This window comes from Scyliorhinus torazame, chromosome 12 (assembly GCF_047496885.1).
Source record: "Scyliorhinus torazame isolate Kashiwa2021f chromosome 12, sScyTor2.1, whole genome shotgun sequence".
Lineage (NCBI taxonomy): Eukaryota > Metazoa > Chordata > Chondrichthyes > Carcharhiniformes > Scyliorhinidae > Scyliorhinus > Scyliorhinus torazame.
This window is the reverse complement of record NC_092718.1, coordinates 80,945,644-81,017,732: the sequence shown is the minus strand read 5'-3', so window position 1 is coordinate 81,017,732 and position 72,089 is coordinate 80,945,644. Positions and strand designations below refer to the sequence as shown.

Here is a 72,089-nt window from a genome sequence, read left to right as displayed (position 1 = left end):
GAGGGTATTGGTGCTGATGGGACCAGAATTTCAATTCAGAAATGTAACATGAGTATATTACAATATTGTTATAACCTGCTTGCTTACCATTGGCTGGGGACTAATGACAATCCCACAATCCTGTGGGAGTATGAGCTTCCCCAATGAGGGGGGCGGTGAAATCATTAGCAGACTCCCTGTATAAATAAAGCTGGCCAGTTTGGAACCAGCAGGAAGAAGTAAGCAGCAAGCGAGGTTGCTGCTGTTGTTGTATATATGTTATTGTAAATAAATGTTATTTCTTTGTATCCTTGAAACTCGTGCTGGATTCTTCGTGGCCCTCACAAAACTGGCGACGAGGGTTAAAGTGAATAGCTATCTACACTGCTGAAGCCACCTCCCTGGATTTTTGTTGGATACAGATTGGAAGTTGTTTTCTATTATACCATGCCTCTGTACGGATGTTTGGATGTTTTTGATGCTGCGCTGGAAAGTTGGAACCAGTACGCACAACAGATGCGTTACTATTTCCGAGCAAACAATATCACCGAAAACGAGCGCCAGGTGGTCATATTGCTCACCGCCTGCGGCCCGCATACGTTTGGGGTGATTAGGAGTCTTACGTACCCAGCTGCGCCGGACACCAAAACGTTTGATGAACTTGTGAATTTAGTGGGGCAGCATTTTAACCCAACCCCGTCCACGATAGTCCAGCTTACCAGTTTAATACCGCTGAGAGAACCCCAGGAGAATCCCTTGCCGACTTTCTATCCAGGCTACGCAGGATTGCGGAGTACTGTGACTATGGTGAGACCTTGTCAGAAATGTTACGCGACCGTTTGGTTTGCGGTATTAACAATGCGGCCACCCAGAGAAAGTTGTTAGCTGAGCCAACATTGACTTTTTAACAGGCCATTCAAATAGTATTGTCCCGAGAGAGTGCAGAACGAGGAGTGCAGGAGATACAGGGAATGAATGGAAGTGCATGACTTGGGGCGCAACCCCTTCCGGCCGAAAACATTCCCCCGCACTCCTGCGATACCTTGGGCAAGGCGACGTCCGGATCGCGCCAGTGGCCGTCGGACATTCCTTCCCGAAGGGAGCCTTCTCCAGAACCAATGGATGAGGAGCCATGTCCGTGTCAGACTTGTAGGCGCCGACCCCGTCGCGGACGGCGGTCCTGGGGGCGCCAGAGGTGCCGTCGTTCCGACCGAAACTGGGACCAGCCCAGGGGCTGTGGATGAACCTGCAGCGACTACTCCTGAGGACGTGGAGACGGAGGACGACTACCTGCAGCTGCATTGTGTGGCAGTTCCCCATGTGGCCCCCATTAAGGTGACAGTAGGGGTCAATGGTCACTCGCTTGAGATGGAGTTGGACACTGGCGCAGCGGTCTCCGTGCTCGCCCGGAGGACATTTGACCGCATCAAGCAGGGTATACAGACCCTTGCATTAACCGACACACAAGCCAGGTTTGCCACCTACACGGGGGAACCACCATTGGACATTGCAGGAACTACAATGACCCCTGTTGTCTATGGACGCCAGGAGGTGCGTTTCCCACTTATCGTGGTGCGCGGCCATGGGGCCAGCCTGTTGGGTCGGGTCTGGTTGCGCCATTTGCGGTTGCAGTGGCAGCACATCCTCCAAACAGTTTCTGGAGGGTTGACTGAGGTGCTAGGACGATACCCAGATGTATTCCAGCCTGGTTTGGGGAAAATAAAAGGGGCCGTAGCCCGTATCCAAGTCGAACCAGGAGCCACGCCGCGCTATTTCCGGGCGAGCCCAGTGCCTTACGCCTTGCTCGAGAAGGTAGAAGGGGAGCTCACTCGTTTGGAAACTTTGGGTATTATCAGTCTGTTTCGCTGACTGGGCAGCACCAATTGTACCTGTAATGAAGCCAGATGCCACAGTTCGCTTGTGCGGCGACTATAAACTTACAGTGAATACGGCTTCCCGACTCGACCGATATCCAATCCCTCGCATAGAGGATCTCTACGGAAAGCTTGCAGGTGGACTCTCGTTCACAAAATTAGATATGAGTCACGCCTACCTACAGTTGGAGCTGGACCCTACCTCCTGACCATATGTAACGATTAATACACACTGGGGCCTGTATGAATATACACATTTGCCCTTTGGAGTATCCTCTGCTTGCGCTATTATTTTTCAACGCGTTATGGAGGGCATTTGGAGAAGTTTACCGCGTGTCGCTGTCTACTTAGATGATGTTTTGATCACAGGGACGTCAGAGCAGGAACATTTGGAAAATCTGGAGGCTGTCCTTAGACGCTTTTCGGAGGCTGGAGTCCGTTTACGTCGCACAAAGTGTGTCTTTCAGGCGAAGGAAGTAGTCTACCTGGGTTATTGGGTGTCATCAGTCTCATCGAGACTTGCACAATGGAGAAGGTGCGCGCGATTCAACAGGCCCCCGCCCCGACTGACACTTCGCGTCTTTGGTCTTTTCTCGGCCTCGTAAACTATTACGGGAAGTTCCTCCCCAATCTGGCAACTATGCTGGCCCTGTTGCATCTTCTGCTAAAGAAAAATCACACCTGGGTTTGGGGTCAGCCGCAAGAAACCGCTTTCCGGCGGGTAAAACAACAATTGTCGTCGTCTGGGTTACTAACCCACTATGATCCTGGAAAGCCTTTGCTCGTCACATGTGATGCATCCCGTATGGTATTGGGGCCGTCCTGTCCCACAAGATGGAGAACGGGGCCGAGCGGCCGATAGCTTTCGCCTCCCGCACATTGACTGCAGCAGAAAATAAATACGTGCAGATCGAGAAGGAGGGCCTGGCAGTGGTCTTTGCGGTGAAATGTTTCCACCAGTACGTGTATGGCCGCCACTTCACTATCGTGACTGATCATAAGCCTCTGCTGGGACTTTTCAGAGAGGATAAGCCAATACCGCCCATTGCTTCTGCACGGATCCCGCGCTGGGCTTTGTTGCTCGCTTAATACGAGTATTCGCTGGAGCACAAACCAGGAACGCAGATAGCAAATGCCGACGCACTGAGCCGATTGCCTTTATCGACCGGCCCCATGTCGACCCCCACGACCGGTGAGGTGGTTGCAACCCTAAATTTTATGGACACCTTGCCTGTCACGGCATCACAGATCCGTGAGTGGACCCAGACGGAGCCAGTCCTGTCAAAGGTTCGGCACATAGTCCTGTATGGTGGGCAGCATAGACAGCTCCCAGGCGAGTTGTGGGCATTTTCCTCCAAGCTGTCAGAATTCAGCGTGGAAGACGGCATCCTCTTGTGGGGGACGCGTGTGATTGTCCCGGAAAAAGGACAGGAGCTGAGACTTGCACAATGGGCATCCAGGCGTGCCCAAAATGAAAATGTTGACCCGGAGTTATGTTTGGTGGCCAGGCCTCGACGCCGACATTGAGAAGGTGGCCCAAAACTGGTCCATTTGCCAGGAGCACCAGAAGCTTCCGCCGGCTGCGCCCCTACATCACTGGGAATGGCCAGGTGCGCTTTACATGGCCATGGCGCGCTTGCATGCGGATTTTGCCGGCCCTTTTCAAGGATCCATGTTCCTTTTATTAATCGACGCCCAGTCTAAATGGCTAGAGGTGCATAAGATGCTAGGCACAATGTCCTGCGCAACAATTGAGAAGATGCGTTTGTCTTTTAGTTAGCATGGCCGCCCCGAGGTGCTGGTCACGGATAACGGCACTCCATTCACCAGTGAGGAGTTTGCGAGGTTCATGAAGATGAACGGCATACGCCATATCCGCACTGCCCCTTACCACCCGGCTTCAAATGGGTTGGCGGAGCGCGCAGTGCAGACATTCAAACGAGGCCTAAAGAAGCAGTCTTCCGGATCAATGGACACGAAACTGGCTCGCTTTTTGTTTACGTACAGGACCATCCCCCATGCGGTGACTGGGGTAGCTCCCGCAGAACTCCTAATGGGCCGGAGACTTCGCACCCGCCTTAGTATGGTTTTCCCGGACATTGGCGCAAAAGTACGCCGCACACAAGAACGGCAGGGACAGGGTTTTTCTTGGCATCGGCCGATTCGGCAGTTTGCGCCCGGTGACCCAGTGTTCGTTCGCAATTTTGCTGGTGGTGCCCAGTGGGTCCCTGGCGTAATCTTTCGCCAAACGGGCCCTATATCTTACCAGGTGCAAGCTCAGGGTCGTCTCCAGCGCAAACATGTAGACCACGTTCGGTCCAGAAGACTATCCCGAACAGGCGCCGGAATGTGGCGACTAGGGGCTTTTCACAATAACTTCATTGAAGCCTACTTGTGACAATAAGTGATTATTATTATTATTTTGATTTCAGGGGCTGTCTTTTAACTGCATGAAAATACAATTTCAACTTCATTCCCAGTTTAGCAACATATCCCCAAGCTGTCTTTGGCATTTCATAACCCGAATCAAAATGTTAAAATTCTCCGCAAAATTTGAAATGCAAACGGTTACTTTCCAAAACGAATCATTTTAGAATATTTAGACAAAATTAAACAGTGTGTTTAATTTACACATTGGTCGCCTCTTCTTTACAATGCAGGAGGCCATTCGGCCTATCAGGTCTGCTCTGACCCTCTGGAAGAGCACTCCACACAGGCCCACACCCCCTCCCTCCCTCCCTGTCCCTGTCACCCCACCTAACCTGCACATCCTTTGACATCAAAGGGCAATTTAGCATGGTCAAACTACCGAACCTGCACATCTATGGACTGTGGGAGGAAACCAGAGCACCCGCAGGAAATCCATGCAGACACGGGGAGAAAGTGCAAACTCCACACATAGTGACCCGGGGCCAAAATTAAAGCCGGGTCCCTGGCGCTGTGAGGCAGCAGTGCTCACCACTGTGCCACCGTGCTGCCTGGCTCAGTCATTCAAAACTAAGTAATGAATTTTAATTGCCGGGGAGGGAGTTCGATGCAGAGCGTTGTGGCCCCGAGTCGGGCTTCAATTGTGTGAGCGCGGCAGAGGAAATTAATGTGACAGGGTGAACGCAAACACATGCAACTTTATGTAATGCATGATGCACTTTAATTGCTGAAGAAGCATTGTATCACTGCGGCTCCAAGGTCAATCATGTGTGTTGGGAGGAATAAAAAGCGACGGGGTGGACATAAAATGCCAACTCGTTCACATTTAAGTAATGCATTCGAATTGCTGAAGGAGCATGCAGAATTGCATGCAGTTCGGGGTGGCTCGGGCTCCAATCGAGTTAGCGCGTTGGGATGAATACAATGCAATGGGGCGAATGGCAACAGATGCACATTTAAGTCATGCATTTCAATTGCATGGAGTTGGAGTGGCTCAATCACGTGAGGAACAAAATGCATTGGGGTGAATGCCATGCATCCAGATGTTACTAATTAATGCACAATGCATTTCAATTGCTGAAGGAACATTGCATGCAGTTAATTGGAGAGGGGAGCTGCTGCTGCTTGCAATTTGTAATAGCGACCAGAAATCCAGTGCCAGGTTTTGGGTCCACTGCAGCAAAAGCTTGCAAGTCAAGGACGGTGCAAGAACATGTGCATGCGCCGCGCGCTGTAGTTCCCGGAGATTCGGCGGGGAAGACGGGCGAGCGAAACTCGGAGTAAAAAATAAATAATTGCAAAGATAAAAAAAGCAGAAATGCAACGACGGTCGCCGTCCTGCCGACCAATGCAGCGGGCTGCACCGACCTGGCCCCTGGGATGCGGCGGTCATTATTTATTTCTTTATGCATCCGGCTTTTGCAGGATGTGATGCGGCTCCTTCGTGGTGTTGTTGGGTTCTTTTCTGGGCTGGGCCGGCGAGCCCGGGACTAGGGGGGAGAGAGAGCGAACGGATCAAGTCGCAACCAACAAAAACAATCACTTTCATTTGCAGATTGCAGGGTTTAAAAAGCGGGAGGTTAAAAAAAAACAAAGGGGCGAAAATGTAGGGAGTTTTTATTTTCGACGCCCGCCGGCGGTTTTCGTTTCAACGGGGTTCGGTTTGTGGCGAGACAAGGGTTTGCATTGCGCCTGCGGGCGCGGAGGTCGCTGGGAGTTGTTGTTCACTACCCACCCTGGGATCCCTCGGGTAAAGCGGAACCGGAAGGCCCCGGGCACTACAGGTCCCAGAGGGCGCAGCGGTGTTATTGCTGCCGATGTGGTATTGCCCCATTGCCGGGAAGGGAGAGAACATCCCCGGCGTCGGAGCCGGCGGAACGGGAGGGAGGACTTTCAGGTGTGCGCATGCGCTGCGGCGCAATGGCCGCGCCCCTTACAGTCTGTGCAATGCGCATGCGCCTCCCTATTTTACTCCGAGCCACGGATGGGGTCAGCTGAAGAGGTCAGAGTCTGGGCATATGAACACTGACACACTCCCCGGGGATTCCCCCCTGTAAATACTGACACTCCCCGGGACCCCCTGCAAATACTGACACATTCCCCACTCCCCGTGTATTCCCCTGCAAATACTGTTACACTCCCCGGGGATTCCCCCCTGTAAATACTGACACACTCCCCGGGACCCCCAGCAAACACTGACACACTCCCCGGGTATTCCCAATCCCCGATAAACACTGACACACCATCCGGGGCCCTGTAAATACTGACACACTCCCCGGGGCCCTGCAAATACTGACACACTCCCCGGGGATTCCCCCCTGTAAATACTGACACACTCCCCAGGACACCCTGTAAATACTGACACACTTCCCGGGATTACCCCCTGTGAATACTGACACACTCCTCGGGGATTCCCCCCTGTAAATACTGACACACTCCTCGGGGATTCCCCCCTGTAAATACTGACACACTCTCTGGCACTCGCTGTAAATACTGACACACTTCCCGGGATTACCCCCTGTGAATACTGACACACTCCTCGGGGATTCCCCCCTGTAAATACTGACACACTCCTCGGGGATTCCCCCCCTGTAAATACTGACACACTCCCCGGCACTCGCTGTAAATACTGACACACTTCCCGGGATTACCCCCTGTGAATACTGACACACTCCCCGGGGGCCCCCTGTAAATACTGACACACTCCCGGGATTCTCCCCTGTAAATACTGACACACTCCCCGGGATTCTCCCCTGTAAATACTGACACACTCCCCGGGATTCTCCCCTGTAAATACTGACACACTTCCCGGGGTCCCCTGTAAATACTGACACACTCCCCGGGATTCTCCCCTGTAAATACTGACACGCTCCCCGGGGATTCCCCCCTGTAAATACTGACACACTCCCCGGGGACCCCCTGTAAATACTGACAAGCTCCCCGGGACCCCCTGTAAATACAACACACTCCCTGGGGAATCCCCTCTGTGAATACTGACTCACTCCCTGGGACCCCCTGTAAATACTGACACACTCCCTGGGAGGACCCCTTGTAAATACTGACACGGGGCAGCACAGTGGCGCAGTGTGTTAGCCCTGTTGCCTCACGGCGCTGAGGTCCCAGGTTCGATCCCGGCTCTGGGTCACTGTCCGTGTGGAGTTTGCACATTCTGTGTTTGCGTGGGTTTCGCCCCCACAACCTAAAAAGATGTGCAAGGTAGGTGGATTGAACACGCTAAATTGCGCCTTAATTGGAAAAATAAATAAATTGGGGGCGCTAAATTTATTTTTAAAATGTAAATACTGACACACTCCCTGGGACCCCCTGTAAATACTAGCACATTCCCCAGGGGTCCCCTGTAAGTCCTGACAAATTCCCCTGGGATCCCCCCCCCCGCAGATACTGACACACTCCCCGGGGATTCCCCCCCCCCCCCCCCCCCTATATACTGATGCACTCCCCGGGGGCCCCCTGTAGACACAGACACTCTCCCCTGGGGCCCCCTGTAAATACTGGCAGTTTCTCTATCCACAAATATACAAAGCCTTCCTTATGGAGCACAATCTACTGGATGTAAAAGCAGTGGAAGTAATGAGTTGCTTCATCTTTACAGTGATATATTAATTCTTGGATGTGGGTGTCACTGACAAGGTCGACATTTATTGCACATGCCGAGACGCCCCTCGGCAAGGTGGTGCTGGACCTTCTTGAACCTTTTCAATTCCGTGTGGTGAAGGTGCTCCCATGGTGCTGGTAGGGAGGGTGTTCCAGGATTTTGACCCAGTGTTGCAAAGTGTGGCAAAGTTTGAAACAGCAAAAATAAACAATAGGTATTGAATCCTATTTCACCTTTGACTGTTTGATATTAGGTGCAAATAGTTGTTTGCAGAAGGATTTTCAATTTTCAAAACCGTGTACTATTCTTTCAACACTCCCAATGACAAACAAAGACATAGCTTCAGTTAATATTGACTGTTCATTTTCATTATTACTCAGAACAACCTCACAATGGGCGAATGGAAAATGTCATTTGGTGGTTCGTAAATGCAAACAGTAACGGCTGCATCCCCATATATCCAAGCTCCCAATGTACTGATTCAATTTCTTACTCCCTCCCTCCATTTCCGTCTCCATTTTCAACCTCTTGTTCAAACCCCTCCCTGTCTCTGTAACCTCCTCCAGCCCCCAGGGGGCCCTCCTTATCTCTGTATCCTCCTTCAGCCCCGACAACCCTCCGTATCTCTGTAACTTCCTCCAGCCACCACACGCTCCCTACCTCTTTAACCTCCTCCTTCAGCCCCTACAACATTCCCTATCTCTGTAACCCTCTCCTCCAGCCCCTACAACCCTCCCTATCTCTGCAACCTCCTCCTCCAGCTCCTACAACCCTCCCTGTCTCTGCAACCTCTTCCAACCCCGACAACCCTCCCTATCTCTGTAATATCCTCCAGCCTCTACAATCCTCCCTATCTCTGTAACCTTCTCCAACCCCGAAAACGCTCTAACCTCCTTAGCCCCGACAACTCTCCCTATCTCTGTCCTCCTTCAGCCCCTACAACCCTCCATGATTTCTGTGCTCTTCCAATTCCGGCCGCTTGAGCATCTCTCGATTCCCATCACTCCACCATTGGTGGCCGTGCCTTCAGCTGATTGGGGCCCCAAGTTTTGGAAATCCCTCCCTAAACCACTCTGCCTCTCTCTCATTCTCTCTCCCTTCTGTCTCACCCTCCCTCTCTTAGTCTCTCTCTGTCTATCTCTCTCTGTCCCTCTCTACCTGACTCAGTCTCTTTCTCTGTCCTCTCTCTCGCTGCCTTTCTCTCGCTGCCTTTCTCTCTCTGCCTCTCTCTCTATCTCTCTCTGTCTCTCTCACTGTCTCTCCCTCTGACCCTGTCTCTCTGTCTGTGATTTGAAGTGTTTTGCTGGGATTTGAAGGGTTTTGCTGGGATTTGAAGGATTTTGTTGGAATTTGAAGACTTTTGTTGGGATTTGAAGGGATACTCCTGGATTTGAAGGGACGTGCTGGGATTTGAAGGGGTGTGCAGGGATTTTGGATTTGGATTAGATTTATTGTCACGTGTACTGAGGTGCAGTGAAAAGTATTGTTCTGCGTACAGTCCAGACAGATCGTTCCATACATGAAAAACATTTGACATATAATAAATATACAAAGTAAATACATAGACATCGGGTGAAGCTTACAGAGTGTACTGCTACCCTGTGGAGGAGGTGTTGTTTATCCTATTGATTGTGTTCTATGGGTCAGGAAGTTGAGGATCCAGTTGCAGAGGGAGGAGCCAAGTCTAAATTTTGGAGTTTTAGAACATAGAACATACAGTGCAGAAAGAGGCCATTCGGCCCATCGAGTCTGCACCGACCCATTTAAGCCCTCACTTCCACCCTAACCCCGTAACCCAATAACCCCTCCCAACCCTTTTGGACACTGAGGGCAATTTAGCATGGCCCATCCACCTAACCTGCACGTCTTTTGGTATGAGCTTGGTTGGAATTATGGTGTTGAAGGCAGAGCTGTAGTCAACGAATAGGAGTCTGAAATAGGAGTCTTTGTTGTTGAGATGCTCCAGGGATGAGTGTAGGGCAAGGGCGATAGCGTCTGCTGTGGACTGGATTTGGCAGTATGCGAATTGCAGTGGATCAATGCATTCTGGGAGTATGGAGTTGACGTGTCTCATGACCAACCTCTCAAAGCACTTCATTATGATCGATGTCAGGGCCAGCGGACGGTAGTCGTTGAGGCAGGTTGCCTGGTTCTTCTTTGGCACCGGTATAATGGTGGTCTTCTTGAAGCAGGTGGGGACCTCGGAACGGAGTAGGGAGAGGTTGAAGATGTCCGCGAACACATCCACCAGTTGCTCCGCGCAGGTTCAGTGCACGACCAGTGACCCCGTCAGGACCCGTTGCTTTCCAAGGATTCATTTTCAAGAAGGCTAATCTGACTTTGGAGGCTGTGATGTTAGGTATGGGTGCGTCCAAGGCTGCTGGGGCAATTGATAACGGTTTGTTGGTTTCCTGCTCGAAACGAACATAGAATGCATTGAGTTCATCGGGGAAGGGTGCACTGTTGTTGGAAATTCTTCTCAGCTTTGCTTTGTAGCCCGTTATATTGCTTATGCCTTGCCACAAACAACAAGAGTCCGTGCCGTTAGTCTGTCACTCTAGCTTAGTCTGGTACTGTCTCTTGGCATCCCTGATGACTTTGCAGAGGTCATACCTCGATTTCCTTCACAGGTCAGGGCTGCCTGTTTTGAACGCCTGAGACCTGGCCTTCAGTAAGGAGTGAATCTCCTGATTAAATCATGGTTTCCGGCTGGGAAAGCACGTACTACCTTCTTTAGTATGCAATCTTCTACACATTTGCTGATGAAGTCTGTGAAGGTGGTGGCATATTCATTTAGGTTGGCCGCTGAGTTCTTGAATATGGACCAGTCCACTGACTCCAAGCAGTCGCGTAGGAGCTCTTCCGTTGCCTTGGACCAGCACTGCATGATCTTCTTAACCGTATTCTCCCGCTTATGTTTCTGCTTGTATGCTGGGAGAAGGAGCACTATCTTGTGGTCCGATTTTCCTAAGTGCGGTTGGGGGATGGATCGGTAGGAGCCTTTGATTTTTGTGTAGCAGTGATCAACGATGTTGGGGCCCCTGGTGGGACAGGAGATGTGTTGGTGGAATTTTGGCAGTACACTCTTGAAATGAAATAAAAATCGCTTATTGTCACAAGCAGGCTTCAAATGAAGTTACGGTGGAAACCCCCTAGTCGCCACATTCCGGCGCCTGTTCGGGGAGGCTGGTACGGGAATTGAATCTGCTGCTGGCCTGCCTGGTCTGCTTTCAAAGTCAATGATTTAGCCCTGTGCTGAACAGCCCCACTCTTGAGGTTGGCATGGTTAAAGTTCCCGGCCACGATGAACAGGGCCTCCGGGTATTTTGTTTCATTGTTATTTATAGCAGTGTACAATTCATCAAGCGCCTTCTTCACTTCCGCCTGTGGTGGGATGTAGACCGTTGCGATGATGGCAGAAGTGAACTCACGTGGAGGGTAGTATGGGCAGCATTTTAGAGTCAGGTATTCCAGGTCTGGGAGCAGTAGGTCGCCAGGGTCGCCACGTCTGACCACCAGTGGGAGTTGACGAGGAGGCAAACCCCTCCACCCTTCACTTTGCCCGATGACGCCGTGTGGTCCATCCGGTGCATTGAGATGCCTTCAGGTTGTATGGCACAGTCCGGTGAGGCAGGGGTGAGCCATGTCTCTGTAAAACAGAGCACACAGCAGACTCTTACTTTTGTCTGAGAGGTAAGTTTCGTGTTAAGCTTGTCCAGCTTGTTTTTGAACGCTTGGACATTTGCCAGGAGTGTGCTGGGGAGAGGAGACTTGAAACCGCATTGTTTTAGTTACACTTGCAGGCTGCCGCATCTCCCTCGCTTCCTCGGTCGGCGGCTGCTTCTGGATGGTCCTGAAATCCGTTGGGAGAAGTCTGACTTTGTGGTTGTGTCTGGCGGGGTCCTGGGCACTGGTTGCGATTGTGGGGTCGCCGGGGAGGGGGGGGTGGGAGTCATGTTCAGATCCGGTCAGCCCTGGGGTTCTGCGAAGAAGGGTCTACCTTTCGGCATGTGCGGGTCTTTGTGTGGGGCCTTTGCTGGCAGGGTCTTCCTGGGTCAGGTTGAGCTGGGTAAGGTGTTCGTTTCCAACGTTGATGGTCTGGTCGGGCTGTCCTGGAATCGGGTCTTGGAGTAGGCTCCACATCGGGTCTCCACATCGATTCTCCTCTTCTCCATCTGCCGGTTAATAGGTTTTGCTGTGATTTGAAGAGTTGTGCGGCAATTTGAAGGGATGTGCGGGGATTTGAAGGGTTTTTCTCTGATTTGAAGGGATGTGTAGGATTTGAACGGCTTTTCTCTGATTTGAAGGGATGTGTGATTTATTTTAATAATCTTTATTGTCACATGTAGGCTTACATGAACACTGCAATGAAGTAACTGTGAAAATCCCCCAGTTGCCACACTCCGGCGCCTGTTCGAGTAAACGAGGGAGAATTCAGAATGTCCAAATTACCTAACAGCACGTCTTTCGGGACTTGGAGGAGGAAACCGGAGGAAACCCACGCAGACACGGGGAGAATGTGCAGACTCCACACAGACAGTGACCCAAGCCGGGAATCGAACCTGGCACCCTGGTGTTGTGAAGCAACAGTGCTAACCACTGTGCTACCGTGCCCCCCACAATTACCAGAGAAAGGTTTCATTAGGATTTGAAAGGTTTTGCTGGGATTTGAAGGCGTGTGCGGGGATTTGAAGGGTTTTGCTAGGATTTGAAGTGGTGTGTGAATATTTTGAATGGCTTTGCTAGGATGTGAAGGGTTTTGCTAGGATTTTAAAGGGGTGTGGGGATTTGAAAGGTTTTGCTGGGAGTTGAAAGGATGTGTGGGGATTTGAAGGGTTTTGCTGGGAGTTGAAAGGATGTGTGGGATTTTGTAGGATTTTGTGGTTTTCTCTGGTAATTGGGGTGAATTGCAATTTGAAGGTGTCATGGGAGTGTCCCTTTAAGAAAGATTTTTGTCTTATCACATGGCTTCAGTGATGTAATTGTGTGGGTGGAGCTGGGCTGTGAGTTTTACTTTCGCTTTGAGTTTTTGACTGGCTTGAACTGCACAGGATGGAAGAAGTGTCATTCTCTATCTTCCTTTTAAAAGCTATTCCAGACCGCTTGGTAACTTAAAAGAGATAATTGCTTTCTGGAAGGAATTCAAAGCTGCTGTTTGAAAAGTGGAATACAGTATCAGTAACAAGTCTTATACCAGTGAGAATGCCGTGCGCTGGACCAAAAGGAGTTTCTGGTTTTACTTGGATTTTGTTATTGCATTGGAACAGTTAAGGGGGAATTCATTAAGGGTTATACATACTAAAGCTGTGTGGGGTCTTTTTGTTAGTAATTGATAAAACAAATTCTTGCTATGTGTGTTTACACATATGTTAACTAAGTTCTTAGAATAAAGCTTGTTTTTTTGATGGAAAGTGCCTAAGAAGTCCGTTTAATATCACCTGAAAAATAACACCTGAAGGGAAGGCTCTTGTGCTCATCCTAACCAAATTCAACAAAAGGTTGTAGGTCAGGCGGACTCCATAATATACTTTGGAGTTTTTAAACCCTGGCCCATAACAAAGGGGTGGGTTAGGATTTGCAATACTTATGGGATTTGCGATACGTTGGGATTTAAAGGGGTGTACTGGGGGAATATGCGCTGCTGCCATGTGCAGGTGTGAGCTGGGATATAGTTCTATGATGTGAGGACTAACTGGTTTCATGCCTTTGCTATATCTGTGCTGGAAATACCTCAATATTAATGCCTTGCATTAGGTCACGCTCCTGATACACAGATCAAAGGTTTTCACGTCACACACATGATGGTGGAGTGCGGTTTTAGTTGTGTAGATACAAAGGGAAACAACAAACACATTTCACAATACGCACAAACGCCGGTCACTACGCTCATATGAGAAAAGTGGAAAATCTGGTTTACAGCAATGCCCTCACTGTTATGTAGGTGAATATCAGTGGGCAAACTGTACACAGTGCAATCCCAGGGAGCAGGAAAGAGGTTACCTGTTTTGGGGGAGGAATAGTCGCCCAGGAACTGATCTGAATGCTCAGGGCAGCATGGTGGCGCAGTGGTTAGCACTGCTGCCTCACAACACCGAGGACCCGGGTTCGATCCCGGCCCTGCGTTACTCTTTGTGTGGAGTTTGCACAATCTCCCCGTGTCTGCGTGGGTCTCACCCCCACAAGCCAAAGATGGGCAGGTTAGGTGGATTGGCCATGTTAAATTTGCCCCTCAATTGGAAAAAAATGAATTCGGTACTTTAAATTTTTAAAAAACTGAACTTAATGCTCCATCCGCCCTGTGAGCTTCCACACCTTCCTGGGCAAATGGCTCAAGCTTTGCATAAATTTCTCATTTAATAGGTCACGGCTCCATTTCTTCAGCACTGGGCTGCCAGCTGAGCAGAATTCATGTCTCGATATCCCTTGCTTAGACCTTGGGAAGGTGGTGACATAGTGGTATTGTCACTGGACTAGTAATCCAGAGAGCTCAGTATAATGCTTGGGTTTGAATCTCACCATGGAAAGGATGAAAGGTCTAATGATGACCATGAAACCATTGTCGTAAAAACCCATTTTGTTCCTTTGGGAGCACTGTGCACAGTTCTGGTCTCCATAGAATAAAGAGCCATCAATATGCGACAGTCACTAATAAATTCAATGGGGAATTCAGGAGAAATTCCTTTACCCAGAGAGTGGGGAGAATGTGGAACTCACAAGTTCCAAATTATTATTCTTTTTCTTGGTTTACCTTCAGTCAACAATGATCCATTAAAGACTATCATGAGTTGACTTCCGGCAGCGGTCATGGAGTGAGTGGTCGCACACAGGGCAGTTCCGGCTCAAAGGTGTTGGTTTGGGCACCTTGTACCCATTAGCGGGGTAGCTCCGGGAGGAAAGTGGTGCAGAAGTGTAGAGGGAGATATTCTCCCCAGGATTGGTATTTACAGGCTACCAGACCCGGCAAAAAAAACCAGTCAAAGACCTGGCTAAGGAACTGGAGTGGTCGTGTGGTGCAGCAACAATTGTGAAAATGGCGGAGGGGGAAGGGTCGACGCCAGGGAGAAGGCCCAGATGGAAGAGTCGATGGCCTTCATCAAAGATGAATTTCGACAGCAAAGGATGGAGATGCATGGGGACTGGTCAAAGGACATTGAGGGAGCAGTAGCATCTCTGCGAGGGTCGATGGACCGAGCAGAGAAGAGACTTGAGGCACAAGGGGAGAAGATACGAGAGGTAGAGGCGGTAGTGTCTGACCAGAGCAACTGGATCGTATCCTTGGAGGTGGGGGTCCTGGGGGACTTATGCAAGTCACTGAGGGTGAAGGTGGAGGCGCAAGAAAACAGGTCCAGGTGGCAGAACCTATGGATTGTGGGCCTGCCAGAATGTGTGGAGGGAACGAGCGCCACAAAATACATGTCAAGGATATTGGCCGGACTGGTGGAGCAGGGAGTGCTGGACAAGGCCCCAGAGGTGGGCAGGGCCCACAGGTCTTTAAGGCAGAGGTCGAGAGTGGGGGAGCCGCTGCGGGCGGTGGCTGTGCGGATGCACAAATTCGTGGAGAAGGAAAAGATCCTATGATGGGCCAGGGAGAAGCAAGACTGTGAATGGGAGGGGAACTGTGTCCGACTATATCAGGATATTGATGCGGAGCTGGTAAAGAGGCATGCAGGATTCAACAGGGCCAAGGCGGTGTTATACCGAAGACAGATCCGGTTTGGGGTGCTGTACCCGGCAAAACTGTGGGTCACTTTTGAAAATCGGGAATACTATTTTGAAATGGCAATGACTTTATAGGGATCATAAACAGGGGAGAACTGAGTTTTTAAAAAAATTTAGAGTGCCCAATTCATTTTTTCCAATTAAGGGGCAATTTAGCGAGGCCAATCCACCTACCCGGCACATCTTCGGATTGTGGGGACGAAACCCACGCAGACACGGGGAGAATGTGCAAATTCCACACGGACAGTGACCCAGAGCCGCGATCGAACCTGGGGCCTCGGCGCCGTGAGGCAACAGGGCTAACCACTGCTCCACCCTGCTGCCCGGGAGAACCGAGAGTTGATGTGATCGGGAGCAGCTGAAACTGTAAAGGTTGGAGGTTACGGTTGTTCTATTTGCCGAAGCGTGGGGGATTGTTTCTTTTGTTTGGTGATGTTCCTGTACTTTGGGGAGTTATAAGTTTGTACGGGGGTAGAGGGTAGCCTGCCCCTGCCCCCCCCCCCCCCCCCCCCCCCCCAAGCTGTCTGTGGTGTTTTTCTTTTGGAGGGGGTGGATTGTGTGTTTGATTTGTTTTTTTTTATCTCTGGGTGGGGGGGGGGGGGGGGGGGAGGTGAAGGGGTGTGCAGGGTGTGCCTTCGAGTGGGAGCTGTCACGGTGGCAGGCAATGCTGGTGAATGGAGGTGAGGTGGGGGGAGAGGCTGGGAGAGGTGGCCAGGTGGGGGAAGAGGCTGGGAGAGGTAGCCAGGCGGGGGAAGAGGCTGGGAGAGGTGGCCAGGTGGGGGAAGAGGCTGGGAGAGGTGGCCAGGTGGGGGAAGAGGCTGGGAGAGGTGGCCAGGTGGGGGAAGAGGCTGGGAGAGGTGACCTGGTGGGGGAAGAGGCTGGGAGAGGTGGCCAGGTGGGGGAAGAGGCTGGGAGAGGTGGCCAGGTGGGGGAAGAGGCTGGCCAGGTGGCCAGGTGGGGGAAGAGGCTGGGAGAGGTGGCCAGGTGGGGGAAGAGGCTGGGAGAGGTGGCCAGATGGGGAAGAGGCTGGGAGAGGTGGCCAGGCGGGGGAAGAGGCTGGGAGAGGTGGCCTGGTGGGGGAAGAGGCTGGGCGAGGTGGCCAGGTGGGGGAAGAGGCTGGGAGAGGTGGCCTGGTGGGGGAAGAGGCTGGGAGAGGTGGCCAGGTGGGGGAAGAGGCTGGGAGAGGTGGCCAGGTGGGGGAAGAGGCTGGGAGAGGTGGCCTGGTGGGGGAAGAGGCTGGGAGAGGTGGCCTGGTGGGGGAAGAGGCTGGGAGAGGTAGCCAGGCGGGGGAAGAGACTGGGAGAGGTGGCCAGGTGGGGGAAGAGGCTGGGAGAGGTGGCCAGGTGGGGGAAGAGGCTGGGAGAGGTGGCCAGGTGGGGGAAGAGGCTGGGAGAGGTGGCCTGGTGGGGGAAGAGGCTGGGAGAGGTAGCCTGGTGGGGGAAGAGGCTGGGAGAGGTGGCCTGGTGGCGGAAGAGGCTGGGAGAGGTGGCCATGTGGGGGAAGAGGCTGGGAGAGGTAGCCAGGCGGGGGAAGAGGCTGGGAGAGGTGGCCAGGTGGGGGAAGAGGCTGGGAGAGGTGGCCTGGTGGGGGAAGAGGCTGGGAGAGGTAGCCAGGTGGGGGAAGAGGCTGGGAGAGGTGGCCTGGTGGGGGAAGAGGCTGGGAGAGGTAGCCAGGTGGGGGAAGAGGCTGGGAGAGGTGACCTGGTGGGGGAAGAGGCTGGGAGAAGTGGCCAGGTGGAGGGAGATCGGGGGAAAGGGAGGAATTGTGACGCGGCAGAGTTGGAGACTGAGCGCGATCATGGACCAAGGGTGGACCATCTTGGGTGGACCCGCTACATGGTGGTATTAGAGGGGGCAGAGCCTGAGAGGGATGATGGCGGAGGGTATGGGGGGGATTGGGGCGTAAGCCTCCGGTAGGAATTGTAATATGAAACATACAGGGGGTTAAATGGGCCCATTGAGAGGTCCCGGGTTTTTGCGCACCTGAGGAGTTTGAAGGGGGTGGTGATCTTTTTACAGGAGACCCACCTCCGAGTGAAGGAACAGGTCAGGTTGAGGACTGGATGGGTATTTTTATTAAAGTTTGCATTTTTACACTGTACAAGAAATGGATGAGATGGTAACAATTTACATATTGTTCCTTTTCTGTACTCCCATGTCCACACCCGTCCCCTTTTCTGGTGTCTCCGGGTTCCATCCTAGGCCATTCTTTCATTATAGATGGTCTGTTTGGTGTTTGTCTTACTCTTGCGGCTTTGTGATGGGCCCTCTCCTCCCCATGCCTCTCCCTGGGCACCGTTTTGGTGGACTTGATCTTCTCCAGGTGGAGAAATTCCGACAGGTCTGCCAGCCATTCTGCAGCTGTGGGTAGTGCTGCTGATCGCCAGCCGAGCAGGATTCTCTGCTGGGTGATTAGGGAAGCAAAGGCAAGGGCGTCGGCCCTCTTCCCCATGTATAGTTCTGGCTGTTCTGTTACCTTGAAGACTGCCACTCTTGGGCATGGCTCCACCCTCCCCCTACCATCTTGGACATTGCCTCGAAGAAGGCTGTTCAGAACCCTACAAATCTGGGGCGTGCCCGGAACACGTGGTTGGTCCGGCCCCTCTGGCACCATTCACATTTATCCTCCACCTCCGGGAAGAACCTGCTCATTCAGGTTCTGGTTAGGCGCGCTCTGTGCACCACTTTAAGCTGCATGAGGCTTAGCCTTGCGCAGGAGGAGGTGGAGTTAGCCCTGTTCAGTTCTTCGCCGCAGAGTCCCCACCCTACGTCCGTCCCTAACTCTTCTTCCCATTTCTCTCTTATTCCGTCCAGTGGGGAGTGTGTCCTTTCTAAAAGTCATCTGTACATGTTCCTGTCCATGTCTAGTAACTCCTCCAACATTGTGCTTCTCGGGGCCCTAGGGTACTTTGTCGTTTCCTTGCAGACAAAGTTTTGGATATGCAAATGTCGGAGTTCTGTCCGTTCGGTGGATCCAGGCTCTCCGTCAGCTCTCCAAAGGTTGCAAGTCTGTTCCCTGTGTAGAAGCCGCTAGTGTCCCCCCCGTCCTGTCTCCACCTCTTAAAGGTGGCGTCGACCATGGCCGGTGGACACCTCTGGTCGCCGCAGATGGGGGTCATGGTGGACACCTCGGTTAGACCGAAGCCCTGAAAACTGAAATGAAATGAAAATCGCTTATTGTCACAAGTAGGCTTCAAATGAAGTTACTGTGAAAAGCCCCTAGTCGCCACATTCCGGCGCCTGTTCGGGGAGGCTGGTATGGGGCTGGTACATTCCGGCGCCTGTTCGGGGAGGCTGCCTCATCTGGTTCCAGGTTCTTAGTGTAGCTACTACCACTGGGCTGGTTGAGTGTTTTGCCAACGGGGATGGGAGTGTTGTCATGGCAAGGGTTCAGAGGGTCGTTCCTGTGCAGGAGGCCTCCTCCATCCTCACCCAATCCGTGTTTGGTTCCTTCACCCTCCCCTCACTCTCTCGACTGTGTCCGCCCAGTGGTTGTATTGCACGTTCGGGAGCGCCGGCCTCCCATGCTTCTTTTCCTTTGCAGCGTTGTTTTAGGGGGAAAGCGGGAGTGCATCCCATCTCTGTTGGTCCTTTTTAACTTCCTCCGCCAGACTGGCCAGATTCCTCTTGTGGATCCGAGTCCAGCCGTGGGCTATTTGAAATGGGAGACCCTCCAGCTCTGCCCCTCCCCATTAGGGTTCACCGAGGAAAGCTCACTTGCCAGGTTGAGTTTGTCGCCCGCGAAGGCTCCAAACTCTTACAGAAGCTTCACAGTTTTGTTCATGTCGTTCTGTGGGTCCGAGATGTAGAGGAGCAGATCATCCGAAGAGAGTGAGACTCTGTGCTCTCTGCCTCCTCTTCGGATTCCCTTCCAGCCTCTCATGTGTCGCAGGGCAATTGCCAGGGCTTCAATTGCCAGGGCGAACAGGAGCGGCGACAATGGGCACCCCTGCCTGGTGCCTCTGTGCAACTGGAGGTATTCAGAGCTGGTGGTGTTGATTCGATCACTCGCCTTGGGGACGTTGTACAGGATTTTCATCTGTGAGATGAACCCTGTCCCCAGCCCAAACCGCTCCAGTGCCTCGATGAGGTACTTCCATTTGACTCTGACGAAGGCCTTTTCTGCGTCCAGGGAGACCATCACCTCTGGTTTCTCTCTCCGGATGGGGTCAGTATCATATTCAGCAGGCGCCTGATGTTCGCAGTTAGCTGTTTACCTTTAACAAAGCCCGTCTGGTCCTCTGCGACCACCTCTGGTATGCAGTTCACCAATCTCCTGGCCAGGACTTATGCGAGTGTTTTCGCATCCACATTGAGCAGCGAATGATCCGCATTCCATCGGGTCTTTGTTTTTTTTGCATTTCAGCGATATGGTGGCCTGTGTTAGCGTTGGAAGCAGGGCACCCCTCGCTAGTGTGACTCCGAACATTTCCCGCAGGTGCGGGGTGAGAGCTGGTGCAAATGTTTAGTAGAAGTCCGCCGGGCACCCGTCAGGTCCTGGCGCCTTCCCCGTCTTCATGGAGTTAATGCTCTCCATGACCTCTCCCAGTTCTATTGGTGCTTCCAGCTTCCCCTGCCTATCATCCCCCTGGCATGTCCAGTCTGTCAAGGAACTGTTTCATCCCTGGGTCCCCATCGGGGCTTGGAGGTATACAGTCCTTGATAACATACCTCGGATGCTTTGTTAACCTTTTTTGGTTCAGCTACTAGTCCGCCTCTGCTGTCCTTTACCTGGGCTATTTAGCTGGTGGCTATCTGCTTTCTCAGCTGGTGAGCCAGTAGGCAGTTAACCTTCTCTCCGTGTTCATAAAAGGTCTCCCATGTCTGGCGGAGTTGGTGCACTGCTTTCCTGGTGGATAGCAGGTTAAAGTCCATTTGTAGCTTTTCCCTCTCCGCCAGAAGCTCTATGGTTGGGGCCTCAGAGTATCTCCTATTAACCTCCAGTATGGAGTCGATCAGTTGTTGCCTAGCTGCCCTCTCTTTCCTATCTCTACAAACCTTGTAGGCTATAATCTCTCCCCAACCCGTTCCGGTTGTTAGTGACATACTCGCCTATGGCCTGTGATGTTTTCTGGCAAAAGACCTCGTCGGCAGGAGGTGCGTGTCCAACCTCCGTGGAGGGCGTCTCCAACCTCACACCCATGTAATGCAGAGCGTGGTCGGAGATTACAATCGCGGAATATTCCGCTCTATTTCTGGAAGCACTGATTTCCCTACTACAAAGAGGTCGATGGGGGTGTAGACCTTATGTATGGGTGTAGACCTTATGTACTGATGAGAAGAATGAGCATTCCCTATCACCTTGGTGCAGAAATCGCCATGGTTCCACTGCCCCCATCTGCTCCATGAACATTCCCAGTTCCCTAGCCATGTCTGTCGTTTTCCCAATCTGGGGTTTGATCAGTCTGTCAGCGGGTCCTGTACACAGTTCAAGTCACCCCCATGATACGCGGTGCGTATCTATTTAGGGGATTTCCGCCATGGTCTTTTTACCAAATTCTGTGTCGTCCCAGTTGGGAGCTTACATGTTCTCCAGGATGTCCAAGATACCGCTGACCATGTTGTACTGTCCCCCTTGGTGGGTGACCGTCTTTATCGACGTGAACACCGTCCTCTTGCTTATCAGGATCACTACACTCCCCAGTCCTCTTCCCGTAGCAGGAATGGTAGGTCTGTCCCACCCAGCCCTTCCTTACCTACAGTCGGTCCTTCTCCTAAAGGTATGTCACTTGGAACAAGACTATGTCGCCTTTCATACTTTTCAGGGGGAGCGAAGACTCTGGATCTTCTCACTAGGCCGTTGAGTCCCCTAAAATTCCAGGAGACTACCCTGGTGGGGGTTTCCTGCCCCCCCTCTTTCTGCAGGATCAACCATACTTACCTTGTGGATGCGGCCCTGCACTCCGCGGTTTCCTTTTGTCCAGGGACCACCAAACATGGCCACCAACTATGTGTACGCCACATGGGTGAGCCCCTGCACTCTGGGGTTTCCCTTTGTGTAGGGACCCTCCAAAGTGGCTCTTACAGTGCCACCTTGTTCCATCAACCTGAAACTGACCTACTGAAGCCAGTGAAAAACCCTTTCCTTCCTTATCATTATATTCCCCCCCATGGTCCTGATTTCATCCTCTGTCCCCCTTTCTGCCCTTCCCCCCCCCCCGTGCCCTCCCCCTTCCTATTTACCCCCTCCCCCCCCCCCAGACATTCCCTCTCCGCTGGGAGATCCGGCCTCCGTCTCTTTCATGCTTCCTGGCGCTAGCTTTCCCCGCTAGTGTGGTGGCCCCCTTTCCAGGGCTGATTTGACCCCCCTCCTTTGTCCGATCCGTTGCTGCCCTCTCTGCCTCCCCCTCGCCAGCGCTCTGCTGCCCTTGCCCCTTCCTTCCTATGAGTTAGTGCTCCTACTCATAGCGAGGCAGTGTCATCCGCGGCAAAAATTGTCCATGTCTGTAACCTTTTTTTTCCTGTCTTCCTCACCGCTGCCTTGTTTGCACACGTCACCAGCCTCCCTCTCTTGGGGGTGGCCGGGGCCCTCACCTCGTGGGTACACCAATTCGCTTGCTCGCTGCTCCACCACTTTGTGGCCTCTTGAGCTACTGCTTGCTGGCATATTGCTCTTCTTCTCTACCAAATGTTTGGGCTACATTCACCCAAAAGTGCCTATTTTACTGTGTTCTGGAGGAGAGCCACCTGATGTGCAACTACTCAGCACATTCCTGTCACCGGAAGGTCTCTTCTCCGGGTCGAAGTTAAATGTCGGGAAGGGCGAGGTGTTTCCCGTGAATGCGGCAGGGCTGGGGGCCAACTTGGGGGTGTTGCCATTTAAGGTAGCGAGGGAAAGGTTCAGGGACTTGGGGATTCAGGTGACGAGGAATGGCCTACGATGCATAATTGTAAGGGCAATTGAATTTGACAACATCGGTGGAGGAGATTAGGGGGTATTTAAAGAGATGGGACACACTGTGCCTGACACTGGCAGGGATGGTGCAGGTTGTGAAAATGAATGTGCTGCCAAGGTTCCTGTTTGTTTTCCAGATCCTCCCGATTCTTCTTCCAAAGGCTTTTGGAAATTGGAGACTGTGATTTCAGAGTTTATATGGGCGGGAAAGGTGCCAAGGATAAAGAGGGCCCTGCTACAGAGACAGAGATAGAGGCAGAAAAGGGGGTTGGCACTCCCGAACCTGCTGTACTATTATTGGGCAGTGAACGTGGAGAAGGTGAGGTGGGGAGGGAGCGGAGTGGGTTAGGATGGAGGAGGAATCCTGCAGGGAATCCAGTTGAGGGCTATGGTGACGGCTCCGCTGCCGTTAGTTCTGGGGAAGTATACAGGGATCGTGATCGTCCAGTCAACAGTCAGGTTGTGGAATCAGCTTAGGAGGGTTTATTGGGTTACGGGGAAAGGATGGAAGTGAGGGCTTAAGTGGGTCGGTGCAGACTCGATGGGCCGAATGGCCTCCTTCTGCACTGTATATTCTATGTAATGATTCTATGAGGCACTTTAAGTAGGAGGGGATGTCGGTGTTGACACCGCTGTGTGGGAACCACAGGTTTAGGCGAGGAGCGATGGATGGGATGTATGGGAAGTGGAGGGAGGCGGGGCTGGTGAGGGTATGGGACTTGTACCTGGAAGGGAAGTTTGCGGGGCTGGATGAATTGTGGGAGAGGTTTGAGTTGCCGAGGGGGAGTGAATTTAGATATATGCACGTGCGGGATTATGTAAGAAAGTAGTGGAGGGCGTTTCCCAGGTTGCTAGGATATACCCTATTGGACCAACCGCTGCTCCTGGACGAGTCGGAAGAGGGTAGGACTGGGGACTGATATGGATGGTTGGGGAACAGGAGGGGCGCAGTGCTGAGGATTAAAAGCACTGTGGTGAGGAGGATTTGGGCGGAGGGGGTGGGGGATACACTGGGTTCTGTGGAGTGAGGTGATGAGAAGGGTGAATTCAACCTCCTATTGCACATGGATGAGCTTTAATTCAAGACAGTGCATAGGGTGCACATGCCTCAGTCGAGGGTGTGGGTCCTTTCAAGGGGTGGCTGATGAATGCGAGAAGTGCGGGCGAGGGCCGGCGAATCATGCGCACATGATCTGGGGTTGCGAGAAGCTGGAGGGTTACTGGCACATTGTTTAAAATTGTGGGGGTGGAGGTCAGGCCAGACCCAATGGTGGCGGTCTTTGGGGTATTGGAAATGCCGGAGCTGGTGGAGGGGAAGGGGTCGATGTTGTGATCTTCCCCTTTCTAATTACCCGGCGAAGGATCTTGCTGAATTGGAGGTCAGACAACACCGCCGGGGGTGGCGGCCTGACTGGGGGAACCTGTATGACTTGAGGGAGTCGGAGGAGGGCTTCGAGGCACGGTGGGGTTGTTCATGACAATGTTCGCGGAACTATTTGTCGCGGGGCAATGGGGAGGTTAGGGGGTAAATCGGGGACAAATGGTACAAACTTTGGATTGTGGAGTGTGTTGTTGTGTATGTTACTATTTTTACACATGTTTGTAATTAAATACATTAAAAAAAAAAGACGATCATGAGTTGTTATTGATCAAACTCTTTACTAGATTAACATTGCATCTGTCACAAGTCGGAGTGGATTCCGGAAACCCGGGGTCGGTGCATCCCCACGTTGCCGTGGTCAGAATGACGGTGAGTCCTGTCGCAGCCACCAGGTGTGCGGGAGGTGTAATCACGCGGCACCCTCACCTTCGACCCTGCCCCTCCTCCCGCCCCCACAGCTCAACATGCTCGCTGCCATTGGACACCTGGCACGTCCATCTTCGCGGCGCCCCTTCCACGGCCAATCAAAAAGGCAGCAGTCTCCTCGTCACCCGATTGGATGGCCCAAACTGTCCGTCCGACAGCAGCCCGCCCCCCTCTCCCACAAGATCCCCCGTGAACAATAAATAACAAAGACGTCATCAGAACCGGCCGAGTCCGTCAACACCACCAGCGGCTGCTCTCCCCGTTTCTTTCTTTGCAAGTTCCTCAACGTGGCCGCCTTTGGCAAATCCGGAAAGCAAAGCTTCACAGGGGTTTTGACGGCGGGGCGGGGGGGGGGGGGGATTGTGCGGATGAACCTTTTTACACAGCGTGAGGTAATGACCTGGAACTCGCTGCCCTGGGGCGGGGGCGGGGGGGGGGGGGGGGGAAGCGGAGACGATGAACGATTTCAAAAGGAAATTGGACAGAGATTTGAGAGAAATAAACTTGCAGAGATGCAGGATAGAGCGATGGGGGGGGGGGGGGGGGGGAATGGACTGGCTGGCTTGATCTACACTGAGACAGCATAGACTGGATGGACTGAATGGCCTTCTCCGGTGCCGGAATGAGTCATTTTTCCCCTCTGACCCCAGGAAGGTTTTACGTCCTTTTAATGTTCTCAGTTTCCAGCAGAGAAGTCTGAATCTCTTCTTATGTTCCCACCATTGAGAAGAGACTTGTGAATACCACTTTTGGGCAGCGCAGTGGTTAGCATTCATTCAGCCTCCTCGAGCCTGTTACACAGGAACAGGAGGAGGCCCATTCACCCCCTTGAGCCTGTTACACAGGAACAGGAGGTATATTCAGTCCCCTCGAGCCTGTTACACAGGCAGAGGAGGAGGCCCATTCTGTCCCCTCGAGCCTGTTACACAGGCAGAGGAGGAGGCCCATTCAGTCCCCTCGAGCCTGTTACACAGGAACAGGAGGAGGCCCATTCACCCCCTTGAGCCTGTTACACAGGAACAGGAGGTACATTCAGCCCTCTTGAGCCTGTTACACAGGAATAGGAGGTGCATTCAGCCCTCTTGAGCCTGTTACACAGGAACAGGAGGAGGCCCATTCATCCCCTCGAGCCTGTTACACAGGAACAGGAGGAGGCCCATTCATCCCCTCGAGCCTGTTACACAGGAACAGGAGGAGGCCCATTCACCCCCTTGAGCCTGTTACACAGGAACAGGAGGTACATTCAGTCCCCTCGAGCCTGTTACACAGGCAGAGGAGGAGGCCTATTCAGTCCCTCGAGCCTGTTACAGGCAGAGGAGGAGGCCCATTCAGTCCCCTCGAGCCTGTTACACAGGAACAGGAGGAGGCTCATTCACCCCCTTGAGCCTGTTACACAGGAACAGGAGGTACATTCAGCCCTCTTGAGCCTGTTACACAGGAACAGGAGGTACATTCAGCCCCTTTGAGCCTGTTTCATAGGAATAGGAGGTACATTCAGCCCTCTTGAGCCTGTTACACAGGAACAGGAGGTACATTCAGCCCTCTTGAGCCTGTTACACAGGAACAGGAGGTACATTCAGTCCCCTCGAGCCTGTTACACAGGCAGAGGAGGAGGCCCATTCAGTCCCCTCAAGCCTGTTACACAGCAGAGGAGGAGGCCCATTCAGTCCCCTCGAGACTCTTTTGGGCAGCACAGTGGCGCAGTGGTTAGCATTCATTCAGCCTCCTCGAGCCTGTTACACAGGAACAGGAGGAGGCCCATTCACCCCCTTGAGCCTGTTACACAGGAACAGGAGGTACATTCAGCCCTCTTGAGCCTGTTACACAGGAACAGGAGGTACATTCAGCCCTCTTGAGCCTGTTACACAGGAACAGGAGGTACATTCAGTCCCCTCGAGCCTGTTACACAGGCAGAGGAGGAGGCCCATTCAGTCCCCTCAAGCCTGTTACACAGCAGAGGAGGAGGCCCATTCAGTCCCCTCGAGACTCTTTTGGGCAGCACAGTGGCGCAGTGGTTAGCATTCATTCAGCCTCCTCGAGCCTGTTACACAGGAACAGGAGGAGGCCCATTCACCCCCTTGAGCCTGTTACACAGGAACAGGAGGTACATTCAGCCCTCTTGAGCCTGTTACACAGGAACAGGAGGTACATTCAGCCCCTTTGAGCCTGTTACACAGGAACAGGAGGTACATTCAGCCCTCTTGAGCCTGTTACACAGGAACAGGAGGTACATTCAGCCCCCTCGAGCCTGTTACACAGGCAGAGGAGGAGGCCCATTCAGTCCTTCTCAAACATATTACACAGGAACAGGGGGAGGCCCATTGAGCCCACCTCGAACACTTTGCACAGTAGCACGAGGAGGTCCATTCAGCCCCCCCTCAAACCTGTTCTACCGGAACAGGTGGAGGCCCATTTAGCCCCCCTCAAACCTGTTATACAGGAACAGGAGGAGGCCCATTTAGCTCCCTCGAACCTATTAGATAGGAACAGGAGGAGGTACATTCAGCCCCGTCAAGCCTGTTTGGAACAGGAGTAGGCCCATTCAGTCACCCTCAAGCTTGTTACACAGGAACAGAGGATGGCCCATTCAGCACCCTTGAATCTGGGGGAGAGATAGGCAGACAGAGAGTGAGAGTGGGGAGAGAGGCGGAGAGTAAGGGGCAGAGAGAGAGGCAGAAAGACAGGGGAGTAGAGAGAAAGAGAGGGGTGCAAAGAGAGAGAGGGTGGAGATAGAAGAGCAGAGAAAAAGGGGACAGAGAGGAGCAGAGAGCAAGAGAGATCAGAAAGAGGGGCAGAGAGAGAGATGGAGGCGGAGAGCGAAAGAGGGGTGAAGAGATAGAAGGGCAGAGAGGGAGGTGTTGAGATTTCAGGGAGGGAGATCCTGGACTTTGATCCCCCGGTGAGATGAAATTAATGAAAATGAAATGAAAATTGCTTATTGTCACAAGCAGGCTTCAAATTAAGTTACTGTGAAAAGCCCCTAGTCGCCACATTCTGGCACCTGTTCGGGCGAGGGTCGAGGGAGTGGAGTGAGAGGCCCCCCCCTGGCTACAGTTTGGAGCTTTGGGTATGCTTGAAGGACTTTTCCCTCAGAGCCTCGTTCCGCTTGCGGAGGTAGGTGACGAAGAGATGGACGGGTCTGAGGGAGCTGAGTTCCTGCGTCAGGCCAGACAGGCAGCCCTTGCAGGTCCTCTTGACAGCAGTGGAGGAGAAGTAAAAGATGATGGGGTCCAGGCTGGTGTTGAAGGTGCTAAGCAGCAGGGCGTCGGTCCGCCAGGAAGGGCTCGTGTTCTGGATGAAGCCCACAAAGTGTGATATGTTGTATGGGGCGAAGCAGAGCAGGAAGACGAAGAGGGTGGTGAGGACCAGGCCGATGGCACGCTGCTTCTTCTCCGGGCTGATGTGCGCCGACGACAGGAGGATGCGCACAAAGCTGGCATAGCAGAAGGTGGTGATGAGGAAGGGCAGGAAGAAGAGCACAATGCCCAACTCGAGCCGGAACGGGAGGAGGATCTTCAACTGGCTCTCGGTGAAGCTGTCATAACAGACGGTCTTGTTGGAGCTGTGATTGCTCACGCGGCTCAACTCCGTGATGTACACAATGCTGCAGTGTGAAAAGGCACACACCCAGAGCAGGAAGCTGACCAAGACGCCGTAGACGGGCTTCCTGTACATGTTGTACTTGATGGGGAACGCCACACCTAGGTACCTGTCGACACTGACCGCCGTGAGGAACAGGATGCTGCTGTAGATGGCGCTGAAGTAAAAGAGGCCGCTGAGGGGACACAGGAAGGTGGGCAAGGTCCAGAGGCTGCTCTTGACCGACTCGACGATCTTAAACGGCAGGAAGAGGAGGAAAGCCAAGTCGGAGATGGTCAAGTTGATGAGGAAGATAATGTTGGGCCCGGCCCTCTGCCTGGCCTTGCACAGAAAGGCGTACAGGGCCAAAATGTTGAAGGGGAGGCCGGTGAGGAGGGCAATGACGTAAATGATGACGTGGAGCTTGTTAGAGAAGGCGAGCTCGGCCATGCTCGGACATGTCAGCTGCAAATAAAAAGAGCGAGATCGTCAGTGAGTGAGGCAATTTGACACCTCAGATTTCACACAGCCTCCATGATGTTAATGTTGCCAGTGTTGTACAGTGAGAGAACCGTCCCCACCAGTACTGTGCTCCAGTGTTATATAGTGGCAGACTCGGCCCCACCAGTACTGTACCCCAGTGTTACACAGTGACAGACCTGCATCCACCAGTACTCGATCCAAGTGTTATACAGTGACAGACCTATCCCCACCAGTACTACACCCCAATGATATGCAGAGACAGACCTGTCCCCATCAGTAGTGTACCCCAGTGTTATACAGAGACAGACACAGAGGGGAGAGGGACACGGAGGGGGGAGGGACACGGAGGGCGGAGGAAATGATGGGAGGAAAAGAGGGGAAGGAAAAGTGGGAGAGGGAGGGAAAGAGGGGGAGGGAGGGAAAGAGTGGGGAGGGAGGGAAAAGAGGAGAGGAGTGGAGGGAAAGATGGTCGGATAATGAGGAGAAGGGTGTGGATGGGCAGAGGAGTTGGTGAGGGAGGGGACTGTTGGGTGTGAAGGGTGTGAGTGGGGGGGAAAGTCGGTGGGAGGTTACAGAGCTAGGGAGGGTTATATGGCCTGGAGGATGTTACCCGTGACAGACATGTCCCCACCAGTATTGTGCCCCAGTGTTACACAGTGACAGATATGTCCCCACCAATACTGAACCAATAAGACCATAAGACATAGGAGCAGAAGTAGGCCACTCGGCCCATCGAGTCTGCTCTGCCATTCGATCATGGCTGATATTTGTCACAGCCCCTTTCTCCTGCCTTCTCCCCATAACTCCTGATCCCCTTATTAATCAAGAACCTATCTATCTCTGTCTTAAAGACACTCAGTGAATTGGCCTCCACAGCCTTCTGCAGCAAAGAGTTCCACAGATTCACCACCCTCTGGCTGTAGAAATTCCTCCTTATCTCTGTTTTAAAGGAGCAGAGACAAAGAGGGAACAGACAGAGAGAGCCAGAGAGAGAGGGACGGTGAGAGAGAGGATCAGAGAGACAGACAAGTCCCCAGTGGTACTAAATCCAGTGTTACTCAGTGATAGACCTGTCCCCACCAAGACTGTACCCCAGTGTTATACAGTGATCGACCCGTCCCCACCAGTATTGCACCTCAGTGTTATACAGTGACACACACTTCCCAACTAGTAATGTACCCCAGAATTATTCATTCACAGACATGTCCGCACCAGTACTGTACCCCAATGTTTTTAAAAAAACATTTTATTAGGGTATTTGAAGTTTTTATAATAATAATAACGATAACAGCAACATAAACATGGTCCATAAAACAATTCCATCCCTATCCCATTCCCTATCCTCCTCCACAATAGTCCTCAATACCGGGGCCCCGCAAGGCTGCGTACTTAGCCCCTACTCTGCTCCCTGTACACACACGACTGCATGGCAAAATTATTTGGTTCCAACTCCATCTACAAGTTTGCTGACAATATGACCATAGTGGGCCGGATCTCGAATAACGATGAGTCAGAATACAGGAGGGAGATAGAGAACCTAGTGGAGTGGTGCAGCAACAACAATCTCTCCCTCAATGCCAGCAAAACTAAAGAGTTGGTCATTGACTTCAGGAAGCAAAGTACTGTACACACCCCTGTCAGCATCAACGGGGCCGAGGTGGAGATGGTTAGCAGTTTCAAAATCCTAGGGGTGCACATCACCAAAAATCTGTCCTGGTCCACCCACGTCGACACTACCACCAAGAAAGCACAACAGTGCCTATACTTCCTCAGGAAACTAAGGAAATTCGGCATGTCCACATGAACTCTTACTAACTTTTACAGATGCACCATAGAAAGCATCCTATCTGGCTGCATCACAGCCTGGTATGGCAACTGCTCGGCCCAGGACCGCAAGAAATTTCAGAGAGTTGTGAACACTGCCCAGTCCATCACACAAACCTGCCTCCCATCCATTGACTCCATCTACACCTCCCGCCGCCTGGGGAAAGCAGGCAGCATAATCAAAGACCCCTCCCACCCGGCTTACTCACTCTTCCAACTTCTTCCATCGGGCAGGAGATACAGAAGTCTGAGAACACACACGAACAGACTCAAAAACAGCTTCATCCCGCTGTTACCAGACTCCTAAATGACCCTCTTATGGACTGACTTCATTAACACTACTCCCTGTATGCTTCATCCGATGCCGGTGCTTATGTAGTTACAGTGTATACCTTGTGTTGCCCTATTATGTATTTTCTTTTGATCCCATGCACTTAATGATCTGTTGACCTGCTCGCAGAAAAATACTTTTCACTGTACCTCGGTACACGTGACAATAAACAAATCCAATCCAATCCATTCTTCGCAACCCAAACAGTAAAACAATAGCCTAGCCCCCCCCCCCCCTCTTCCCGAGTGCCTCTGCTGACATTTTAATTTTCTCTGAGAAAGTCGACGAATAGCTGCCACCTCTGGCCTCGGCACCACCCGTGTTTTAAGTACCGTGGATATAGCCTTAGCAAAGCCCTGCCAGAAACCTCTAAGCTTTGGGCATGCCCAAAACATGTGGACATGATTTGCTGAACCTCCCATGCACCTCGCACACCTTTCCTCTAAAAACTTGCTCATCCTAGCCGCTGTCATGTGTGCCCGGTGGACTACCTTGAATTGTATCAGGCTAAGCCTGGCACATGATGAGGATGTGTTAACCCTACTTAAAGCATCCGCCCACAAACCCGCCTCTATCTCTCCCCCTAGTTCATCTTCCCACTTGCCCTTTAGTTCCTCTGTCTGAATTTCCTCCGACTCCATACGTTCTTTGTCGATATCTGTGTGGTGAACCACTGTAATAGGGGATGTAAGGTAGGACCTGCACTACAGGTTCGCCGGTAACTCCTGCCGGCTGGCTCCACCCACTAGGAACTGTATAAATATGCATGACCTCCAGTGCCCTGCCATTTCGCCAGCTGCAGCAGGAGGCCTCGCATCTGACTGTAATAAAGCCACAGTTGGACCCAACTTTAGTCTTTGTGCAATTGATCGTGCATCAATTTATTACAGTCAGATTTTCCACAGAATGGATATCAGAATTAAGCCCGATCGCCTGCAGCTGGATCCGCACTCGCCCGACTCCAGAAAAGACTTTACATAAGAACTAGGAGCAGGAGTAGGCCATCTGGCCCCTCGAGCCTGCTCCGCCATTTAATGAGATCATGGCTGATCTTTGTGGACTCAGCTCCACTCTCCAGCCCGTACACCATATCCCCGAATCCCTTTACTCTTTAGAAAGGTATCTATTTCTTAAAAACGTTTAAAGAAGGAGCCTCAACTGCTTCACTGGGCAAGGAATTCCAGAGATTCACAACCCTTTGGGTGAAGAAGTTCCTCCTACACTCCATCCTAAATCTACTTCCCCTTATTTTGAGGCTATGCCCCCTAGTTCTGCTTTCCCTGACCAGTGGAAACAACCTGCCCGCACCTACCCTATCTATTCCCTTCATAATTTTATATGTTTCAATAAGATCCCCCCGCATCCTTCTAAACTCCAATGAGTACAGTCCCAGTCTACTCAACCTCTCGTCATAATCTAATCCCCTCAACTCTGGGATCAACCTAGTGAATCTCCTCTGCACTCCCTCCAGTGCCAATATGTCCTTTCTTAGGTAAGGAGACCAAAACTGAACACAATACTCCAGATGTGGCCTCACCAACACCCTATACAATTTCAGCATAACCTCCCTAGTCTTGAACTCCATCCCTCTAGCAACGAAAGACAAAACTCGATTAGCCTTCTTAATCACCTGTTGCACCTGCACACCAACATTTTGCGACTCGTGCACCAGCACACCCAGGTCCCTCTGCACAGCAGCATGTTTTAACATCTTGCCGTTTAAATAATAATCCATTCTGCAGTTATTCCTCCCAAAATGGATAGCCGCACACTTGGCAACATTGAATTCCATCTGCCAGACCCTAGCCCATTCACCTAACCTATCCAAATCCTTCTGCAGACTTCCGGTATCCTCTGCACTTTTTGCTTTACCACTCATCTTAGTGTCGTCTGCAAACTTTGCCACATTGCACTTGGTCCCCAACTCCAAATCATCGATGTAAATTGTGAACAACTGCGGGCCCAACACTGATCCTTGAGGGACCCCACTAGTTACAGGTTGCCAACCAGAGAAACACCCATTTATCCCCACTCTCTGCTTTCTGTTAGTTAACCAATCCTCTACCCATGCTACCACTTTACCCTCAATGCCATGCATCTTTAGTTTATGCAGCAACCTTTTGTGAGGCACCTTGTCAAAAGCTTTCTGGAAATCCAGATATACCACATCCATTGGCTCCCTGTTATCTACTGCACTGGTAACGTCCTCAAAAAATTCTACCAAATTAGTCAGACATGACCTACCCTTTGTGAACCCATGCTGCGTCTGCCCAATGGGACAATTTCCCTCCAAGTGCCCCGCTATTTCCTCCTTAATGATAGATTCCAGCATTTTCCCTACAACCGAAGTTAAGCTTACCGGCCTATAATTACCCGCTTTCTGCCGACCTCCTTTTTTAAACAGTGGTGTCACGTTTGCTACTTTCCAATCCTCTGGGACCACCCCAGAGTCTAGTGAATTTTGATAAATTATCACTAGTGCGTTTACAATTTCCCTAGCCATCTCTTTTAACACTCTGGGATGCATCCCATCAGGGCCAGGAGACGTGTCTACCTTTAGCCCCATTAGCTTGCCCAATACTGCCTCCTTAGTGATTACAATCATCGCAAGGTCCTCACCTATCATATCTTTATTTCCATCAGTCACTGGCATGTTATTTGTGTCCTCCACTGTGAAGACTGACCCAAAAAACCTGTTCAGCTCCTCAGCCATTTCCCCGTCTCCTGTTATTAAATCTCCCGTCTCATCTTCCAAAGGACCTTAGCCACTCTTTTTTGTCTTATATATTTGTAGAAGCTTTTACTATCTGCTTTTATGTTCTGAGCCAGTTTACTTTCATAGTCTACCTTACACTTTATAGCTTTTTTAGTAGCTTCCTGTTGTCCCCTAAAGACTTCCCAGTCCTCTAGTCTCCCACTATTTTTTGCCACTTTGTATGTTTTTTCCTTCAATTTGATACTCTCCCTCACCTCCTTAGATATCCACGGTCGATTTTTCCCCTTTCTACCGTCTTTCTTTTTTGTCGGTATGAACCTTTTCTGAACACTGAAAGATCGCTCGGAAGGTTCTCCACTGTTCCTCAACTGCTTCACCATGAAGTCTTTGTTCCCAGTCTACCTTAGCTAGTTCTTCTCTCATCCCATTGTAATCGCCTTTGTTTAAGCACAAAACACTAGTGTTTGATTTTACCTTGTCATCCTCCAACTGTATTTTAAATTCCACCATATTGTGGTCGCTCCTTCCAAGAGGATCCCGAACTATGAGATCACTAATCAATCCCGCCTCATTACACAGGACCAGATCTAGGACTGCTTGTTCCCTTGTAGGTTCCATTACATACTGTTCCAGGAAATTATCCCGGGCACATTCTATAAACTCCTCCTCAAGGCTGCCTTTACCAACCTGGTTAAACCAATCGATATGCAGATTAAAATCTCCCATGATAACCGCTGTACCATTTCTACATGCATCGTTATTTCTTTGCTTATTGCCTGCCCTACCATCCTGTTACTATTTGGTGGCCTGTAGACTACTCCTATCAGTGACCTTTTCGCCTTACTATTCCTGATTTCCACCCAAATTGATTCAACCTTGTCCTCCATAGCACCAATATCATCCCTTACTATCCCTGGCCCGGATGCCATCCTTAAACAACAAAGCTACACCACCGCACTTACCGTCCATTCTATCCTTTCGTATAGTCTGATACCCTCGGATATTTAACTCCCAGTCGTGACCATCTTTTAACCATGTTTCAGTAATGGCCACTAAATCATAGTCATTCACGATGATTTGCGCCATCAACTCATTCACCTTATTCCGTATACTACGAGCATTCAGGTAAAGTACACTTACGCTGTTTTTTATGTCTTTGTTATGAATCCTAACACCTTGATCAGTAACTTTTCGCAAATTATTTTTCCTCTTGCCCTTTCTCCTAATTTTCCTTGTCTTTGAACCCATATCTCTACATAATAACCTGTCACGTAACCTGCTGCCTTGATAACCATTATACTGTCCATAGCTTTACACTTCCCTTCCCCCCAACTTGCTAGTTTAAAGTCCTTGTGACCAACCCATTTATCCTATTCGCTAGAACACTGGTCCCAGAATGGTTCAGGTGAAGACCGTCCCAACGGTACAGGTCCCTCCTGCCCCAGTACTGATGCCAATGCCCCATGAAATGGAATCCCTCTTTCCCGCACCACTCCTTTAGCCACGTGTTAACTTCCCTAATTTTCTCAACCCTATGCCAATTGGCACGTGGCTCAGGTAGTAATCCAGAGATTATAACCCTGGAGGACCTGTTCTTTAATTTAGTCCCTAGTGTTTGATAATCCCTAAATAGGTCCTCTTTCCTAGTCTTACCTATGTTGTTAATCCAAACGTGGACTACAACAACTGGATCCTCCCCTTCCCTCTCCAAAATCCTTTCAAGCCGATCAGAGATGTCCCTCACCCTGGCACCGGGCAGGCAACATACCATGCGGGACTCTCGATCTGGCTTACAAAGGATGCCATCAATCCCCCTAATTATAGAATCCCCTATAACTACCACTTGTCTTTTTGCTCCCCCCTCTTGAATGGCTTCCTGTACCACGGTGCAGTGGTCAGTCAACAGATCCTCCCTACAGCCCTCTTCCTCATCCACACAGGGAGCAAGTACCTCATACCTGTTGTACAAGGTCAAGGGCTGAGGCTCCTCAACTCCTAAACTCAGGATCCCCCTACCTGCCTCCCTTGCAGTCACACCACTCTGTCCCTGACCACTGTCCGAATTAACAGTACTTATTCTACCGGGTGTGACTGCCTCCTGAAACAAAGCGTCCAGGTAATTTTCCCCCTCCCTGCTCTGCTGCAGTGTGTGCAGCTCGGTCTCCAGCTCATCAATTCTGAGCCGAAGTTCCTCAAGCAGCCAACACTTGCTGCAGATGTGGTCACTGACAGTCTCAATGGGATCCACCAGTTCCATCATCATACAGCAACAGCACATCACCTGTCCAGCCATATTCAATTGGTTAATTAATTTAAATAATTAAAAAAATTTTTTTTAAATATAAATAACCCGAACACCAACAAAAACACAGCCCTCTCTCGCCACTCACCCAAACTCAGTCACTCACCTAAACTCAGATGCACTCTATTCCAATCAGCACTCAGTCACTCACCTAAACTCAGATGCACTCTGTTCCAATCAGCACTCCGTGACTAAAGGCACTCCTGCCACACCTTTTGTGGACTCGCCTCTCCCAGCACTGTCCCTGCTCTCTCTCCTCCCGTGCTTTTTAAATCTCCCGGCTCTCTCCTCCTGCGCTGTTTTTGCTGTCCCGGCTCTCTCTCCTCTCGCGCTGTTTTAGCTGTTTACTCACTGGCTAGCATGTTTTGAGGCCTACATCAAGGCTGCGGTCCCCGAGCCAATGGAGGCTCAGAAGATAAACGTCCTGTACTCCAGACTGAGCTCCAGCATGTTCCCGTTGATCCAAGACGCCACAAATTACACCAAAGCAATGGAACTCCTGAAGGAACACTACGCGCAGAAGGCGAACACGCTCTTCGCCAGGCATGTACTCGCCACCCGCTCGCAACTACCTGGTGAGTCCATCGAAGACTTCTGGCGGGCCCTAATTCCACTCGTCCGGGACTGTGACTGGCCATAACGCCGCCGAACACGCAAATCTCCTCATGCGCGATGCCTTCGTGACGGGGATTGCGTCGGATGGCATCCGAGAATGATTACTGGAAGGGGCCTCGCTCGAACTGGCGGAGATGAAAACCTTGGCACTCTCCATGACGGTTGCATCCCGTAACGTACAATCGTACCCCTCCCGCCGTGCTGCCCACCCTTCTACTCCTTCCTACCCCTCCTGGACCCCGTCGACGACCTCCTCGGCCGTGGCCCTGCCTTCCCAATACGCCTGCGCCGCACGCCGATACGCGCACCCCAAGGGTCCCCGCTGCTACTTCTACGATCAGCAGAAGCTGCTACTTCTGCAGTGAGCAGAAGAACCCCCGCCAACACTGCCCGGTCCGCACTGCAGTTTGTAAAGCCTGCAGTAAAAAGGGCCACTTCTCGGCTGTGTGCCAGGCCTGCGCAGTCGCTGCGATCGCGCCCGCTATCGCCCCCTCCCCCACGCCAGATGCACAATGGGAGCCGCCATCTTCTCCCGGGTCCATGTGCGACCAATGGGCACTGCCATCTTGTCCCCCTTCGGCCACGTGCGCCCCATGGGCGCCGTCATCGTCCCGACCCCGCAATGTGCGCACCATGGGCGCCGCCATCTGGTCCCCCACATTGTCTCTGGATATCCTGACATCGGAACCACACACACTCGCCACCTGAAGCATCCGATGGCTACCCGCAGCTCGTTTCGATGACGCTGGACCAATCTCGCCCGCACAACCTGGCCACTGCATCGACGACGGTTAAAATCAACGGCCACGCGACTTCGTGCCTGCTGGACTCCGGGTGCACCGAAAGTTTCGTTCACCCAGATACGGTAAGACCTCGCGGTCCACCCTGCCAATCAAAGGATCTCCCTTGCCTCCGGATCCCACTCCGTCCTGATCCGAGGCTTTTGTACAGTCACCCTCACGGTCCAGGGCGTAGAATTTAGTAACTTCCGCCTCTTATGTTCTTCCTAATCTCTGCGCTGCACTCCTGTTGGGCCTGGACTTCCAGTGCAACCTCCAAAGCCTCACCCTCAAATTCGGCGGGCCCGTCCCTTACCATTTGCGTCCTCGCGACCCTCAAGGTCGACCCCCCCTCACTTTTTGCTAATCTAACTGTGGATTACAAGCCCATTGCCACTAGGAGCAGACGGTACAGCACCCAGGACAAGACCTTCATCAGGTCCGAAGTCCAGCGGCTGCTTAAGGTGGGTATTATCGAGGCCAGCAACAGCCCCTGGAGAGCCCAAGTGATAGTGGTTAAAACTGGGGAGAAACAGGATGGTCGTAGACTACAGCCAGACCATCAATCGGTACACGCAGCTCGACGCGTACCCCCTCCCACGCATATCTGATATGGTCAATCAGATTGCGCAGTACCGGGTCTTCTCAACAATTGACCTGAAATCCGCCTACCACCAGCTCCCCATCCGGAAGTTGGACCGGCCATACACTGCCTTCGAGGCGGATGGTCGCCTCTCCCACTTCTTTAGAGTCCCTTTCGGTGTCACAAATGGGGTCTCGGTCTTCCAAAGAGAGATGGGCCGAATGGTCGACCAGTACGGTTTGCGGGCCACCTTTCCGTACTTAGCTAATGTCACCATCTGCGGCCATGACCAGCAGGACCACGATGCCAACCTCAATAAACTCCTCCGCACTGCCACTCTTCTCAACCTGACCTACAACAAAGAGAAGTGTGTGTTCAGCATGACCCGGTTAGCCATTCTCATCTACATAGACCAAAATGGACTTCTCGGGCCCGACCCCGACCGCATGCGCCCCCTCATGGAACTTCCCCTCCCCCACTGCCCCAAGGCCCTCAAACGCTGCCTGGAGTTCTTTTCCTACTACGCTCAGTGGGTCCCAAACTATGCGGACAAGGCCCGCCCACTCATTCAGTCCACCCAATTCCCCCTTGCGGCCGAGGCACAAAATGCTTTCACCCGCATCAGAGCAGACATCGCCAAGGCCGGGATGCGCGCAGTGGATGAGTCACTGCCTTTCCAAGTAGAAAGCGACGCTTCAGATGTCGCACTTGCCGCCACTCTAAACCAGGCAGGCAGACCCGTGGCATTCTTTTCCCGCACCCTTCATGCCTCGGAAATTCGACACTCATCTGTCGAAAAGGAGGCCCAAGCTATCGTTGAAGCTGTGCGGCATTGGAGGCATTACCTGGCGGTAAGAGATACACTCTCCTTACGGAGCAACGGTCGGTAGCCTTCATGTTCAATAACACACAGCGGGGCAAGATCAAAAATGATAAAATCTTGCGGTGGAGAATCGAGCTCTCCACCTATAATTACGAGATCTTGTATCGCCCCGGTAAACTCAACGAGCCCCCAGACGCCCTCTCCCGAGGTACATGTGCCAGCGCACAAGTGGACCAACTCCAGGCCCTACACGACAGCCTTTGTCACCAGGGGGTCACTCGATTGTACCATCTGGTCAAAGCTCGCAATCTGCCCTACTCCGTCGAGGAAGTAAGGACAGTCACCAGGGACTGCCAGGTCTGTGCGGAGTGCAAGCCGCACTTCTACCGGCCGGACCGTGCGCGCCTGGTGAAGGCTTCCCACCCCTTTGAACTCCTCGGCGTGGATTTCAAAGGGCCCCTCCCCTCCACCGACCCTAACACGTACATTCTCAGTGTGGTCGATGAGTACTCCAGATTCCCCTTCGCCATCCCGTGCCCCGATAAGACGCCTGCCACCGTCATCAAGGCCCTCAGCACCATCTTCACTCTGTTCGGTTTCCCCGCCTACATCCACAGTGACAGGGGATCCTCATTCATGAGCGATGAGCTGCATCAGTTCCTGCTCAGCAGGGGTATAGCTTCCAGCAGGACGACCAGCTACAACCCCCGGGGAAATGGGCAAGTAGAACGGGAGAATGGGACGGTTTGGAGGGCCGTCCAGCTGGCCCTACGGTCCAGGAACCTCCCAGCCTCTTGCTGGCAGGAGGTCCTCCCTGACGCTCTGCACTCCATCCAGTCACTATTGTGCACCGCCACTAATAACACACCCCATGAACGTGTTTCTACCTTCCCCAGGAAGTCCACATCTGGGGTGTCGCTCCCGACTTGTCTGCTCCAGGACCGGTCCTTCTCCGTAGGCACGCCCGACTCCACATTGCGGACCCCTTGGTGGACAGGGTTCACCTGCTCCGCGCCAACCCTCAATATGCCTACGTTAAGTTCCATGACGGCTGCCAAGATACTGTCTCACTCAGGGACCTGGCACCGTCAAGTTCCACACCAACACCCCCCCCCCCCACCCCCACCACCGCGCTGCCAATATTGACCCCACCAAACCACCCACCCTTTTCCGCACAAGAGGACTTCTGCACGCGCCCGGAGTTCCCCGATGACTGGCCAGCATCAGCACCGCCATCGGTGCCACCTCCACCACCGCCAGCACCGACTTCGCCGCCACCGTTACGCCGCTCCCAACGAAGCACCAAAGCACTGGACCGGCTGAACCTTTGACGGACTCCGGACCGTCAACATGGACTTTTCTTTCCCTACCACTGTACATAATTGCACTAATTGTATATAGTTTCACGTCACCCCCGCCGGACTCATTTTTAACAGGGGAGTGAATGTGGTGAACCACTGTAATAGGAGATGTAAGGTAGGACCTGCGCTACAGCTTCGCCGATAGCTCCTGCCGGCTGGCTCCGCCCACGGAGAACTGTATAAATATGCATGACCTCCAGTGCCCTGCCATTTCGCCAGCTGCAGCAGGAGGCCACGCATCTGACTGTAATAAAGCCACAGTTGTACCCAACTTTAGTCTTTGTGCAATTGATCATGCATCAATCCGGTACCTTCCCCTCTCCCACCCATGTTCTGGAAACTACCCTGTCCTGTGTCCCCCGTGGTGGCAGAAGCGGGAAGGTCGGAATCTGCTTTCTCAGAAAATCCCATACCTGCACATACCTAAACCCATTCCCTGCCATCAGTTCAAATTTCTCCTCCAAAGCCTTCAAGCTAGGGAAGCTCCCGTCCATAAATAGATCTCTCATCCTCTCGTTTCCTGCTCTCTGCCATCTCCAAAACCCTCCATCCAGCCTTCCTGACACAAACGGATGGTTGTTGTAAATTGGGGCCCAGACCGATGCTCCCTCCACTCTCCTATATTTCCTCCACTGCCCCCAGACTCTCAGAGCTGCCACTACCACTGGGCTTATGGAGTATCGGGCCGGTGAGAACGGCAGAGGTGCCGTTATCAGTGCCCCCAGACTTGTGTCCTTGCATGATGTCACCTCTACTCGCTCCCACGCCGACCCCCACCCTACTACCCACTTCCTAATCATGGCTACATTAGCTGCCCAGTAGTAGTTGCAAACGTTCGGCAGCGCTCACCCACCCTCCCCCCGACTTCACTCGCGGGGTTTTACCCGCCCACACAAAACCCGAAAACACCTTATTCACCCGTTTAAAAAAGGCTCTCAGGATGAAGATGGGGAGATACTGAAAGACAAACAGGAATCTGGGGAGGACCGTCATTTTCACGGTCTGTACCCTCCCCACCAGTGACAGCGGGAGCATGTCCCACCTCTTAAAGTCCTCCTTCATTTGTTCTACTGGTCGGGGCAGGTTTAACTTGTGCAATGTCTCCCATTCCTGAGCCACCTGGATTCCCAGATATCGAAAGCTCCTTCCTACCATTCTAAACGGCAGCTCTCCCAGTCTCCTCTCCTGCCCTCTCGCCCGGATCGCAAACATCTCACTTTTCACCATGTTCATTCAATTTATACCCCGAAAACCTGCCAAATTCCCCTAAATCCGCATAACCGTCCCCATCCCCTCTTAACGGGTCCGAAATGTACAGGAGCAGGTCAACCGCGTAAAGCGAGACCCGGTGCTCCGCCCCCCCCGGACCAGCCCTTTCCAGTTCCTAGAGGCTCTTAACGCCATGGCCAATGGCGCTAAGGCCAGAGCAAACAACAGCGGGCAGAGGGGACCCCCTTGCCTTGTCCCTCGGTGCAGCTCAAAATAGCCCGACCTTAGCCGATTTGTGCGCACTCTTGCTACTGGTGCCTGATACAGCAACCGCACCCAATCAATGAAACCCTGTCCAAACCCGAACCTTCCTAACACCTCCCACAAATAATTCCACTCCACCCAATCAAAAGCCTTGTCCATATCCAGAGCAACCACCACCTCCATCTCCCCCCCCCCCCCCACCCCCCACCTCTCTGAGGGCTTCACGATAACGTTTGAGAGCCTTCTAACATTGGCCGTGAGTTGCCTGCCTTTTACAAACCCTGTCTGGTCTTCCCCTATCACCCCCAGGACACAGTCCTCTATCCTTGTGGCCAGTACCGTAGCCAGCCGTTTGGCGTCCACATTCAATAGGGAGATCAGCCTGTATGACCCGCATAGCTCAGGGTCCTTCCCCGGCTTCAGAATCAGTGAGATCAAGGCCTGCGACATTGTTGGGGGAAGTACTCCCCGCTCCCTTGCCTCATTAAATGCCCTCACCAGTAGTGGGCCCAATATCTCTGAGAACTGCTTGTGGAACTGTACCCCAGTGTTATACAGTGGTAGACAGTATCCACCAGTACTGTACTCCAGTGTTATACAGTGGTAGACCCATCCCCACCAGCACTGTACCCCAGTGTTATACAGTGGTAGACGTGTTCCCACCAGTACTGTACTCCAGTGTTATACAGTGGTAGACATGTTCCCACCAGTACTGTACCCCAGTGTTATATAGTGACAGACCTGTCCCCACCAGTACTGTAACCCAGTGTTATACAGTGGTAAACATGTCCCACCAGTACTGTACCCCAGTGTTACATAGTGACAGACCTGTCCCCACCAGTACTGTAACCCAGTGTTCAACAGTGGCAGACCCATCCCCACCAGTACTGTACCCCAGTGTTACAATAGTGACAGACCTGTCCCCACCAGTACTGTAACCCAGTGTTCAACAGTGGCAGACATATCCCACCAGTACTGTACCCCAGTGTTATATAGTGACAGACGCGTCCCCACCAGTACTGTAACGCAGTGTTATACAGTGGCAGACCCATCCCCACCAGTACTGTAACCCAGTGTTATACAGTGGTAGACATGTTCCCACCAGCACTGTACCCCAGTGTTATACACTGACAGACCTGTCCCCACCAGTACTGTACCCCAGTGTTATATAGTGACAGACCTGTCCCCACCAGTACTGTACCCCAGTGTTATATAGTGACAGACCTGTCCCCACCAGTACTGTAACCCAGTGTTACACAGTGGCAGACCCAACCCCACCAGTACTGTACCCCAGTGTTATATAGTGGTAGGCATGTTCCCACCAGCACTGTACCCCAGTGTTATACACTGACAGACCTGTCCCCACCAGTACTGTACCCCAGTGTTATACAGTGGTAGACATGCCCCACCAGTACTGTACCCCAGTGTTATACAGTGGTATACATGTTCCCACCAGTACTGTACCCCAGTGTTATATAGTGACAGAGCAGTCCCCACCCGTACTGTAACGCAGTGTTATACAGTGGTAGACCCATCCCCACCAGTACTGTACTCCAGTGTTATACAGTGGCAGACCCGTCCCCACCAGTACTGTACCCCAGTGTTATACAGTGGTAGACATGCCCCACCAGTACTGTACCCCAGTGTTATATAGTGACAGACCTGTCCCCACCAGTACTGTAACCCAGTGTTAAACAGTGGCAGACCCATCCCCACCAGTACTGTAACGCAGTGTTATACAGTGGCAGACATGTCCCACCAGTACTGTACCCCAGTGTTATATAGTGACAGACCTGTCCCCACCAGTACTGTACCCAGTGTTATACAGTGGCAGACCCAACCCCACCAGTACTGTACCCCAGTGTTATATAGTGGTAGACCCATCCCCACCCGTACTGTAACACAGTGTTATATTGGTACCTGGGACTTCAATGTTGTGGCCATTTCGGAGACATGGATAGAGCAGGGACAGGAATGGATGTTGCAGGTTCCGGGGTTTAGGTGTTTTAGTAAGCTCAGAGAAGGAGGCAAAAGAGGGGGAGGTGTGGCGCTGCTAGTCCAGAGCAGTATTACGGTGGCGGAAAGGATGCTAGATGGGGACTCTTCTTCCGAGGTAGTATGGGCTGAAGTTAGAAACAGGAAAGGAGAGGTCACCCTGTTGGGAGTTTTTTATAGGCCTCCTAATAGTTCTAGGGATGTAGAGGAAAGGATGGCGAAGATGATTCTGGATAAGAGCGAAAGTAACAGGGTAGTTATTATGGGAGACTTTAACTTTCCAAATATTGACTGGAAAAGATATAGTTCGAGTACAATAGATGGGTCGTTTTTTGTACAGTGTGTGCAGGAGGGTTTCCTGAAACAATATGTTGACAGGCCAACAAGAGGCGAGGCCACGTTGAATTTGGTTTTGGGTAATGAACCAGGCCAGGTGTTGGATTTGGAGGTAGGAGAGCACTTTGGGGACAGTGACCACAATTTGGTGACGTTTACGTTAATGATGGAAAGGGATAAGTATACACTGCAGGGCAAGAGTTATAGCTGGGGGAAGGGCAATTATGATGCCATTAGACGTGACTTGGGGGGGGATAAGGTGGAGAAGTAGGCTGCAAGTGTTGGGCACACTGGATAAGTGGGGCTTGTTCAAGGATCAGCTACTGCGTGTTCTTGATAAGTATGTACCGGTCAGGCAGGGAGGAAGGCGTCGAGCGAGAGAACCGTGGTTTACCAAGGAAGTGGAATCTCTCGTTAAGAGGAAGAAGGAGGCCTATGTGAAGATGAGGTGCGAAGTTTCAGTTGGGGCGATGGATAGTTACAAGGTAGCAAGGAAGGATCTAAAGAGAGAGCTAAGACGAGCAAGGAGGGGACATGAGAAGTATTTGGCAGGAAGGATCAAGGAAAACCCAAAAGCTTTCTATAGGTATGTCAGGAATAAGCGAATGACTAGGGAAAGAGTAGGACTAGTCAAGGATAGGGATGGGAAATTGTGTGTGGAGTCTGAAGAGATAGGCGAGATACTAAATGAATATTTTTTGTCAGTATTCACTCAGGAAAAAGATAATGTTGTGGAGGAGAATGCTGAGCCCCAGGCTAATAGAATAGATGGCATTGAGGTACGTAGGGAAGAGGTGTTGGCAATTCTGGACAGGCTGAAAATAGATAAGTCCCCGGGACCTGATGGGATTTATCCTAGGATTCTATGGGAGGCCAGGGAAGAAATTGCCGGACCTTTGGCTTTGATTTTTATGTCATCATTGGCTACAGGAATAGTGCCAGAGGACTGGAGGACAGCAAATGTGGTCCCTTTGTTCAAAAAGGGGAGCAGAGACAACTCTGGCAACTATAGACCGGTGAGCTTCACGTCTGTAGTGGGTAAAGTCTTGGAGGGGATTATAAGAGACAAGATTTATAATCATCTAGATAGGAATAATATGATCAGGGATAGTCAGCATGGCTTTGTGAAGGGTAGGTCATGCCTCACTAACCTTATCGAGTTCTTTGAGAAGGTGACTGAACAGGTAGACGAGGGTAGAGCAGTTGATGTGGTGTATATGGATTTCAGCAAAGCGTTTGATAAGGTTCCCCACGGTAGGCTATTGCAGAAAATACAGAGGCTGGGGATTGAGGGTGATTTAGAGATGTGGATCAGAAATTGGCTAGCTGAAAGAAGACAGAGGGTGGTGGTTGATGGGAAATGTTCAGAATGGAGTACAGTCACAAGTGGAGTACCACAAGGATCTGTTCTGGGGCCGTTGCTGTTTGTCATTTTTATCAATGACCTAGAGGAAGGCGCAGAAGGGTGGGTGAGTAAATTTGCAGACGATACTAAAGTCGGTGGTGTTGTCGATAGTGTGGAAGGATGTAGCAGGTTACAGAGGGATATAGATAAGCTGCAGAGCTGGGCTGAGAGGTGGCATATGGAGTTTAATGTAGAGAAGTGTGAGGTGATTCACTTTGGAAGGAATAACAGGAATGCGGAATATTTGGCTAATGGTAAAGTTCTTGAAAGTGTGGATGAGCAGAGGGATCTAGGTGTCCATGTACATAGATCCCTGAAAGTTGCCACCCAGGTTGATAGGGTTGTGAAGAAGGCCTATGGAGTGTTGGCCTTTATTGGTAGAGGGATTGAGTTCTGGAGTCGGGAGGTCATGTTGCAGCTGTACAGAACTCTGGTACGGCCGCATTTGGAGTATTGCGTACAGTTCTGGTCACCGCATTATAGGAAGGACGTGGAGGCTTTGGAGCGGGTGCAGAGGAGATTTACCAGGATGTTGCCTGGTATGGAGGGAAAATCTTATGAGGAAAGGCTGATGGACTTGAGGTTGTTTTCGTTGGAGAGAAGAAGGTTAAGAGGAGACTTAATAGAGGCATACAAAATGATCAGGGGGTTGGATAGGGTGGACAGTGAGAGCCTTCTCCCGCGGATGGAAATGGCTGGCACGAGGGGACATAGCTTTAAACTGAGGGGTAATAGATATAGGACAGAGGTCAGAGGTAGATTCTTTACGCAAAGAGTAGTGAGGCCGTGGAATGCCCTACCTGCTACAGTAGTGAACTCGCCAACATTGAGGGCATTTAAAAGTTTATTGGATAAACATATGGATGATAATGGCATAGTGTAGGTTAGATGGCTTTTGTTTCGGTGCAACATCGTGGGCCGAAGGGCCTGTACTGCGCTGTATTGTTCTATGTTCTATGTTCTATATAGTGGTAGACATGTTCCCATCAGTACTGTACCCCAGTGTTATACAGTGGTAGACATGTTCCCACCTGTACTGTATCCCAGTGTTATATAGTGGCAGACCCGTCCCCACCAGTACTGTACCCCAGTGTTATACAGTGGTAGACATGTTCCCACCAGTACTGTACCCCAGTGTTATACAGTGGCAGACCCGTCCCCACCAGTACTGTACCCCAGTGTTATACAGTGGTAGACATGTTCCCACCAGTACTGTACCCCAGTGTTATATAGTGACAGAGCAGTCCCCACCCGTACTGTAATGCAGTGTTATACAGTGGCAGATCCGTCCCCACCAGTACTGTACCCCAGTGTTATACAGTTGCAGACCCGACCCCACCAGGGGCTGGTTTAGCACACTGGGCTAAATCGCTGGCTTTTAAAGCAGACCAAGCAGGCCAGCAGCACGGTTCAATTCCCGTACCAGCCTCCCCGAACAGGCGCCGGAATGTGGCGACTAGGGGCTTTTCACAGTAACTTCATTGAACTTAACTTCTTGTGACAATGAGCGATTTTCATATCATTTCATTTCACCAGTACTGTACCCGAGTGTAATACAGTTGCAGACCCGTCCCCACCAGTACTGTACCCCAGTGTTATACAGTGACAGACCCGTCCCCACCAGTACTGTACCCCAGTGTTATACAGTTGCAGACCCGCCACCACCAGTACTGCACCCCAGTGTTATACAGTTGCAGACCCGTCACCACCAGTACTGTACCCCAATGTTATACAGTTGCAGACCTGTCACCACCAGTACTGTAACCCAGTGTTAAACAGTTGCAGACCCATCCCCACCAGTACTGTACCCCAGTGTTATAGTGACAGACCTGTCCCCACCAGTACTGTACCCCAGTGTTGAATAGTGGCAGACCCATCCCCACCAGTACTGTATCCCAGGGTTATAAAGTGACAGACCCATCCCCACCAGTACTGTACCCCATTGTTATAGTAACAGAGCTGTCCCGCCCAGTATTGTACCCCAGTGTTATACAGTGGTGGTCCCGCCCCCACCAGTACTGTACCCCTGTGTTATATAGTGACAGAGCAGTCCCCACCCGTACTGTAACGCAGTGTTATACAGTGGCAGACCCATCCCACCAGTACTGTACCCCATTGTTATAGTGGCAGACCCGCCACCACCAGTACTGTACCCCAGTGTTATAGTGGCAGACCTGTCCCGACCAGCACTGTTATACAGTAGAAGACCCATTCCACCGCAGTTCTGTACCCCAGTTTTATACAGTGACAGACCTGTCCCCACCAGTATTGTAACCCAGTGTTTTACAGTGGAAGACTAATCCCACCCCAGTATTGTATCCCAGTGCTATACAGAAACAGACCAGTCACCACCAGTACTGTACCCTCATGTTATTCGGTGACATACCCATCTCCACCAGTACTGCACCCCAGTGTTATACAGTAACAGACTTGTCCCCATCAGTACAGTACCCAAGTGTTATACAGTGACAGACCCATCCCAATTACGACAGTACTATCCCCCAGTATTATACAGTGACAGACCTATCCCCAGCAGTACCGAACCCCAGTATTATGCAGTATCAGACCGGGCCAACAGTACTGTACCGCAGTATTATGCAGTGACAGACCCAACCCCAGCAGTACTGTATCCCAGTGTTAAACAGTGGCAGACCGTCCCCACCAGTACTGTACCCAGTGTTATATAGTGACAGACCCGACCCCACCAGTACTGTAACACAGTGTTATATAGTGAGAGACCCATTTCCACCAGTACTGTACCCCAGTGACAGACTTTCCACACCAGTACTGTACCCCAGTGTTATACAGTGATAGACCCATTCCCACCAGTACTGTGCCCCAGTGTTACACAGTGATAGACCCGTTCCCACCAGTACTGTGCCTCAGTGTTATACAGTGACAGACCTGTCCCCACCAGTACTTTATCCTCGTGTTGTACAGTGATAGACCCGTCCCCACCGGTACTGTACCCCAGTGTTATACAGTGATAGACCCGTTCCCACCAGTACTGTGCCCCAGTGTTACACAGTGATAGACCCGTTCCCACCAGTACTGTGCCTCAGTGTTATATAGTGACAGACCTGTTCCCACCAGTACTTTATCCTGATGTTGTACAGTGATAGACCCGTCCCCACCAGCACTGTACCCAGTGTTACACAGTGATTGACCTGTCCTCACCAGCACTGTACCCAGTGTTATAGTGATAGTTCCGTCCTCACCAGCACTGTACCCAGTGTTATAGTGATAGTTCAGTCCTCACCAGCACTGTACCCAGTGTTATAGTGATAGTTCCGTCCTCACCAGCACTGTACCCAGTGTTATAGCGATAGTTCCGTCCTCACCAGCACTGTACCCAGTGTTATAGTGATAGTTCTGTCCTCACCAGCACTGTACCCAGTGTGATAGTGATAGTTCAGTCCTCACCAGCACTGTACCCAGTGTTATAGTGATAGTTCTGTCCTCACCAGCACTGTACCCAGTGTTATAGTGATAGTTCCGTCCTCACCAGCACTGTACCCAGTGTTATAGTGATAGTTCCGTCCTCACCAGCACTGTACCCAGTGTTATAGTGATAGTTCTGTCCTCACCAGCACTGTACCCAGTGTGATAGTGATAGTTCCGTCCTCACCAGCACTGTACCCAGTGTGATAGTGATAGTTCAGTCCTCACCAGCACTGTACCCAGTGTTATAGCGATAGTTCCGTCCTCACCAGCACTGTACCCAGTGTTATAGTGATAGTTCTGTCCTCACCAGCACTGTACCCAGTGTTATAGTGATAGTTCTGTCCTCACCAGCACTGTACCCAGTGTGATAGTGATAGTTCAGTCCTCACCAGCACTGTACCCAGTGTTATAGTGATAGTTCCGTCCTCACCAGCACTGTACCCAGTGTTATAGCGATAGTTCCGTCCTCACCAGCACTGTACCCAGTGTTATAGCGATAGTTCCGTCCTCACCAGCACTGTACCCAGTGTTATAGTGATAGTTCTGTCCTCACCAGCACTGTACCCAGTGTTATAGTGATAGTTCCGTCCTCACCAGCACTGTACCCAGTGTTATAGTGATAGTTCCGTCCTCACCAACACTGTACCCAGTGTTATAGTAATAGTTCCGTCCTCATCTGCACTGTACCCAGTGTTATAGTGATAGTTCCGTCCTCACCAGCACTGTACCCAGTGTTATAGTGATAGTTCCGTCCTCACCAGCACTGTACCCAGTGTTATAGTGATAGTTCCGTCCTCACCAGCACTGTACCCAGTGTGATAGTGATAGTTCCGTCCTCATCTGCACTGTACCCAGTGTTATAGTGATAGTTCCGTCCTCACCAGCACTGTACCCAGTGTGATAGTGATAGTTCCGTCCTCATCTGCACTGTACCCAGTGTTATAGTGATAGTTCCGTCCTCACCAGCACTGTACCCAGTGTTATAGTGATAGTTCCGTCCTCACCAGCACTGTACCCAGTGTTATAGTGATAGTTCCGTCCTCACCAGCACTGTACCCAGTGTGATAGTGATAGTTCCGTCCTCACCAGCACTGTACCCAGTGTTATAGTGATAGTTCCGTCCTCACCAGCACTGTACCCAGTGTTATAGTGATAGTTCCGTCCTCACCAGCACTGTACCCAGTGTTATAGTGATAGTTCCGTCCTCACCAGCACTGTACCCAGTGTTATAGTGATAGTTCCGTCCTCACCTACACTGTACCCAGTGTTATAGTGATAGTTCCGTCCTCACCAGCACTGTACCCAGTGTTATAGTGATAGTTCCGTCCTCACCATTACTGTATCCCAGTGTTTTTAAAAAATATTTTATTCAGGCGTTTGCACAAATAAACAACAAACAGAACAAATGAAAGGAGAAGCACGGTAGCACAGTGGTTAGCACAGTTGCTTCACAGCTCCAGGGTCCCAGGTTCGAGTCCGGCTTGGCTCACTGTCTGTGCGGCGTCTGCACATCCTCCCCGTGTGTACGTGGGCTTCCTCCGGGTGCTCCGGTTTCCTCCCACAGTCCAAAGATGTACGGGTTAGGTGGATTGGCCATGATAAATTGCCCTTACGTTCGGTGGGGTTGCTGGGTTACAGGAATAGGGTGGAGGTGTGGGCGTTAGTAGGGTGCTCTTTCCAAGAGTCGGTGCAGACTCGATGGGCCAAATGGCCTCCTTCTGCACTGTAAATTCTGTGATTCTATAATTCTAAATGAAATATACAACATAATAAATAACCAACACCCCCCCCTCCCCCCTCCACCTGATTCTTCCTCCCATCCTGCCTTCTCCACCTCTGAGCAAACCCATCGACCGACCCCCTCAAGATGGACTTGACCCTCTCCAACCTCAGGAATTTCCCCAAGTCACTGACCCACATCCCCACTTTCGGAGGCTCCGAGTCCCTCCACTCAAGCAAAATCCGTCTCTGGCCTTTCTCGCCCCTGGACTCCCGGGTCTTCCGGCACCCCAAAAATTGCTACCTCTGGACCCGGGGCCACCTTCACCCACAATACCTCGGACATTACATCCATAAACCCCTGCCAGTACCCCTTCAGTTTCGGACATGCCCAAAACATGTAGATATGGTTCGCAGGCCTCTCCGCGCACCGCCCACCCCTGTCCTCAACTCCCTCAAAGAAACTACTCATCCTCGCCACCGTCATATGCGTCCTGTGAACTACTTTAAACTGAATAAGACTGAGTCTCGCACACGGCGAGGACGCATTCACCCTCCATTGAGCCTCCCATATCCCGGCCTCCATTTCCCCCACCCAATATGTGATAGCTTGGTTGTGTTGTAATTCACCAACTGACCACTAGGAGTCCCATTAGTATATCATAGAATTTACAATGCCAAAGGAGGCCATTCAGCCCATCAATTCTGCACTGGCTCTTGGTAAAAGCATCCTACCCAAGCCCACACTTGCACCCTATCCCTGCAACCCAGCAACCCCACCTGAACTTTTGGAAACTCAGGGGCAATTTAGCATGGCCAATCCACCTAACCTGCACATCTTTGGACAGTGGGAGGAAACCAGAGCACCTGGAGGAAACCCACGCAGACACGAGGGGACCGTGCAGACTCTGCACAGACAGTGACCCAAGCCGGGAATCGAACCTGGAGCTGTGAGGCAGCAGTGCTAACTACCGTGCCGCCCAAATGAGAATATTGGAGTCAGGTGACCTCAAACCGTCACGGGAGCTGGAAGAGAGAGGTTACTTGTGCATGTTAATAATGTTATTCATAGGGTGGCACGGTGGCGCAGTGGTTAGCATTGCTGCCTGGGCAGCACGGTGGCGCGGTGGATTAGCCCTGCTGCCTCACAGCGCCGAGGTTCCAGGTTCGATCCCGGCTCTGGGTCACTGGCCTTGTTTGTGTGAGTGTCGCCCCCACAACCCAAAGATATGCAGGCTGGTGGATTGACCACGCTAAATTGCCCCTTAATTGGAAAAAATGAATTGGGTACTCTAAATTTATAAAAGAAAAAAATAATGTTATTCATCTGTCATTTTGTATACATTTGACCCACAGTTAAAGCTATAATACAACATAAGGTCTGAACTCAGTATCATTAATAGAGTGGTGCTTCATTTGAACACTATAGTTATACCTCAATCTCTTCGCAAGGATGTACTTAAGTAGATACACAAAGGACATCTCTGGATTGAGAAGTATAAACGAAGAGCTTGTGACTGATTCTGGCCAGTTTAAACAAGGATATTGACAGGATGGTCAGTTGTTGTGACACATGCCAGAAACATCATTGCAAGCAAACAAGAGAATCTACACAAATATCTGATTTACCATGGCAGAAAGTAGCTATGGATCTCTTTCACCTACGAAGGAAAGAATATTTAATTATCATGGACTATTTTTCAAACTATCCTGGAATAGCTTTACTGTCAAGCAAAACGGCAAGCAGTGTAATACTGCATACCAAGTCAATTTTTGCGAGACATGGAATTCCTTAAATCGTCATGAATGACAACGGTCCTTGTTGTAGCTGTAAAGAGTGGCAACACTTCGCAGTCATGTATGATTTCAATCACATCACGTCAAGTCCGTTGTATCCATTAGCCAATGGCAAAACCGAAAAAGGTGTACATTTGGCAAGTAATTGTTGAAGAAGGCAATGGACAGCCAATCTGATCCATATCTCACAATACTGAGTTACAGAGCATCACCATTGTCACATGGTAGGTTGCAGCAGAGTTACTCATGAATAGAAGGTTGCGTACCACGCTTCCATTCTTGGAAACGAAGGAGGAGAATGCAGTGGTATTGCAGGAAATGCAAAACATTAAAGCAAAACAAAAGCAGTTCGATGATAGAGTGTCCAGAACTTTACCACCTCTGAGTAATAGTGACATTGTGAGAATAGAAGATTCAGGCAATTGGTCGAGAAAAGCCATTGTACTTGAAAAAGTAGCACCTCGTTCCTACAATGTACAGACAGAGTGAGGGTTGGTTTTCAGAAGAAATTGTTGCGCGCTCTTAAAAACCAGAAGAAGACTGTCACAACAACGTGATGGATGGCGAACCTACGTCAGAATCAATGTCAGCTACAGTGTCAGATAGTTCAGCAGTTCCTGAGCATGAGACTGTCATGGAGAAAATTGAATCTACAAGTTCTGAGCAGCAAGGTCAAACTTTGAGAAGATCAACCAGAGTCAGAAAAAAACCTAGCGACTTAATTTGTAGATTTAGACTATTTGTACATACTGTGCTTGCTGTTCTTGTGTATATATATATATATGTGTATATATACATATATATACTTGTTAAACCAGTTTTAAAATTTAAAAAAATAATAATGAAAATGAAAATCGCTTATTGTCACGAGTAGACTTCAATGAAATTACTGTGAAAAGCCCCTAGTCGCCACATTCCGGCGCCTGTTCGGGAGGCTGGTATGGGAATTGAACCGTGCTGCTGGCCTGCCTTGGTCTGCTTTAAAAGCCAGCGATTTAGCCCAGTGAGCTAAACCAGCCCCTATACTGTTCGACTATAATACTATTAGACTCACAGGCTAATGATATCACATGTAAATATATTGATAATAATATATTAATTTATTCCTTCAAAGGAAAGGGGATGCAGTGATATCATGGTTGTGTTTAATTCGCCAACTGACAACGAGGAGTCTCATTTGTATATAAGTGAATGTTAGAGTCAAGTGACCTGAGACTGACGAGGGAACTGGAAGAGAGAGGTTGCTTGTGCATGTTAATACTGTTATTCTCTGTTGTTTGTGAATAGTTTGCCCACAGTTAATGTTGATAAATTGTTTATAGCTTTAGCTGCAAGTGTTCTTGTAATATAAATCAAGCCATCCGACAAGAACATTACACCCAGCTCCTCTGCCCACTTCCGTATAATGTCCCCCATCAAGACCCCTCCCATCAGCTCCTTGTAGGACTCGGACACCTTCCCCTCCCCTACCCCCTCCCTTGACAACACCTCATCTTGCAGTCCCGAGGACGGCAACCCGGGAAAGGAAGTTACTTCCCGCCTCACGAAATCCCGGATCTGCAAATACCTGAAACCATCCCCCCTGGGCAGCTCATATTCTTACTCCAGGTCCCCTAATTTCGCAAAGCTGCCCCCTATGAACAGGCCCCGAATTTCCCGATCCCTGCCTGCCGTCACCCCCGAAACCTCACATCCAGCCCCCCTCACTGCCCCCCCCGGGTGCAATCCTATGATTATCACAGAACGGTGCCCATACCGAGGCCCCCTCCAGTCTCAAATGCTGCCTCCACTGCCCCCATACCCACAAGGCCATCACCACCACTGGACTCACAGAGTACGTGGTCGGCAAGAAGGGCAATGGCACTGTTGGCAATGCCCTCAGGTTCATCCCCCTTCCCCTCCCCACTTGTGCTCAAAAAAGCCCTTTTGACCCATGGGGTCTTCCCCACCCATACAATACCTGAGATCCGTGCATTAACCTCAAAGAATGACTTTGGGACAAAGATTGGGTGGTTCTGAAATATGAACAGGAACCTTGTCAGCAGCGTCATTTTCACTGTCTGCACCAGTCCCGCCAACGACAATGGCAGCACATCCCACTCAATGACCGTGTTAAAATCCACCCCATGATCAACCGTTGCAAGTTCAGGTCCGGCATCTTCCCCATTACCCACCTCATAAACTCCACATTATCCCAATTTGGGTCATAAACATTTACCAGGACCACCGACATCCCCTCCAGCTTCCCACTAACCATCACGAATCTCCTCCCGAATCTGCTACAACTTCCCCCACCTTGAGCGTCACCCGCTTATTCACCAACACCACCACCCCCACTCGCCTTTATGTCCAGTCCCAAATGGAATACCTGCCCTACCCATCCTTTCCTCAGCCTCCAATCTTTAAATGCGTCTCTTGTAGAAAAGCCACGTCTGCCTCAGACTCCTCAGGTACACCAACACGCGTGACCACTTGACTGGCCCATTCAGCCCCCACACGTTCCATGTGACCAGCCTGGTTCGGGGGGGGGGGGGGGGCCCGCCCCTTCCCTTGATGATCAACCATATCCATTTTCGGGCCAGCCCCCGGCCCGTGTCACGCAGCCCCCCCCCCCCCCCCCCCCACGCCCACCCTCGGATGTCCACCGCCATCACTCCCTTTCCAACTGCACCACAACAACTACACCCTTGTCAGCACCCCACCCTCCCCCTCCCTCAAACAAATCAACCTCATTCCCCTCCCCTGGTCCAACCACCTGACTACCAGCCACTGTGCTCCTGTGAACTAGCCCGCCCAGCTACCCAGCTACCAGCCTGTACAGTACTCAGGGGAACTAGACCCGTCCCCCTGAGTACTGTACCCCAGTGTTATACAGTGATGGGCCTGCCCCAACCCACACTGATCCCTTATATTGTGCAGTGTCAGACTCGTCCACACATGTTTGTACCCCAGTGGTATGCAGTGACAGACCTGTCCCCATTAGTACTCTACCCCAGTGTTATACAGTGATAGGCCTGTCCCAATATTACTGTACCCCAGTATTATACAGTGTCCTATCCAGTGTGCCCCAGTGTTAAGCAGTGACAGACTCGTCCCCATCAGTAATCTACCCAGTGGTATACGGTGACAGAAACGTTCCAATCAGTACTGTATCCCTGTGTTATACAATGATAGCCCAGTCCCCAACAGTACTGTACCCCAGTGTATACAGTGGTAGATCCGTCCCCTAGGAAGACTGTACGCCAGTGTTATAAAGTTAGCAGACCCATCTCCTAGGAGGACTGTAACCCAGTGTTATGCAGTGATAGACGTGTCCTCACCTTTACTGAATTTCAGTGTTATACAGTGAAAAACCCATCACACCAGTACTGTACCAAGTGTTATACAGTGATAGACCCATCCCCAGCAGTACTGTATCCCAGTGTTATACAGTGGCAGACCTGTCCCCCAAGACTGTAACCCAGTGTTATACAGTGACAGACACGTTCCCAGCAGTACTGTACCCCAGGGTTATACCGTGACAGACCTTTCCTCACCAGTACTGTACACCAGTGTTATACAGGGGCAGACCTGACCCCACCAGTACTCTACCACAATATTATACAGTGACAGACCTGTCCCCAAGACTCCTGTAGCTTAGTGTGATCCAGGAACAGACCTGTCCTCTCCAGTACTGTACCCTAATGTTATAGTGGCAGACCCGACCCACCAGTACAGTGTCGAAGAGTTACACAGTGACAGACCCGTCCCCACCAGTATTGTACCCCAGTATTATACAGTGACAAACCTGTCCCCACCAGTACTGTACCGTAGTGTGATACCGGGACATACCTGTCCCTACCAGCACTGTACCCCAATGTTATACAGCGACAGACCCGTTCCCACCAGCACTGTAGCGTAGCGTGATACCGTGACATACGTGTCCCCACCAGAACTGTATCCCAGTATTTTTTCAGTGGCAGACCCCACCCCACCATTACTGTATCACAGTGTTATTCAGTGACAGACCCAACCCCACCAGTACCTTATCCCAGTGTTATTCAGTGACAGACCCATCCCCACCATTACTGTACCCCAGTGTTATATACATCCACAGTATGAACACACACTCTCAGATACATGCAGAAATACATTGGCAGTGTGAACACATACACAGAAATACTTCCACAGTACAAGCACACACTCAGACACACACATAAATTCATCCACAGTATGAACACACACACAGATACACACAAAAATGCATCCTAAGTACGAACACACACTCTAGGACACACACAGAAATACATCCACAGTATGAACACACACACTCAGACACACACAGAAACACATCCACAGTATGAACACACACAGAAATACAGCCACAGTCTGTCCACACGCACATACACTTGGACACACACAGAAATACATCCACAGTACCAACACACACACACTCAGACACACACAGAATTACATCAACAGTGTGAACACACACACACTCAGACACACAGAAATAGGTCGACAAAATGAACACATACACACTCAGACACACACAGGAATACATCCACAGTATGAACACACACACACACTCAGCCACACGCAGAAATACATCCACAGTATGAACACACACACACAGAAATAGATCGACCAAATGAACACATACACACTCGGACACACACAGAAATACATCCACAGGATGAACACACACACAGAAATACATCGACAATATGAACACGCACACACACACGGACACACATAGAAATACATCCACAGCACGAACACACACACACTCAGACACACTCAGAAATACATCCTGAGTATGAACACACATACACTCAGACACACCCAGAATTACATCCACATTATGAACACACACACACTCAGGCACATGCAGAAATACATCCACAGTATGAACACACACACGCTCAGATACACACAGAAATACAGGCACAGTACGAACACACATACACTCGGACACACACAGAATTATATCCACAGTATGAACACACACATGCTCAGATACACACAGAATTCATCCACAGTATGAACACACACACACTAAGATACACACAGAATTACATCCACAGTATGACCACACACACACTCGGACACACAGAAATACATACACAGTACGACCACACACACACTCAGATACACAACAGAATTACATCCACAGTATGAACATACAAACACTCGGACACACACAGAAATACATCCACAGTATGAACACACACACACACTCAGACACACACAGGAATACATCCACAGTATTAACACACACACACACTCAGATACACAACAGAATTACATCCACAGTATGAACATACAAACACTCGGACACACACAGAAATACATCCACAGTATGAACACACACACACACTCAGACACACACAGGAATACATCCACAGTATTAACACACACACACACTCAGACACACGCAGAAATACATCCACAGTATGAACACACACACACACTCAGACACACACAGAAATTCATCCACAGTATGAACACACACACACTCAGACACACAGAAATAGGTCGACAAAATTAACACATACACACTCGGACACACACAGAAATACATGCACAGTATGAACACACACACACAGAAATAGAACGACAAAATGAACACATACACACTCGGACACACACAGAAATACATCCACAGGATGAACACACACACAGAAATACATCGACAATATGAACACGCACACACACACGGACACACATAGAAATACATCCACATTATGAACACACACACACTCAGGCACATGCAGAAACATATCCACAGTATGAACACACACACGCTCAGATACACACAGAAATACAGGCACAGTACGAACACACATACACTCGGACACACACAGAAATACATCCACAGTATGAACACACACACACTCGGACACACACAGAATTACATCCACAGTATGAACACACACATGCTCAGATACACACAGAATTCATCCACAGTATGAACACACACACACGAAGATACACACAGAATTACATCCACAGTATGAACACACAAACACTCGGATGCACACAGAAATACATCCACAGTATGAACACACACACACACTCAGACACACACAGGAATACATCCACAGTATGAACACACACACACACTCAGACACACACAGGAATACATCCACAGTATTAACACACACACACTCAGACACACGCAGAAATACATCCACAGTATTAACACACACACACACTCAGACACAGAAATAGATCGGCAAAATGAACACACACACACTCAGACACACACAGAAATACATCCACAGTATGAACACACACTCACACACACACAGAAATACATCCACAGTATGAACACATACACACTCGGACACACACAGAAATACTTCCACAGGATGAACACACACACAGAAATACATCGACAATATGAACACGCACACACACAGAAATACATCCACAGTATGAACACACACACACTCAGACACACAGAAATAGATCGACAAAATGAACACATACACACTCGGACACACACAGAAATACATCCACTGGATGAACACACACACAGAAATACATCTACAATATGAACACGCACACACACACGGACACACATAGAAATACATCCACAGCACGAACACACACACACTCAGACACACTCAGAAATACATCCTGAGTATGAACACACACTCTCAGATACATGCAGAAATACATCCACAGTATGAACACACAGACACTCGGACACACACAGAATTACATCCACAGTATGAACACACACACACTCAGGCACACGTAGAAATACATCCACAGTACGAACACACACACAGAAATACAGGCACAGTACGAACACACATACACTCGGACACACACAGAAATACATCCACAGTATGAATACACACACACTCGGACACACACAGAATTCATTCACAGTATGAACACACACACACTAAGATACACACAGAATTACATCCACAGTATGAACACACACACACTCGGACACACCCAGAATGACATCCACAGTATTAACACACACACACTCGGACACACACAGAAATACATCCACTACAAACACACACACACGCTCAGACACACACAGGAATACATCCACAGTATGAACACACACTCACACACATGCAGGAATACATCCACAGTTGGAACACAAACATACTCAGACACACAGAAATAGATTGGCAAAATGAACACATACACACTCGGCACACACAGAAATACATCCACAGTATGAACACACACACACTCAGACACACAGAAATAGATCGACAAAATGAACACCTACACACTCGGACACACACTGAAATACATCCACAGGATGAACACACACACAGAAATACATCTACAATATGAACACGCACACACACACGGACATACATAGAAATACATCCACAGCACAAACACACACACACTCAGACACACTCAGAAATACATCCTGAGTATGAACACACTCTCAGATACATGCAGAAATACATCCACAGTATGAACACACATACACTCGGACACACCCAGAATGACATCCACAGTACGAACACACACACAGAAATACATCCACAGTATGAACACACACACACTCGGATACACACAGAATTCATCCACAGTATGAACACACACACACTCGGACACACACAGAAATACATCCACAGTTCGAACGCACACACACTCAGATACACACAGAATTCATCCACAGTATGAACACACACTCAGACACACATAGAAATACATCCACACTATGAACTCACGCACACTCGGACACACACGTTACCAACAATGAAATGACCTCTGGACAGACCCATTCTCTCCTTCCCCCACACCCATTCTGAGTGTGTGTGTGTGATTGAGTGTGCATAAAAAAATAAGAGTCCTTACATGAATCATGGGAACATGAGGAAAGGCGTCTCAAGATATTTTACAAGTAAAATTCCGTGAGTGTATGTGTGAGCAGAGTGTGTGAATGAGTGTGTGTGAGAGAGCGTGAGTGAGGAGGTATGTGGTGTGCGATGTGTGTGTGCACAGTCGAGTAGAAGCCTACCTTCAAGCATTTGAAGAACGGCAAAGAATGATGTAGTATGAAGTTGGTTGTTGTTTAACAGCAACTAGCACAGGCTTGCTCCTGCCGGATGGCCCGACCTCTCCTAACTAACTGGCTGTTAAGCAACCTCAGAATTTCCATTGCTTATATTTCTCTTCCCGATATTTGGTGTAATCCCAGCAGGTGTCTGCAGGTACCGTGAACTGTAAAGTGGGGCGGGGGCAGGGAGGGTGGGAGGTTGGACAGAGCCTCTTATCTCAAGTGTAGTGGTGATTGGACACAGTGTCAGACAACAGTATCACGGGGGTGTGAGTAACAACACCCTAAACAAAAGCAAAGAGGGGCACTGCGAATCCCCCTTGCCCAATCCCACCCCAGGTCTCCCAGAAAATATAGGGTTAAGGGGGAGATTGAAGCAAGATGAGGGAAGGGGAGAGAGTGGACAAGGAGAAAGTGATTCCCAGCGGGAGGAGGCTCGGTTACCAGAAGGGGACACAGATTGAAGAGAAACGGGAAAAGAACCAGAGGGGGGGGGGAGATGAGAAGTTTTATTTCACACACAGCGCGTTGTTGTAATCTGGAAGGTGCTGCCTGAAAGGGCGGTGGACGCAGATTCAACAGGAACTTTCAAAAGGGAGAGTTGGAGAGATAAGATAAGGGATATGGGGAGTAAGAACGGGGAGGGGGAGGGGGAGGGGGGGGGGCGAATTAGAAGCATTTACACATCTCTAGCACCTGTCAGCATCTCTGCATGTTCGGGGAAGCCCATGGAGCAATTTCGTTGCAGTCAGGTGGGGAATGCGGCTCCCAATCTGTGCACAGCAAGATCCCACAATCAGAAACGTTACCAATTTTTTTCCCCTCCTGTCTTTACCATTGTGAATGAGGGATAAATGTTGCACCAGGACAGCGAGATGAACGCCCCACACCGCCCCCCCCCCCCCCCCCCGCACGTTGAGAAGGCAGGTGACAGCCTCGGTTTAATATTTCAGCACCTCTGACAGTGCAGCACTCCCTTAGTACTGACCCTCTGACAGTGCAACTCTCCCTCAGTACTGACCCTCTGACAGTGCAGCACTCCCTCAGTACGGACCCTCTGACAGTGCAACTCTCCCTCAGTACTGACCCTCTGACAGTGCAGCCCTCCCTCAGTACTGACCCTCTGACAATGCAGCACTCCCTCTGTACTGACCCTCTGACAGTGCAGCACTCCCTCAGTACTGCCCCTCTGACAGTGCAGCACTCCCTCTGTACTGACCCTCTGACAGTGCAGCACTCCCTCAGTACTGCCCCTCTGACAGTGCAGCACTCCCTCAGTACTGACCCTCTGACAGTGCAGCACTCCCTCAGTACTGACCCTCTGACAGTGCAGCACTCCCTTAGTACTGACCCTCTGACCGTGCAGCACTCCCTTAGTACTGACACTCTGACAGTGCAGCACTCCCTCAACACTGACCTCTGACAGTGCAACACTCCCTCGTACGGACCCTCTGACAGTGCAGCTCTCCCTCAGTACTGACCCTCTGAGAGTGCAGCACTCCCTCAGTACTGACCCTCTGACAGTGCAGCCCTCCCTCAGTACTGACCTTCTGACAATGCAGCACTCCCTCTGTACTGACCCTCTGACAGTGCAGCACTCCCTCAGTACTGCCCCTCTGACAGTGCAGCACTCCCTTAGTACTGACCCTCTGACAGTGCAGCACTCCCTAAACACTGACCTCTGACAGTGCAACACTCCCTCAGTACGGACCCTCTGACAGTGCAGCTCTCCCTCAGTACTGACTCTCTGACAGTGCAGCACTCCCTTAGTACTGACCCTCTGACAGTGCAGCACTCCCTAAACACTGACCTCTGACAGTGCAACACTCCCTCAGTACTGACCCTCTGGCAGTGCAGCACTCCGTCATCACTGACACTCTGACAGTGCAGCACTCCCTCTGTACTGACCCTCTGACAATGCAGCACTCGATCAGTACTGACCTTCTGACTGTGCAGGACTCCCTCAGTACAGACCCACCGACAATGCAGCACTCCCTCAATACTGAACCTCCGACAGTGCAGCACTCCCTCATTACTGACCCTCTGACAGTGCAGCACTCCCTTAGTACTGACCCTCTGATAGTGCAGCACTCCCTCAGTACAGACCCTCTGACAGTGCAGCACTCCCTCAGTACTGACCCTCTGACAGTGCAGCACTCCCTTAGTACTGACACTCTGACAGTGCAGCACTCCCTCAACACTGACCTCTGACAGTGCAACACTCCCTCGTACGGACCCTCTGACAGTGCAGCTCTCCCTCAGTACTGACCCTCTGACAGTGCAGCACTCCCTGAGAACTGACCCTCCGACAGTGCAGCTCTCCCTCAGTACTGACCCTCCGACAGTGCATCTCTCCCTCAGTACTGATCTTCCGAAAGTGCAGCACTCCCTCAGTACTGACCCTCTGACAATGCAGCACTCCCTCAGTACTGACCCTCTGACAGTGCAGCACTCCCTCAGTACTGACCCTCTGACAGTGCAGCACTCCATCAATACTGACCCTATGACAATGCAGCACTCCCTCAGTACTCAGCCTCCAACAGTGCCACACTCCCTCAGTACTATCTCTCCGACAGTGCAGCACTCCATCAATACTGACCCACTGACAGCGCAGCACTCCCTCAGTACTGACCCTCTGACAGTGCAGCACTCCATCAATACTGACCCTATGACAATGCAGCTCTCCCTCAGTACTGACCCTCTGACAGTGCAGCACTCCCTCAGTACTGACTCTCTGACAGGGCAGCACTACCTCAGTACTGACCCTCTGACTGTGCAGTACTCCAACCGTACTGCCCCACCGACAGTGCAGCACTCGCTCGGTACTGACCCACCGACAGTGCAGCACTCCCTCAATACTGAACCTCCGACAGTGCGTCAGTCCCTCAGTACTGACTCTCTGACAGTGCAGCACTCCCTCAGTACTGACCCTCTGGCAATGCAGCACTCCCTCATCACTGACACTCTGACAGTGCAGCACTCCCTCAGTACTGACCATCTGACAATGCAGCACTCCCTGAGTACTTACCCACTGACAGCGCAGCACTGCCTCAGTACTGACCCTCTGACAGCGCAGCACTCCATCAATACTGGCCCTATGACAATGCAGCTCTCCCTCAGTACTGACCCTCTGACAGTGCAGCACTCCCTGAGTACTGACCCTCCGACAGTGCAGCTCTCCCTCAGTACTGACCCTCCGACAGTGCATCTCTCCCTCAGTACTGACCTTCTGACAGTGCAGCACTCCCTCAGTACTGAATCTCTGACAGTGCAGCACTCCCTCAGTATTGGCCCTCTGACAGTGCAGCACTCCCTCAGTACTGACCCTCTGACAGTGCAGCTCTCCCTCAGTACTGACCCTCTGACAGTGCAGCACACCCTCAATACTGACCCTCTGACAGTGCAGCACTCCCTCATCACTGACACTCTGACAATGCAGCACTCCCTCACTACTGACCCTCTGACAGTGCAGCACTCACTCAGTACTGATCCTCTGACAGTGCAGCACCCCCTCAGTATTGACCCTCTGACAGTGCAGCGCTCCCTCAGGACTGACCCTCTGTCAGTGCAGCACTCCCTCAATACTGACCGTCTGGCAGTGCAGCACTCCCTCAGTACTGACCCTCTGACAGTGCAGAACTCCGTCATCACTGACACTCTGACAGTGCAGCACTCCCTCCGTACTGACCCTCTGACAATGCAGCACTCGATCAGTACTGACCTTCTGACTGTGCAGGACACCCGCAGTACTGATCCTCTGGCAGTGCAGCACTCCCTCATCACTGACCCTCTGACAGTATAGCACTCCCTCAGTACTGATCTTCTGACTGTGCAGGATTCCCTCAGTACTGACCTTCTGACAGTGCAGCACTCCCTCAGTACTGATCCTCTGGCAGTGCAGCACTCCCTCATCACTGACATTCTGACAGTGCAGCACTCCCTCAGTATTCACCCTCAGGCAGTGCAGTACTCCCTCATCACAGACACTCTGACAGGGCAGCACTCCCTCAGTACTGACCCTCTGACAGTGCAGCACTGCCTCAGTACTGACTCTCTGACAGTGCAGCACTGCCTCAGTACTGACTCTCTGACAGTGCAGCGCTCCCTCAGTACTGACTCTCTGACTGCAACATTCCCTCAGTACTGACCCTCCGACAGTGCAGCACTCGCTGAGTACTGACCCACTGACAGTGCAGCACTCCCTTTGTACTGACACCTTAACAGTGCAGCACTCCCTCAGTACTGACCCTCTGACAGTGCAGCACTCACTCAGTACTGACCCTCTAACAGGGCAGCAACCCCTCAGTACTGACCCTCTGACAGTGCAGCACTCCATCAGTACTGACCCTCTGACAGTGCAGCACTCCCTCAGTACTGACCCTCTGGCAGTGCAGCACTCCGTCATCACTGACCCTCTGACAGTGCAGCACTCCCTCCGTACTGACCCTCTGACAATGCAGCACTCGATCAGTACTGACTCTCTGACAGTGCAGCACCATCTCAGTTCTGACCCACTGACAATGCAGCACTCCCTCAATACTGAACCTCCGACAGTGCAGCTCTCCCTCAGTACTGACCATCTGATAGTGCAGCACTCCCTGAGTACTGACCCTCCGACAGTGCAGCTCTCCCTCAGTACTGACCCTCCGACAGTGCATCTCTCCCTCAGTACTGACCTTCCGAAAGTGTAGCACTCCCTCTACTGATCCTCTGGCAATGCAGCACTCCCTGAGTACTGACCCTCTGACAGTGCAGCACTCCCTCAGTACTGACCCATGACAGTGCAGCACTCCATCAATACTTACCCTATGACAATGCAGCACTCCCTCAGTACTCAGCCTCCAACAATGCCACACTCCCTCAGTACTATCTCTCCGACAGTGCAGCGCTCCATCAATACTGACCCTTTGACAATGCAGCACTCCCTCAGTACTCAGCCTCCAACAGTACTGACTCTCTGACATTGCAGCACTCCCTCAGTACTGACTCTCTGACAGTGCAGCACCATCTCAGTACTGACCCTCCGACAGTGCAGCACTCACTGAGTACTGCCCCACCGACAGTGCAGCACTCCCTCGGTACTGGCCCACCGACAGTGCAGCACTCCCTCAATACTGAACCTCCGACAGTGCAGCACTCCCTCAGGACTGACTCTCTGACAGTGCAGCACTCCCTCAGTACTGACCCTCTGGCAATGCAGCACTCCCTCATCACTGACACTCTGACAGTGCAGCACTCCCTCAGTACTGACCATCTGACATTGCAGTACTCCCTGAGTACTGACCCACTGACAGCGCAGCACTCCCTCAATACTGACCCTCTGACAGTGCAGCACTCCATCAATACTGACCCTATGACAATGCAGCTCTCCCTCAGTACTGACCCTCTGACAGTGCAGCACTCCCTGAGTACTGACCCTCTGACAGTGCAGCACTCCCTCCGTACTGACCCTCTGACAATGCAGCACTCGATCAGAACTGACTCTCTGACAGTGCAGCACCATCTCAGTACTGACCCACTGACAATGCAGCACTCCCTCAATACTGAACCTCCGACAGTGCAGCTCTCCCTCAGTACTGACCATCTGACAGTGCAGCACTCCCTGAGTACTGACCCTCCGACAGTGCAGCTCTCCCTCAGTACTGACCCTCCGACAGTGCATCTCTCCCTCAGTACTGACCTTCCGAAAGTGTAGCACTCCCTCTACTGATCCTCTGGCAATGCAGCACTCCCTGAGTACTGACCCTCTGACAGTGCAGCACTCCCTCAGTACTGACCCATGACAGTGCAGCACTCCATCAATACTTACCCTATGACAATGCAGCACTCCCTCAGTACTCAGCCTCCAACAATGCCACACTCCCTCAGTACTATCTCTCCGACAGTGCAGCGCTCCATCAATACTGACCCTTTGACAATGCAGCACTCCCTCAGTACTCAGCCTCCAACAGTACTGACTCTCTGACATTGCAGCACTCCCTCAGTACTGACTCTCTGACAGTGCAGCACCATCTCAGTACTGACCCTCCGACAGTGCAGCACTCACTGAGTACTGCCCCACCGACAGTGCAGCACTCCCTCGGTACTGGCCCACCGACAGTGCAGCACTCCCTCAATACTGAACCTCCGACAGTGCAGCACTCCCTCAGTACTGACTCTCTGACAGTGCAGCACTCCCTCAGTACTGACCCTCTGGCAATGCAGCACTCCCTCATCACTGACACTCTGACAGTGCAGCACTCCCTCAGTACTGACCATCTGACACTGCAGCACTCCCTGAGTACTGACCCACTGACAGCGCAGCACTCCCTCAGTACTGACCCTCTGACAGTGCAGCACTCCATCAATACTGACCCTATGACAATGCAGCTCTCCCTCAGTACTGACCCTCTGACTGTGCAGCACTCCCTGAGTACTGACCCTCCGACAGTGCATCTCTCCCTCAGTACTGACCTTCCGACAGTGCAGCACTCCCTCAGTACTGACTCTCTGACAGTGCAGTACTCCCTCAGTACTGGCCCTCTGACAGTGCAGCACTCCCTGAGTATTGACTCTCTGACAGTGCAGCACTCCCTCAGTATTGACCCTCTGACAATGCAACTCTCCCTCAGTACTGACCCTCTGGCAATGCAGCACTCCCTCATCACTGACACTCTGACAGTACAGCACTCCCTCAGTACTGACCATCTGACACTGCAGCACTCCTTGAGTACTGACCCACTGACAGCGCAGCACTCCCTCAGTACTGACCCTCTGACAGTGCAGCACTCCATCAATACTGACCCTATGACAATGCAGCTCTCCCTCAGTACTGACCCTCTGACAGTGCAGCACTCCCTGAGTACTGACCCTCCGACAGTGCAGCTCTCCCTCAGTACTGACCCTCTGACAGTGCAGCACTCCCTCAGTACTGACCCTCTGACAATGCAGCACTCCCTCAGTACTGATCCTCTGACAATGCAGCACGCCCTGAGTACTGACCCTCCGACAGTGCAGCACTCCATCAATACTGACCCTATGACAATGCAGCACTCCCTTAGTACTCAGCCTCCAACAGTACTGACTCTCTGACAGTGCAGCACTCCCTCAGTACTGACCCTCTGACAGTGCAACACTCCCTCAGTGCTGACCCTCTGACAGTGCAGCACTCCCTCAGTACTGACCCTCTGACAGTGCAACACTCCCTCAGTACTGACCCTCTGACAGTGCAACACTCCCTCAGTGCTGACTCTCTGACAGTGCAGAACTCCCTCAGTACTGACCCTCTGACAGTCCAGCACTCTCTCTGATCTGCTGCTGGATAATCAGCTGACGGAACTGGTCGAAGCGTGATGATTAATCGTTTCCACCCGTTGGTTCTGCGAGGCCAACCCCAAACCTTCTCTTTTCTGGATAATACTGCCACAATCGTACTCAAGCAAACTAGTTTGGTTTAAACTCTGCTCCTCCACTCTGTCAGCATGCAGGAGATTAATGTGGAATTTCCAGTAAACTATTGCTGAGAATTTCCCTTTGTTTCCCTCCTGCTGCCACTCCCACCCAGACCCGACCTCTGCTATTCGCGAGGAACTGTCCTCCTCCACCTTGGCAGGCACTTCATACAGTGACCAACATGAAATATTTATTAAATAACGTCACCGCCTCTCAGAATAAAAGTTCCAACATGAACTCAACTGTGGGAGATTGTAAATATCGACAAAATATTTTTTAAATCCGGTGCTGTACTTGGCCTGGGAGAGTTTGATGTAGACATTGTAGGGGGAGCTTTACTCTGTATCTAACCCCGTACTGTACCTATCCTGGGAGTGTTTGATGGGAACAGTGTAGAGGGAGCTTTACTCTGTATCTAACCCCGTGCTGTGCCTGTCCTGGGAATGTTTGATGGGGACAGCGTAGCGGGAGCTTTATTCTTTATCTAACCCCGTGCTGTGCCTGTCCTGGGAATGTTTGATGGGGACAGCGTAGCGGGAGCTTTATTCTTTATCTAACCCCGTGCTGTACCTGTCCTGGGAGTGTTTGATTGGGACAGTGTAGCGGGTGCTTTATTCTTTATCTAACTCCGTGCTGTACCTGGTCTGGGAGTGTTTGATGGGGACAGTGTAGAGGGAGCTTTACTCTGTATCTAACCCCATGCTGTACCTGACCTGGGGGTGTTTGATGGGGAAGTGTAGAGGGAGCTTTTATCTGTATCTAACTCTGTACTGTACCTGTTGTGACATTATCATAAATGTAAAGAACTGTAAGGGTTAATGTTATGACCAAATCAACCACTAGAGGGAGCTAGATGTAGAACTGTATGAGGCATCAATGCTAAACCTTGTGGGTTAAAGGTTGAAGAGAAATCTAGACGACAGACTGAAGGAAAGATTGCGTGAGTGAGAGCAGATCATAGTTATTGTATTACTGTCGAGATTAGTAGTAGTTGCGTATAGATTGTATGTTTATTATCAACTGTTTATTACATAGGAGTAAGTGTTAAATCCAATTAAATAGTGTTAATAAATCAATCGCTTTGTTCAATATAAAAACTATTTGTGGTCTTTGTGAACACAATGCCAACCATCCTAGAATTAGCAACACAAAGAACACCACATGGTACCAGGAGTGTATTTCTACAAATAATAAGCAGGTACATTAGACAGGTTCGCTTTAAGAAGATTGAAGAAAACAATTCCGCCTCTACACCGATCAGAAAATCTACATAGAAGAAAAATCGTAAGATGGAGAGTCTAACGAAGCCTGAGTACTTCTGAACAAACGGTAAACTATGTCAAAACTGGGCTTTCTTCAAACAGCAGTTTGAAGTTTTCCTATCTGCCTCCACGCTAGAAAATGCTTCTGATCAGGAAAAAACAGCGCTTTTTCTTAATTTGACTGAAACACAAGCATTTGAGCCTCATAATTCCTTTAATTTGCTGAAGGTGAGGATAAAACAAAATATAACATAGTGCTACAGAAATTCGATACTCACTGCAAAAAGCAGGTGAATGAGACCAATGAGCGCTACATGTTCAGAAAAAGGCTGCAGCTGACAGGGGAATCAGTAGATCCTTTCATTACTGTTTTAAAGTTAAGAGAACAGTCGTGTAACTTCTCCTCCGCTGCTGATCCAGTGCTTCGTGATCGAGTTGTATTTGGGATTAATGACGAACGTTTGCGTGAAAAAATACTAAAATGACTGATTTTGCCACGAGAAGATGCGATTAATATGTGCAAAGCCAGTGAACAAGCATCCTCTGAATACACGGAGCTCAGGTCAAATGGATAAGGCACAAAGTCGGGAAACAAGGCCGACCCCCTTAATGCTGTGTCGCAGCACAGAAAACTGCGTACAACAGCTGGTGGCCATTTTGAGAGTGATGTCACAAGCGCGATGATGTGCACGCGCTGTGGCCACGCCCACAGTAAAAGAAATTGTCCGGCAAAAGGCTAACAATGTTCCAATTGTTGCAAATTCAATCACTTTGCAGCACAGTGCCGTTTCCCACCAGCTACTCCAGTAACCAAATTTTAAAAATCCTACCATGTTCAAAGTGAAGAAAAAAGACAAAATATCTGAACTGATAATGAAGATTCCTCACTATACACGCTAAAGGATACTTTCATGGTTGATGCAGTTACTCGGATTAATGCACTGGGCTGTGATAACAAACCAATACTACAGCTCTCAAAGATTATTAAAGAGTGGACTGGACTATTTGAAATAAATGGCTCAGAAATTCCATTTAAGATAGATACAGGAGCACACGCAAATTTAATAACCAAAAAGAATTTAAGATAAGCATACAGTACACTGCAAATACAGAAATCTACCTGTCGATTGACCGACTATAATGAAAATAGCACAGCCATGATCCTGGTGCAATTTCTCTTAAAACTTTTGCTGTATATTGCCATTGATGACTTATTGTTCGGAATGGCAACATCAAAATGCCAATTGACTTTGAAATAGTGGAAGATGATAAATCGTCGGTACTTGGGTTGGATGCTTGCGATAAACTAAACCTAATTGAAAGGATACACACAACCAAGACTTGGAATGACAACTTAAAGAGCCAGGAAACGACTTAGTTGTTGTTGATATCCTATCCAGAGCTACAAATGATACTGATACTATGGCTTCAGATATAGTACACACAGTGGAAGCAGAAAATGACTTGACACTCCAAAGGGTAATCAGATACTCAAAGAAGGATGGCCCAATGGGTGTTGCTCAGCTTTTCGCAGTATCAAAGATGATCTCACAGTAATTAACGGATTCCTACTCAAAGGAGACAGGATAGTTATTCCTTCATGCCTCCGACAGGGTATCTTGTAACAGATACACGAGGGTCACCAAGGTATTGAAAAATAGATGAGCAAGGCAATCTGTGTGCTGGCCTGGAATCACTAAGGATGTGGACAATCATGTGCAGCAATGCGGCATTTGTCAGATGCATCAATCTGTGCAATGCAAAGATAGCTTGGAAGAAAATGAACCCATCACCAATCCATGGATCAAAGTTGGTTTGGATCTATTCGACTTTACATGTTGTGACTATCTGGTCATAATTAACTACCATTCCAACTATCTCGAGGTGATCACGCTGAATGATTCATCAACAAGATATGTAATACGAGCAGCAAAATCTGTTTTTGCTCGCCATGGAATTCCATTACACGTTATCTCTGACAATGGTCCTTGCTTCACCAACTGGGAGTGGCAACAATTTGCAGAACGTTATAATTTTGATCACATCACATCAAGCCCACTGTATCCCCAGTCTAATGGCAAAGCAGAGAAAGGCAGAGGAATAGTCAAAAAACTATTCAGTAAAGCACTGGATGACAACAAAGTCTTATCTGTGGCGCTGTTGACATATAGAGCTACCTCATTGCCATCAGGTTTGTCGCCTGCGCAGATGTTGATGGGAAGGAAAATTCGCACCACGTTACCAGAAATCACGATTCAGAATATGAATGATCAAGAAATACATAACCGCCTAAGGTTACAAAAACAAAAACAAAAAGAGTACTACAACAAGCACACAAAACCTTTATCAAAGTTAAAAGAAGGAGACTATGTTCGAATAACAAATCCTGATGGTGGATGGTAGTCACCTGATGAAGGAGCTAGTGATTCCAAATAAACCTGTTGGACTTTAATCTGGTGTTGTAAGACTTCTTACTTCACCTTTTGTACCAGTCTGCCATGAGGCACCTTATCAAAGGCTTTACTGAAGTCCATGTAAACAACATCCACCCGCCCTCCCCTCATCAATCATCTTTGCCACCTCCTCAAAAAACTTGATCAAGTGAGTGAGGCATGACCTACCCTTCACAAAACCATGTTGTCTATCGCTAATGAGTCCATTTGTTTCCAAATGGGTATGCATCCTGTCCTTGGGAATTCTCTCCAATAATTTCCCTACAACTGATGTGAGGCTCACCGGCCTATAGTTTCCAGGATTATTCCTGCTACCTTTCTTAAACAGTGGTACCACATTAGCTATTCTCCAGTCCTCTGGGATCTCACCTGTAGCCAATGAGGATACAAAGCTGTCAGTCAAGGCCCCAGCAATTTGCTCCCTTGCTTCCCTCAGAATTCTGGGGTAAATCCCAACTGGCCTAGGAAACTTTTAAAACACCCAGGGGGCGATTCTCCACTCCTGCGCCGGTTGGGAGAATCGCCTGGGCCGCCAAGATTTCCTGGGACGCCGGTCCGACGCCCTCCCACGATTCTCCCAAGCGGCGGGAACGGCCCGGTCGAGTTCCGCGGGCCGCAGGCCGGAGAATCGCCGGAGACACCCAAAATGGCGGTTCTCCGGCACCCCCGCTATTCTCAGGCCCGGATGGGCCGAGCGGCCAGGCCAAAACGGCGTGTTCCCCCCGGCGCCGTCCACACCTGGTCGCTGCCGTCGTGAGCGGTGCGTGAACGCTGGGGGGGCGGCCTGCGGGAGGGCGAGGGGGGATCCTGCACCAGGGGATACCTCAAATGTGGGGTGGCCGGCGATCGGTGCCCACCGATCGTCGGGCCGTCCTCTCTGAAGGAGGACCTCCTTCCTTCCGCGGCCCCGCAAGATCCATCCCCCATCTTCTTGTGGGGCGGACTTAGAGAGGACGGCAACCACGCATGCGCGGGTTGGCGCCGGCCAACCCGCGCATGCGCGGATGACGTCCGTTATACAGCGCCGGCC

At 50.7% G+C, this 72,089-nt stretch overlaps 1 protein-coding gene across 2 annotated transcripts; it reads right to left on the bottom strand.

Annotated features, from left to right (window-relative positions):
• Positions 1-25,164: 25,164 nt before the first annotated feature.
• On the bottom strand, positions 25,165-67,350 carry LOC140386518 (free fatty acid receptor 2-like). Of its 2 annotated transcripts, none has more exons than XM_072468922.1 (2): positions 67,176-67,350; positions 25,165-28,360 (listed from the first exon to the last, which is right to left on the bottom strand). In XM_072468922.1, the coding sequence occupies exon 2, from the start codon at positions 28,343-28,345 to the stop codon at positions 27,365-27,367; it is 981 nt and encodes a 326-aa protein (XP_072325023.1). In that variant the 5' UTR covers positions 28,346-28,360; positions 67,176-67,350; the 3' UTR covers positions 25,165-27,364. The 2 variants fall into 2 exon arrangements, with proteins under 2 accessions (XP_072325023.1, XP_072325022.1); XM_072468921.1 differs by lacking the exon at positions 67,176-67,350 and adding an exon at positions 59,875-60,298.
• Positions 67,351-72,089: the final 4,739 nt, after the last annotated feature.

What these genes read in the sequence shown, in the direction of transcription:
- LOC140386518 (XM_072468922.1), bottom strand. Translation starts at nt 28,345, where the DNA reads ATGGCCGAGCTCGCCTTCTCTAACAAGCTCCACGTCATCATTTACGTC.